The 72,089-nt window shown below is 37.8% G+C and overlaps 4 protein-coding genes across 9 annotated transcripts in view; 3 read left to right on the top strand and 1 right to left on the bottom strand.

Annotated features, from left to right (window-relative positions):
* The first annotated feature begins 19,208 nt into the window (after positions 1–19,208).
* FGG (fibrinogen gamma chain) lies at positions 19,209–26,827 on the top strand. Its single transcript, XM_060098205.1, has 9 exons — positions 19,209–19,286; positions 19,388–19,432; positions 19,625–19,808; positions 19,920–20,013; positions 21,558–21,688; positions 21,979–22,112; positions 23,311–23,495; positions 24,950–25,227; positions 26,604–26,827. Exons 1-9 carry the CDS (start codon positions 19,209–19,211, stop codon positions 26,825–26,827), a joined length of 1,353 nt encoding a protein of 450 aa, XP_059954188.1.
* Positions 26,828–37,730: 10,903 nt separating this feature from the next.
* On the top strand, positions 37,731–45,472 carry FGA (fibrinogen alpha chain). The gene is made up of 7 exons (XM_060095366.1): positions 37,731–37,784; positions 39,681–39,806; positions 40,602–40,785; positions 41,883–42,028; positions 42,615–42,966; positions 43,051–44,034; positions 44,763–45,472. Exons 1-7 carry the CDS (start codon positions 37,731–37,733, stop codon positions 45,470–45,472), a joined length of 2,556 nt encoding a protein of 851 aa, XP_059951349.1.
* A 9,152-nt stretch (positions 45,473–54,624) lies between these two features.
* Positions 54,625–62,150, bottom strand: FGB (fibrinogen beta chain). Of its 6 annotated transcripts, none has more exons than XM_060095321.1 (8): positions 62,046–62,150; positions 59,217–59,408; positions 58,554–58,737; positions 57,161–57,388; positions 56,518–56,631; positions 56,045–56,170; positions 55,545–55,830; positions 54,625–54,938 (listed from the first exon to the last, which is right to left on the bottom strand). In XM_060095321.1, the coding sequence occupies exons 1-8, from the start codon at positions 62,148–62,150 to the stop codon at positions 54,707–54,709; spliced, it is 1,467 nt and encodes a 488-aa protein (XP_059951304.1). In that variant the 3' UTR covers positions 54,625–54,706. The 6 variants fall into 6 exon arrangements, with proteins under 6 accessions (XP_059951304.1, XP_059951333.1, XP_059951311.1 ...); XM_060095350.1 differs by having other exon boundaries at positions 54,625–54,740; XM_060095328.1 differs by having other exon boundaries at positions 56,045–56,161.
* Positions 62,151–69,984: 7,834 nt separating this feature from the next.
* Positions 69,985–72,089, top strand: part of PLRG1 (pleiotropic regulator 1) — a 13,989-nt gene continuing 11,884 nt past the window's right edge. The window contains exons 1-2 of the mRNA XM_060116603.1: positions 69,985–70,077; positions 71,452–71,558. Of these exons, the coding sequence (XP_059972586.1) occupies positions 70,069–70,077; positions 71,452–71,558 (116 nt within the window). The 5' untranslated portion in view covers positions 69,985–70,068. The remainder of the gene's footprint in view (positions 70,078–71,451; positions 71,559–72,089) is intronic.

The raw sequence follows: 72,089 nt of genomic DNA, 5'->3' as shown, positions 1-72,089 counted from the left end.
CCAAAACCTATGGGATGCAGCAAAAGCAGTTCTAAGAGGGAAGTTTATAGCAATACAAGCCTACCTCAAGAAACAAGAAAAATCTCAAATAAACAATCTAACCTTACACTTAAAGCAATTAGAGAAAGAAGAACAAACAAAACCCAAAGTTAGCAGAAGGAAAGCAATCATAAAGATCAGAGCAGAAATAAATGAAAGAGAAACAAAGGAAACAATAGCAAAGATGAATAAAACTAAGAGCTGGTTCTTTGAGAAGATACACAAAATTGATAAACCATTAGCCAGACTCATCAAGAAAAAATAGGAGGAGGCTCAAATCAACATAATTAGAAATGAAAATGGAGAAGTAACAGTTGACACTGCGGAAATACAAAGCATCCTAAGAGACTACTACAAGCAACTCTATGCCAATAAAATGGACAACCTGGAAGAAATGGACAAATTCTTAGAAAGGTGTAACCTCCCAAGACTGAACCAGGAAGAAATAGAAAATATGAACAGAACAATCACAAGTAATGAAATTGAAACTGTGATGAAAAATCTTCCAACAAACATGAGTCCAGGACCAGATGGCTTCACAGGTGAATTCTATCAAACATTTAGAGAAGAGCTAACAGCCATCCTTCTCAAACCCTTCCAAAAAATTGCAGGGGAAGGAACACACCCAAACTCATTCTACGAGGCCACTGTCACCCTGATACCAAAACCAGACAAAGATACTACAGAAAAAGAAAATTACAGACCAAAATCACTGATGAATATAGATGCAAAAATCCTCAACAAAATACTAACAGACAGAATCCAACAACACATTAAAAGGATCACACACCATGATCAAGTGGGATTTATCCCAGGGATGCAAGGAATCTTCAATCTATGCAAATCAATCAATGTGATAAACCATATTAACAAATTGAAGAATAAAAACCATACAATCATCTCAATAGATGCAGAAAAAGCTTTTGACAAAATTAAACACCGTTTATGATAAAAACTCTTCAGAAAGTAGACATAGAGGGAACCTACCTCAACATTATAAAGGCCATATATGACCAACCCAGAGCAAACATCATTCTCAATGGTGAAAAACTGAAAGCATTTCCTCTAAGATCAGGAACCAGACAAGGATGTCCACTCCCACCACTATTATTCAGCATAGTTTTGGAAGTCCTAGCCATAGCAATCAGAGAAGGAAAAGAAATAAAAGGATTCTAAATTGGGAAAGAAGAAGTAAAACTGTCACTGTTTGCAGATGACATGATACTATACATAGAGCATACTAAAGATGCCACCAGAAAACCACTAGAGCTAATCAATGAATTTGGTAAAGTTGCAGGATACAAAGTTAATGCACAGAAATCTCTTTCATTCCTATACACTAATGATGAAAAATCTGAAAGAGAAATTAAGGAAACAGTCCCATTTACCACTGCAACAAAAAGAATAAAATGCCTAGGAATAAACCTACCTAGGTAGACAAAATACCTGTATGCAGAAAACTATAAGACACTGATGAAAGAAATTAAAGATGATACAAACAGATGGAGAGATATATCAAGTTCTTGGACTGGAAGAATCAACATTGTGAAAATGACTATACTACCCAAAAGAATCTACAGATTCAATGCAATCCCTTTCAAATTACTAATGGCACTTTTTACAGAACTAGAACAAAAAATCTTAAATTTGTATGGAGACACAAAAGACCCTGCATAGCCAAAGCAGTCTTGAGGGAAAAAAAATGGAGCTGGAGGAATCAGGCTCCCACACTCCAGACTATATTACAAAGCTACAGTAATCAGGACAATATGGTACTGGCACAAAAACAGAAATATAGATCAATGGAAGAGGATAGACAGCCCAGAGCTAAACCCACGCACCTATGGTCAACTAATCTATGACAAAGGAGGCAAATGTATACAATGGAGAAAAGACAGTCTCTTCAATAAGTGGTGCTGGGAAAACTGTATAGCTACATGTAAAATAATGAAATTAGAACACTCCCTAACACCATACACAAAAATAAACTCAAAATGGATTCAAGACCTAAATGTAAGACTGGACACTATAAAACTCTTAGAGAAAACATAGGAAGAACACTCTTTGACATAAATCACAGCAAGATCTTTTCTGATCCACCTCCTAGAGTAATGGAAATAAAAACAAAAATAAACCAGTGGGACCTAATGAAACTTAAAAGCTTTTGCAAAGCAAAGGAAACTACAAACAAGATGAAAAGACAACCCTCAGAATGGGAGAAAATATTTGCAAATGAATCAACGGACAAAGGATTAATCTCCAAAATATATAAATAGCTCATGCAGCTCAATATTAAAAAAAAACAAAGAACCCAATCCAAAAATAGACATTTCTCCAAAGAAGACATACAGATGGCCAAGAAGCACATGAAAAGCTGCTCAACATCACTAATTATTAGAGAAATGCAAATCAAAACTACAATGAGGTATCACCTTACACCAGTTAGAATGGGCATCCTCAGAAAATCTACAAACAACAAATGCTGGAGAGGGTGTGGAGAAAAGGGAACCCTCTTGCACTGTTGGTGGGAATGTAAATTGATACAGCCACTATGGAGAACAGTATGGAGGTTCCTTAAGTTGAACAGTATGGAGGTTCCTTAAATAACTAAAAGTAGAATTACCATATGACCCAGCAATCCCACTACTGGGCATATACCCGGAGAAAGCCATAATTCAAACACACACATGCACCCCAATGTTCATCGCAGCACTATTTGCAATAGCCATGTCATGGAAGCAACCTAAATTCCCATCGACAGACAAATGGATAAAGAAGATATGGCACATATATACAATGGAAAATTACTCAGCCATAAAAAGGAACGAAATTGGGTCATTTGTAGAGATGTGGACGGTTATAGAGACTGTCCTACAGAGTGAAGTAAATCAGAAAGAGAAAAACAAATATCATATATTAGCGCATATATATGGAACCTAGAAAAATGGTACAGATGAACCGGTTTGCAGGGCAGAAATAGAGACACAGAGGTAGAGAACAAACGTATGGACACCAAGGGGGGAAAGTGGTGGGGGGGGGGGTAGTGTGTTGAATTGGGAGATTGGGATTGACATATATACACTAATATGTATAAAATGGATAATAAGAACCTGCTTTATAAAAACATAAATAAAATAAAATTCAAAAATTTTAAATAAAACAAACAAACAAAAAACAACCACAGGTGGTCTTGGCTCCAGTGTCCTTGCCCTCAGCTCTCATGTTACACTGCCTCACTGAACCCTCACAGCAAATCTACACGGTGGGTACTGTTATTGTCTGCATCTTACAGGCAAAAAATGTAGGCACTGGGAGGCTAAGGAACTGTCCAGGAGCAGAGAGCTGGTAAGTGGTTCAGGCAAGACTGGACTGGTATCCGTCAGTCTGATCCTTATCTAACCGCAGGAAAAGAGATGCTATTTTTGTACATTTAGCCATCCAGAGAGAGAAGGAATTGCCTGGAAAGCGTGTGAAGCTTTCATAACCTTCAAATACTGAGCCCCTGGGCTTTAGACTCAGTCCCTCATGCCCTTTCTCAGGCTTAATGCTGAGCTGGACTTTCTCTCCAAGCAGCTCCATCATTCCTGCACTCCACTAGCAATGCTGAGAACACAGGCGCCCTTGACTAAATGCAGAGTTAGGCAGTCCTGTCATTGTACACAGAGGGGACCTCTCTTCCCTGAGGAGCGCACAGCAGACTTAAGGACCTACACACTGAGCTTCCATCCTCTTTGCGGCCGGGCCCCCAGGACACTTTGAGAAGGGACAGCCAGTACTACCAAGCCCTCTGGGCTCCTAGTTGAGAAATGCTGTTGTTTTCTGAAGGAGAACAAGAGCGATAAAAGAGGAAGCACAGAGGATGTGTACGGCCATGACCATATACAACAACTTGGTTTATGTCCGTTTGTGAAGCTCATCTCTTTCTCCCTGCCCAGGCAAGGCCTATCCTGCCCAATATAGTGAGTTCGAGGGATATTGGGTCTCATCAAGGAAAAAGATAGGACCAAAGGTTTGGGGCAACACTTTGATAGGTTTGCATGCAGAAGGCGGGGAGGGGAGTCCCAAACAGCATGGGACCATCAGAGGCTCTGGCGGAACAGGGCAGCACCCAGAAGAGTAGGAGGGTAAGGGAACTCCCAGGGAGAGGCGGTGGGGGAGGTACTTACACATTTAGATGAGGGCGCTCAGCAGCCCCTCTGGGAGTCTCTGGGTCAGGGCTCTACCAAAGGCCAGCAGCAGAGCGAAGTCTCTAACAGCTACAAAGCTTCTCTGGTCTGTGGCTCGCAGATGCTGGATGCGGTTTCTTAGGGTATGCAAAGCAGGCCATTTCTAAACAGCTAAAAATCTGCTCATCTAGGCTGTGTTTAAAACAACTGAATACGTTGTAAATATGAAAATTTGGCTTTGGTGCCCACAGGCTTTTGAATTCATGGATCCTAGCCTGTTGTCTTCACAAGTCAGGAGCCAATATACAGGGGCCATCTTTTGCTTATTTATGTAACATCTTAAGACCCAGTAGGAAGTGCAGCCAAACACACCCAGCACCCACCGCTCCACCAGGCCCAAACTGATGCACACCTGAATTCTGGATTCAGGGTTCTGACCTGAGAACCCACTTTGAATGCTGGTCATTGGCAGTGGCTGATGATTGATTCCCACCTCACCATCCCTTCATCAGCACAAAAGCAGAGAAATCTAACATTCAGACAATAAATAATATATATGCAAAAGGAATGTGTAGGAGGATATTTTACCTGCAAGAATCTATGAGGCAGTTTGAGTGGAGAGGTATGCGTCCACCCAAGTGTGACTGTTGTTGTCTAATTTCACCAGCAGGTGGCGCTGTTACATCACATATCGGAGAGGGTCTGCCTTCCACCCTAGGGCCTGAAAAGAAAGCGTGCTTAAATTCCTTATACTCTGGTCACTAGCTCTAGCCAAGCCCTACGTAATCATGGACATCTACAATAACACGTGTGATATTAAACCTATTCACTATGCAATCCAGCAGATTCCTCCAAGACCCTCAGGAAATTCAGTACACGTATTTAATTTTTGGAAAACAAAACAAAATCTATTTACCAGACAGTCTACCTGCTCCTGGCTCCATCGGACACGAAATAAATAAAATGACTACTCCACTACTCACTCTGTATTGTTGAACATATTATCTCACAGAGAAGGTTCTCTCTATATAATATTGTTTATTGTTTTTTTTAATTTGAAAGCATTCCAAGGCCCAGATAAATAGGTGAACTCAAGTCTGAGGGATTTCACTTTGGAGATCTGAAAGTCTTTGTACGTCTGTAGGATTGGGGCGTGCGGCAGAACAGAGCCATTCTTTCCTTATCTGTCCTGTTAGCCTGAAATTCAGGTCCAAGTTCTGTTCTCAGGCCCTTTTATTTTCACACCATATTTTCTTCTGGGAAACTCTCATTGTCTACCATCGACTCAACGTCCATTCTCATGCCCAAAGCCCTGTCTCCAGCATTCCTAAGCCATCACCTATTACAGGTCTTGCTACTGCTCAAACTTAAAACGTTGGAAATTGGGCCCATCTTCTCTCTCCCCTAAACAACTTCCTTCTTCTCATTTTCTTATTTCTGTTAATGGCCTCCCATCTCCTCTACCCCTCAGAGTTATTATCTTTGACCCTTTCCTCCCCTCCACATCCTCCCAATTCAGTCCTTCCTTAAGTCCTTTCTAGTCTATTTCTGTAAAGTGCTTGCATCTCTCCAAACTATTTCTTGAGCCCTTTGTACGTGCAAGGACTCCTGTGCTGTGTTAAGGCCTTGGACTTGGCGCCAGTCCACCTTTCGTTCTTTTGGCAACATTGAAGCAAAACTCATAAAGCAGTACATATCAATAAATTGAATTACCAAAAATATAATTTTAACTTAAATAGAAGGAACTGATGCAGTTTGGTTTTTTATTCTTTTTGTCGCAATAAATGATTTCACATGTCTTCAGAAAAAAATATAACAAAGCGGAATTATGTGAGCTTTGAGATTGCTGAGTAGAAATTGGGCCCCTTATGTAAAGCAGGTGTGATGACTCTGCAACCCAGTGTAAGGCAGGGAATTCCCGTACTTTCCTGGGCATAGTAATCATCTGGGGAAGCTTGTTGATAAAATGCAAATTCTTAGGGTCCATACCCTGATACACTGATTCGGTAGATTCGGAAGGAAGCTGAGGAATCTACATCTTTAAACAAAATACAACAGAAATCTAAGGAGCATTTTAAGGAAAAGTCACGGAGAAGAAAATCCAAGTATTTAATATAGAAATAAAATATTGTCCTTACACCATTAAATTGCTTTATAAAACTACTCTTAGTCACCTCATTTATGTTATTTGATCCCATAATTCTCTCCCAAGAGCTGACTCTTTCCTAAAACCCTATGTTTAGAAGCTCATATCTTTGGTTTCTAGTTTTATCTTAAGTTTAATTTTCAATCTTGGTAGAAGTAACACCTCAGCGTAGATCAATCCATTCATACCACATGCGTGTTTCAGACCCTGTTCTTGGAAGAGCAGGAAGTAGGCAAGACTCCTGAAAGGAGAAAGAACGTGTCACAACATGCTCACGTAGGCTGGGGAGCTGGGCCAGGGTTTCCTCACAGCAAGCAGGGGTGTGGCAGTCTGAGGCTCATTGCAAATGGTAGTTGAGGAGTGGAATGGGCTCAGGAACCCCAAATCCTGCAAGCTTCCCAAATATAGGCCATGACCCCTCATATTAATCCTGGCCTGGGGCACAGGTGAGTGAGCTGGGCTAAAGCACGGGACCAGGCAGACAAGCCTAAGGGAAAGGGCAGGTGAAGGGCCTTTGGCTTTCCGTACCACACACACTAACCCAAGTCTTGTGTGCTCCAGACTTTCTATGTTAGTGCAGGGGCCTAATGTAGCTCCCAAACACAGTGCTATTATAAATTCTTCTATTTCCCATCTTCTAGAATTTTATTTAACTTTGTTAAGGTATTGCTGTTTGGTTAGAACCCACTTGGTCCAGGCAAGTGGGAGTAGCTCAGAGGGCTGTGTGTAGCCTTCTCTCCTTACACTTCATAGAGAGGACCCAGAGAGGCAGTGACTGTCAGGTCCTGGAAGTTCTTCCTGGTTTTTGGCATCTGGGGACTTGTCCAGCCTATTTTATGGCCATCATTCAAACTTGTATTTGTTTTAAAGTGTTATATAGTTTTGCTTTTGTTTTCCAAAAATTAAATACATGGGAGGTCCCCTTCAGTCACAAAGTCACAGTGAGTGTCTCTCTCCCCTCCTGATGCCACTCAAATGCAGACATAGAAGAAGCCCCATGGTTCATCCATGGGCAGCTGCTCCCATTTTATAACTGACCCGCCCTGTGGTATCTGATTGTCTTGCTGCATCTGAGAACAGATTTCGCTCTGAAACAGATGTTTTCAAGGCCGGTGTACTTTGTCTTTTCTTTTCTTGACGGACCTTGGAAGCCCCTTAATGGTCATGTGCTCTGCCGCAAACTGCATTTTAATATTTTATTTCATTGTTCCAGTAATATTTAGTATTTAGTAATATTTTCATGAAATATGTTTTATTTATTCAACAGATATTTATTGAGTGCACTGTTTGAAGGGCTTCAGATAACAGTGGATAAGAATCCTTGCCTTCATGGGGCTGACATAAAATTTATTTTAATTAATTAGTTGTTACATGAGTATAACACTATCTTAAAATTTTATGGGACTGTGATAACCTCAATCTGACTTAGAAGATCCAGCTGATAAGTTATACTGGGCATATTTTTGCAGAGAAGGTTAAATACAAGGCCAAGAAGTTTATATTTAATTGGGTAGGAGATAAGGAGTCCTTGGAGGCTTTTGATGAGGAAAATGGCATCATCAGAGGATCCCAGACTTGACAGTAGTGAGTAGATGTGAGTAGATAGACTTCGTGGTGTTTGGGGGCTAATTTTCACAGGGTTCCTCTACTTTATTCTCACTCTGTCACTTACGTGGGCTTGTCAAATTTCTGACAACCCCAAATCAAAAATATATGTATGTTGGCTCCAAACCAACCACCATGCAGGGGACCTCCAAGTGGCAATGGTGAGCCAGCCATGCACTTGGCAACTCTCCCACCACAAAACCAGCAAAGTCACAGCACCCAGCAGAGTGCTTCCCAGATCACCAGACCACAACTAGCACTGACTCCCTGAGGTCTTTTCTGTTTTTGTTCACAGTCTTTGTTCACCGGTTGACATTACATAACATGTTGTTTATCGCCTCCTTCTCTCCACTAGAGGGTAAACTTCTTGAGAACAGGATTTTGTCTATTTTGCTTATTGTGTTGGACAAGGAGGGCCTGGCATATAGTACATGCTCAATAAGCATTTGGTCTGAGATCCAGCGGAGGAGCATCATGGGAAGGTGTTCAGTGAGCCTTTAACCAAATTTGGGGGTGCATATTTGATTAAGCATTATTTCAGGAATTTTCCTAGGATGATGCTATACAGTCCATGTGTCAGAGCTGAGGCAGTTTGCCACGTGAGGAGGACATGAGGAGGGGTGTAGAGAAGGGGCCTTCCACACCCATAATGTGATGATGCAGAATTAGATATTGATGAAATTAACCTAATATGGCATATTGGGTGAGATCCACAGGAAGTGCTGAAATAATAATATTGGGTAGTTTTCTGACCTAGAGGGGTGCATGATTAAGCAATTGGTTTCCTGGATCTTGATTAATGGAATTTCCTCTGCGTTGTTTATAAACTATGAGACACAGTGCTCTAAATTTTGACTTCTTTTGTTTCTTGATGGATAAGTTTGTCCTAGTTAGTCCTGCAGGCACAGTAGTAATCAACCAAGAGTGTGGTTTACACTCTGGTCTTCCTTGCAAAACATTCAGTAAATATTTGGGCTCTTACAAATCGTATCTTTGTTTACTGATCAGAGGTCACCGTGCCATCACTGAAGGTAAAACATACACAGCAATCTCTGCTTGAAGAAGGGTAGCAACACATGTCACCTTTCAGGGATGAAGCAACGGCCTTCAAAATGTCAGTGAGAAGTTAGCCTTTATACACAGTGTATTCTTTGTGGACTTAACTCGGAACAGAAAGGATTATAGTACAATCACAGTAAGGTGGTAAACTAACCCAAGCAGTTACAATTTAAAACAAAGATACAAGTCTTACAAATGTTTATTTGCCCTCATTCAAGACAGAATGTTAAAGTAAATGTAGGCATTAAGTGAGATAAGATGACTCATTTTGTAGATCTGACAGCATTCTTTTTTTTTTTTTTTTTTTTTTTGCGGTACGCGGGCCTCTCACTGCTGTGGCCTCTCCCGTTGCGGAGCACAGGCTCCGGACGCGCAGGCTCCGCGGCCATGGCTCGCGGGCCCAGCCGCTCCGCGGCATGTGGGATCTTCCGGGATCGGGGCACGAACCCGTGTCCCCTGCATCGGCAGGCGGACTCTCAACCACTGCGCCACCAGGGAAGCCCCTGACAGCATTCTTATCTTCCCTCCTTCTTTGGGAATAGATAATTGTTTTTCTCCAAAGATAATTTGTTGGCCAAAAATGACCAGAGTTTCTCAGAGGAATGAAAATTAATAGCGAAAATTCTTTCATAGGGCAAGGGATCTCAAATTGCAAATTTCATGAAGATAGGAACAAACAAACACACCAGAAACTTAGTAATGGACCAACTTGGCACAGCAAACACTTAAATCTAACTTCTCCATTCCAATTTGTGTCAATCCAGGGCAGCCTCAGCACATCCCTTAATCTCCAGCCAGTATTAAAAATGGCTGATTCTTGGCCATTTTGGGCTCCGGATGTAATTCAGATTAGGATAATCCTTCTCTCTTAACGCACTCAGTTGCTTAATTTCATCCGTAATTAATTAAATCCCATCCGTAGCCCTTTTTGAGCATCCCTGCCCTCAGCCAGATGCCTCCATGGACACATCCAATGAAAATTTCTTTGTAAAGTTAAGAAGCTCAAAACCCAACCTGTGACTGCTGCCCCGCCCCCAGGGAGAACTGTATATTATGTGCCCCACGTTGTTCTTCTGTCTTTGATTTACACAGTGAAACCAAAAGCACATTGTTCATAGACTATCAAGAAAACATTTTCATTTTCACTTTCCCTGGGCTATTTTAATAAACAAAGCAAATATTCTAACAGACAACTTAGGTTGGACTGATTTTCAACAGCGTCAACAGCTCATTTCTTTCTGCCTATTTTGAGGATATCCAATTCTGAAGAATAAGGCTATAAATTAGGTCTATAGATGGTTTCTTATTAGAAAAATGGACATATCATTGTCGGCATTGATTTGAGCTTCCTTGGACCACCCAACTGATGTATCTTCCTCTAAGCTACTGAGAGAATTCAATTTATCAACTCCTATTTACTTGAACCATGTGGTCAGCATTGAAAAACTGCTTCCATCTAAAATTGGAATGAAAATACAAGCGTTATAAAATAAGTAAAATTCAGGTTTGAGAAAGACGGTAACAGCCAACCTTGTTTCTAATCCAGAGAAGGAGACAGATAGGCAGATTAGATAGATAAGATAGATGTAAATATATGTTCATACAATCACACACACTTGTTCATATGCATACACACATTATTTTTTAAAATCCATAAACTCCACTAGCAACCATTCCATCAGTGAATAACTTTGGTTCTCATAATAACATTTTGTATCTGTATATCACCTTAGATTAAGAAGTGTTTCATGATTCTAGTTACAGTCATGGTTAAGAGTGCAGGCATTGGACCCATGGGTTTGGAACCCCGTTCTGGCACAGTGACCTTGCATATATCATCATAACCTCCCAAAGACTCTCTTCATTCATAAGATGCAGATAATCAGATCTAACTACAAGGTTCGTTGTGAGGATAAATGACAGAATATACAAAACAACATCAACTAAACTACAGCATGACGTGAAACATAACGATGATGCTCAGAATCAGTGTTTTTTTCTATTATTCCTTTAGGCCTTTATCATTTGTTACAGGTCAGGAAGTCTTAAATTTAACTCTACATAATCCAATTCAAATTCAGCAAACAATTTGGATCAGAGGTGAACAAAACAGAAAAGGGGGCTCATAGGGTGAATTATCAATATACATGAAGACTGTTAGCAATATTTTGAAATATTTGAAAATTATATTTTCAAATCAGAGCACAAATAGTTGGATAATAGGTGATTTGGAAAATTATTATTCCAGTAAGCAAGCTCATTGACCTCTGCATGAAATAAAATGATTATTTTGGCTTAATATTACCTCTGCTATTTTCTCAGAAAACCAACTGGGGAGTAGAAGAAAGTTGATTTAAGAAATACTCTTCTTTCCTGGAATTCATTAATCATTTATAATTTATCAGAGAAAAAATGTGTCCCAAACATGGATGAGAACAACTAGTTAAAATTTAACAAACCTAAGTGACTGAATGCAAGGCCAATGTAGGTCACTAAGTCACTGTTGGCCATTTTCTCTCAGAGAGCATCTTTTCTGATAGGATTCTGATTTAGGACTTGAGATTGTGGTAAAAAAAAACAAGTCTCTTCTATAAAATTCTGATAACATATATTAGATTCCAAAGCAAGTCAGCAAAAACCAGAATATACTGCACTTCTAAAACTGGATAAGAAAGAATTTCCAATTTCCTCAATTTAACTGTTTATTAACCTTGTGAGTATGAAGTTATATATATATATATATATATATATATATATATATATATTAACATAAAGGGTAAACATAAAGTTATAAATTGTTACCTTACATTCAAGAAATCAATATTTTACAGTCTTCAACAAAAAGAACTACAGTGACAACATGCTCTGCCCAACACACTTACTGGTAGGACGTACACCTTTTCATAAGGTGAGCAGACTGGTTCTATTATCATTTCATCTTTGATGGGTAGAATTAATTTAGGTGTCATTTCCACCTAAGTTAGACAACAAGATGCTCTCTCCTCTGGGGAGCATTACAGTATCAACCTGCAGTTAGTTGCAGATAGCTTCCCAATTATCCTAACACCATACTAATGTCATATATTGAGTATTTTTTTCTATCATCACTGATATGCAATGCCAACTAGATTGTACTAAACACCAAAATATATTTAGGCTTATATCTCAACAATATTTATCTATCTACCTATAGTATTACATTGTTTAAAAAATCAATATCACTTTGTTTAAAAAATTATGGATTTATAATATGTTTTTATATTTGAGAGATAGTTTTGCCCTCATTTTTCTTCTTCTTGTTTAGAATTTTCCAAGATAATTTTATCTCTTTTTTTCATTTGAGCTTTAGAAACATCTTATCTAGTTCTTAAAAAAGGAAGAAAGAAAGGAAGGAGAAGAAGAAAAAAATCTCATTTTTAGCTTTATTGCAATATCAATACAGTTCTAAATTATCATGGAAATAATTGATACTTTTATTGATTCTTTTTATTTAGGCATAAAACATGAGTTTTTTTCAAGTTCTTATTTTGTATCCTGATAGTATTATTTGGAATTTTTAATAATATCAATCTTCCTGCTTATTTTTTGTTAAATTTTTCCTTAGATATTTTATCTAGTTGAGTCTGTGTGGTGGAAATTATAAGTGCAATTTTTTCTTCCATTATATATTTTAACTGGTTGTTGTTTCTGTAGATGATGGCTATATTGATTTCTAATTAGTAATTTCTATATACCCACCTTACCAATAGCTACTTTCTAACTGATTATTCATTTATCTTTACATAATTACCCTTGCCGAAGTCATTTATTTTTGCAATTTGGAAGTTTTAAGGGCTATTAGAAATGTAAACTTTATTTATTTATTCCAGCCCAATTCATTTTAGTGTCATCAAATCATTATTCAGTGTTTAATATTGTTATGCTAGGGGCAATAGCCATAAAAATCAGTTTATAATCTAATGAGGTGGATGCAGCATGTGTATATACAATTCTAGGTTGCTATAAATGCTATGAAAGAGGTGGAGCTGGCCTCCAGAGCTTGGGTTTTGGTTCTGGAGGAAGCAGGAATCAAGACGTAGCCAGAGATGCAGGAGTTTGTGTAAAGGCAATCTAGGTTGAGGGAGCAGCATGTAAAAAACGAAACACATGTGAGAGATGGGAAAATATGGTGCATGTTAGGGATATTATGTGATTCAATTTGGTTAGACTAGAGAGTGCAGGAGATAGAATCAAGAGAGAAAAAGTAGCAGTGGTAAGAAGGGACATTTATTATGTTTACATTCACTGTGATGGGATATAGAAAGTCATGGAAGGTTTTTGAGCAGGTGAATGTCATAATCAGAGCTCCATTTATAAGAAGATGAATCTGACTGCAATATGACAACTGATTTGGAGCAGGAGGTAACTGAAGTGGAGGAAGGGAAATCAGTTAATAGGCAGTTTAGACAAGCAGTATAGACAAGAAATAAAAGGGTCTTCTCTAGGACATTGGCTGTGAAAATAGAAAATAGCAATAAAACAGAAGTGACAGTGAAGGCTTCCCTTGTGGTGCAGTGGTAAGAATCCACCTACCCGAATTCTATCAAATATTTAGAGAAGAACTAACATCTATTCTTCTCAAACTCTTCCAAAATACAGCAGAGGGAGGAACACTCCCAAACTCATTCTATGAGGCCACCATCACCCTGATACCAAAACCAGACAAAGATGTCACAAAAAAAACTATAGACCAATATCACTGATGAACATAGATGCAAAAATCCTCAACAAAATACTAGCAAACAGAACCCAACAGCACATTGAAAGGATCATACACCAGGATCAAGTGGGGTTTATTACAGGAATGCAAGGATTCTTCAATATACACAAATCAATCAATGTGATACACCATATTAACAAACTGAAGGAGAAAAACCATATGATCATCTCAATAGATGCAGAGAAAGCTTTCGACAAAATTCAATACCCATTTATGATAAAACCCTTCAGAAAGTAGGCATAGAAGTAGCTTAACATACTAAAGGCCATATATGACAAACCCACAGCCAGCATCATTCTCAATGGTGAAAAACTGAAACCATTTCCACTAAGATCAGGAACAAGACAAGGTTGCCCACTCTCACCACTATTATTCAACATATTTTTTGAAGCTTTAGCCACAGCATTCAGAGAAGAAGAAGAAATAAAAGGAATCCAAATTGGAAAAGAAGAAGTAAAACTGTCACTGTTTGCAGATGACCTGACACTATACATAGAGAATCCCAAAGATGATACCAGAAAACTACTAGAGCTAATCAATGAATTTCATAAAGTAGCAGGGTACAAAATTAATGCACAGAAATATCTTGCACTCCTATACAATAACAGTGAAAGATAAGAAAGAAAAATTAAGGAAACAATCCCATTTACCATCACGACAAAATGAATAAAATACCTAGGAATAAACCTAACTTAAGCAGACAAAAGACCTGTATACAGAAATCTATAGACACTGATGAAAGAAATTAAAGATGATACAAACAGATGGAGAGGTATGTTCTTGTTCTTGGATTGGAAGAATGAACATTGTGAAAATGACTCTACTACCCAAAGCAATCTACAAATTCAATGCAATCCCTATCAAACTACCACTGGCATTTTTCACAGAACTAGAACAAAATGTTTCACAGTTTGTATGGAAACACAAGACCCTGAATAGCCAAAACAATCATGAGAAAGAAAAACAGAGCTGGAGGAATCAGGCTCCCACACTTCAGACTATACTAAAAAGCTACAGTAATTAAGATAGTATGGTACTGGCACAGAAACAGAAATATAGATCAATGGAACAGGATAGAAAGCCCAGACATAAACCCACACACATGGTCCACCTTATCTTTGATAAAGGAGGCAAGAATATACAACAGAGAAAAGACAGCCTCTTCAATAAACAGTTCTGGGAAAACTGGACAGCTACATGTAAAAGAATGAAATTAGAACACTCCCTAACACCATACACAAAAATAAACTCAAAATGGATTAAAGACCTAAATGTAAGGCCAGACACTATAAAACTCTTAGAAGAAACCATAGGAAGAACACTCTATGACATAAATCACAGCAAGATCCTTTTTGACCCACCTCCTAGAGAAATGGAAATAAAAACAAAAATAAACAAATGGGACCTAATAAAACTTAAAAGCTTTTGCACAGCAAAGGAAACCATAAACAAGACCAAAAGACAACCCTCAGAATGGGAGAAAATATTTGCAAACAAATCAACGGACAAAGGATTAATCTCCAAAATATACAAGCAGCTCATGCAGCTCAATATCAAAAAAAACCCAACACAATCCAAAAATAGGCAGAAGATCTAAATAGACATTTCTCCAAAGAAGATATACAGATTGCCAACAAACACATGAAAGGATACTCAACATCACTAATCATTAGAGAAATGCAAATCAAAACTACAATCAGGTATCACCTCACTCTGGTCAGAATGGCCATCATCAAAAAATCTACAAACAGTAAATGCTGGAGAGGGTGTGGAGAAAAGGGAACCCTCTTGTACTGTTGGTGGGAATGTAAATTGATACAACCACTATGGAGAACAATATGGAGGTTCCTTAAAAAACTAAAACTAAAACTACCATATGACCCAGCAATCCCACTACTGGGCATATACCTTGAGAAAACCATAATTCAAAAAGAGTCATGTACCACAATGCTCATTGCAGCTCTATTTACAATAGCCTGGACATGGAAGCAACCTAAGTGTCTATCAGCAGATGAACGGATAAAGAAGATGTGACACATATATACAATGGAATATTACTCAGCCATAAAAAGAAATGAAATTGAGTTTCTTGTAATGAGGTGGATGGACCTAGAGACTGTCATACAGAGTGAAGTAAGTCAGAAAGATAAAACAAATACTGTATGCTAACACATATATATGGAATCTAAAAAAAAAAAAAGGTTCTGAAGAACCTAGGGGCAGGACAGGAACAAAGACGCAGACGTAGAGAATGGACTTGAGGACATGGGGAGGGGGAAGGGTAAGCTGTGACAAAGTGAGAGAGTGGCATGGACATATATACACTACCAAATGTAAAATAGATAGCTAGTGGGAAGCAGCCACATAGCACATGGAGATCATCTCGGTGCTTTGTGTCCACTTGGAGGGGTGGGATAGGGAGGGTGTGAGGGAGATGCAAGAGAGAGGAGATATGGGGGTATATGTTTATGTGTTGCTGATTCACTTTCTTATACAGCAGAAACTAACACACCATTGTAAAGCAATTCTACTCCAATAAAGATGTTAAAAAAATAAAAAAAAATCAGACTGCCAATGCAGGGGACATGGATTCGAGCCCTGGTCTGGGAAGATCCCACATGCCACAGAGCAACTAAGCCCGTGTGCCACAACTACAGAGACTGAGCTCTAGATCCCACAAGCCACAACTACTGAGCCCTCGTGCCACAACTACTGAAGCCTGTAAGCCTAGAGCCAGTGCTCTGCAACACTGCAGAGAGAAGCCACTGCAATGAGAAGACTTTACACCACAATGAAGAGTAGCCCCCGCTCACCACAACTAGAGAAAGCCCGCATGCAGCAATGAAGATCCAATGAAGCCAAAAATAAATAAATAAAATAAGTAAATTTATTTAAAGAAAAGAAATGACAGTGAGAAAATAGTTTTAATAATAAGCTTCGACAACTGATGAGATGAATAAACAAGGAGGATGACTGTGAGGCTTTAATTGGCTGGTGGTTGGTGATGTGATTGGCAATGATTGGTAAGTCAGAGAGGGTAACTGTTAAGGAGGAAAGAAAAGGCAACAAATCTGGTTTTGATGTACTCATTTTGTTATAATAATTATTGATTATTTACTGAGTAGGAACATTTATCTTTGTTTCAAGTCAAAACAAGTATTCCTTTGTAAAGATTTAGGATTAAACGTTGAAGTATTAGTATTTCTTTCAAAATTTAGATGTATTTCTCCCACTAAATATTTAATCAAAATTTGCAGTAAGCTTGCTTTCAGAGAATGAAATGAGGGATATTAAAAGTAGGGGTAATGATACTGCATAATTGTAAATTGTCAGTAGGAGATGATGATAAGCATGTTGTCCCAATATACAAGGAAGCTCTAGGGGAGAGTGAAAAGGACAGCTCCTGCCTAATATTTCATTTTGTGCCCTTTCCTTCAGTTATGCTCCCAGTCACATATATGCGACGTGGATTGTCCTAGCCCCTGCCTCCTGTAGCTAGGGTGTCCTCTGCGGTAACGAGATGGAGCCTCAGAGAAAACAAAGTAGGCTTCTGACTTGTTTCCCCTCTGCGGCAGGTGTGGTGCCCCACCAGCTGGTGCTTCCAGACAGAGGGAGGAGTTGAGTTCAAAACCTCACTACACTGTCGGTGGGAATGTATTGATAAATTGGTGCAGTCACAGTGGAGAACAGTATGGAGATTCCTTAAGAAACTAGAAATAGAGCTACCATATGATCCTGCAATCCCAATCCTGGGCATATATCTGGAGAAAACCATAATTCGAAAGGATGTATGCCCTCCAATGTTGATTGCAGCACTATTTACAGTAGCCAGGACATGGAAGCAACCTAAGTGTCCATCGACAGATGAATGGGTAAAGAAGCTGTGTGGTATATACACAATGGAATATTACTCAGCCATAAAAAAGAATGAAATAATGCCATTTGCAGCAACATAGGTGGACCTAGAGATTATCATACAAAGTGAAGTAAGTTAGACAGAGAAAGATGAATATCATATGGTATCACATTTGTGTGGAATCTTAAAAAAATGGTACAAATGAACTTTTTTACAAAGCAGAAATAGACTCAAAGACACAGAAAACAAACTTATGGTTACCAAAGGGGATGGGGTGGGGGAAAGATAAATTAGGAGTTTGGGATTAACATATACACACTACTATGTGTAAAGTAGATAACGAATAAGGACCTACTGTATAGCATAGGGAGCTATATTCAATATCTTGTAATAACCTGTAATAAGAAAAGAATCTGAAAAAGTCTACACACACACACACACACACACACACACACACACACATATATATATATATATAACTGAATTACTTTGCTGTACACCTGAAACTAAGACAACATTGTACATTGACTATACTGCAATAAAAAAAGGTTAACAAAATAAAAGAAATAAAATGAGAGGGGGGCATGTATCCTTAGGCTACCATCTGGGAAAAAAAAAACACTGCAAACTGGGAGCCTATGAAAATAGTCAATAGATAGGTGAAGGGGGTCCAAAGTTACAGACTTCCAGCTATAAAATAAGTCCAGGGGATATAATGTACAGCATGGGGATTATAGTTAATAGTACCGTATTGCATATTTGAAAGTTGCTAAGAGGGTAGATCTTAAAAGTTCTCATCACAAGAAAAAAAGAAAAGTTTTTTGTAACTATGTGTGCTGACAGATGTTAACTAGACTTATTGAGGTGATCTTTTCATAATATATACTAATATCAAATCATGTTGCACAGTTGAAACTAATATAATGTTATATGTTAATTATATTTCAATTAAAAAAAAAGAAAATGGCCAACACAGTGGGGCAGGAATACATTTCCAGTGTCATTCATTCCTGGCAAGAGTGACATGCTGAGACCTGGTGGAAGGCAAAGCCTCCACCTGCCATAGGCAGGTTAAAAGTAATGATGTTCCTTCATCGCAGGTCTAAGAAAGGACTTGCGGTAATTTTGGGTATTTGGGTTATGGTACCAGGCTCCGTCTTAGGGTTGGGGCGGTTTGTTCTGGCCGAGGTCAACTGTGTGTTTGTTCTCTCAGCCTGTACTGGAAGCTGTTGCAACACGCAGCCTCCCCGGCCCCCTCCCTCCTCATCGCAACTAAGGCTAATGCTTCACTAGCCTTTGCAGAAGAGTTGGCTTCGCAGGAGAAGGTTTAAGCTGGGCCAGAAAGGAGGAGCTTAGACCTGTGTGCAAAACCTGGGAACCTGACTAAACATTAGTCCGGGGCCAGGATGAGGACAAAGAGACTGGAAAGACATCCCGCCCCCCTGGTAAGAAAGCCCCGTGATCAGCTACAGCCACTGGCGGTCCTGCCATCCTCGGAGCTTAAATAAAGGGACAATTGGAGCCGAGATGTCACAGTTCTGACCCTTCAGGCTTGGACCACCGGGCACCCCCGACACCATGAGTTGGTCCTCGCACCCCCGGAGTTTAATCCTCTGCTTCTACACTCTTTCATTGCTCTATTCAACATGCCTGGCAGTAAGTGTGCTGTTTACAAAATGTATTTGTTTTAAACGGAAAGCTTAAAAATAAGAAAATATACGATAAACTAGTGAAATGTCTGTATTTTCCTCCTCTAGTATATTGCTACCCGAGACAACTGCTGCATCTTAGATGAAAGATTTGTAAGTAGTTTTTATGTTTCTCGCTGTGTTTGCACTGGACGTGGGCAGAGAAATAAAAGAAATTCTCTCACAAATATCATTTGGCAGTTTAGACATTTTTTTAAAGTTAGTCTAGATTTTACCTATTTTGATTAGTAGATCTTATGTAGGTTTTTATCAGGATTTTAAAGCACTCTATTATTGCATTTTCAGGGTAGTTATTGCCCAACTACCTGTGGAATTGCAGATTTCCTGTCTACTTACCAAACCAGTATAGACAAGGATCTACAGAATTTGGAAGGCATCTTATGTCAGATTGAGAACAAGACATCGGAAGCCAGAGAGTTGGTCAAAGCAATCCAGATCAGCTACCACTCTGATGGATCAGCAAAGCCAAGTGAGAATCTAACCACCACTGACTGAGAACTTCATCTGTGAAGTTCTTTTGCTGTTATTTCAGGGGTTCTGTTTGTTTACGTATTTTTATGTCTCTGATCCCATGTTACAGATGGGATAGAGAGTGCTACCAAGAATTCCAAGAAAATGTTGGAAGAAATTATGAAATATGATACATTGATTTTAACACATGAATCAACAGTTCGGTAAGCACTTTTTGTTTCAATTTGCTCTCCAAGACTGAGCTAGTGTTTACTCAATATTCCAAGCTTCAGTAGAAGAAATCTTTTAATTTTTTCTACTTGTAGCTAATTGACATGATGCCTGACCATCTAGAACACAGTGGAGATAGAAGTATTTAGGCAATATGAGTTGTATTGGATTGTAATTGCTTTTTAATAATGATGTGGAAGAAAATAATCATGTGGGAGAAAGATGTTTTAGGTGTTTTCAAATGCTTTATGACCGTATTTACCAAAATGTTTCCCCTCACCCCCATTTGTCTTACAAGGTAAATTCAAACTGATGGGAATATGGGTGTTGAAAATAAAATTCTTTTTATAAGGATGTCAACAAATGTGTGGTGAGGAATTTGTAAGCAGAGACATAGGAAGAATCTTGGCTGCAAAAGTAAATCATATTGAAGGCAGAGCAGAAAAAAATGTGTTTTAAGAGATAAGTGTAACAAACATTGTAAAGCTACCTGTTGATCATGGAACCTGCAATTACGTATTCTCCTCCCTTCCCTTGAAAGTAAAATGTTTCTGTTAACAACTTCCCAGGGACTCGTAGACTTTCTGAACATAGGGTCTCAGATACACTTTTAGTTTCTTCCTCAATTTTTTTCCTAAATTGTTCTCAAAGTAGTATAAGAAATTGAGATAAATGGTGGCTGAGGAAAAGTGGCCCAGGAGGGATTTATCCTCTTTTTGATATCAGAGAGCTATTATTATTATTGTTATTGTGATATTATTAGCATTATGATTTGCATTATTATTGCCCATCATTGAAGTTGAAGGAGACTACAGTGCAGAAATTTTCTAAGGCGCAGTAGAGAAAAACGTGGTCAAATAGTTTGTCTATCCTGTACCTCAAAGAAAGAGATGACAGTCTATGTACTGTAGATAGTTTTCTATCATTTCTGAATATGTACAAGCAACCCTGTGAGAAACAACAAAAGCAGGATTGTTCACTTCCCCCAGGCTTTTTCTGAAGCTATGTAAATAGAAACATTAAGAAGAAAGGGAAAATGTCTGTTATTTTATTTTAGGAAAGGTAGTGCCCCAGATACTTTTCCTATGTAAGTTATAAGATTGAAGTCCATAAACAGATCCTCAGGAAATCCACAAGTGAAAAGGAATAATGCTTCAGCACATGTGAATTTTGGAACAGGGACTTTCCTTCCCTACGAATATTGTCCCAAGAATAATCACCAGATGGTCTTCCTATTAAGCAGCCTCATCACTTGTGTACATCATTATCTGCTGCTCTTTATGCAAAAGATAAAATTCAGAAAGGCCACTTAACAATGATACTGTTTATTGGCAAGGACCCTGGTACTTTCTTTTCCAAAAAGCTTAGAATTTTAATTCACCTCAATTTATTTATTAACATCATTTTACACATTTTCCAAGAATGGAGTAATTTATCAGGAAATAATTCTTGAGAAAATAAGGTGATATTTTAAAAAGAATATACAAAATTATTCCTCTAAAAGGAATACTCTGTTATCTTATTATTTTGCTTATAGATTTTTGCAGGAAATATATAATTCAAATAATCAAAAAATCATCAACCTGAAACAGAAAGTGGTCCAACTGGAAGCAAAGTGTAAGGAACCTTGTCAAGATACAGTGAAGATACATGATACAACTGGGAAAGGTAAGTGAAACTTTTATATTGGGATTAAGTTCATCAAAGCAAATATAAAAAGTAAAGGAGGTTATATGTATTGGAATGTATACAAATACATTGGGAAATGTCTAGCTATTAAATCTAAACATACTTTTCTTGACTAGCTGAAAAAATACTTTGAAAGGAATAATCACGTGAGAAGTAAGAAAATACTTCTCAGGAAATGAATAGTTTATGACATGTTAAAAATTTCATTTTCAAGGCTGGCACAGTCTTACCTGGATTTCAAACCACCACAAAAATTTCTTCTTTTTCAGATTGTCAAGACATTGCCAATAAGGGGGCCAGAGAGAGTGGGATTTACTTTATCAAACCTCTGAAAGCTAAGCAGCCGTTCTTAGTCTACTGTGAAATTGACGGGTCTGGAAATGGATGGACTGTGTTTCAGATGGTATTTTTTCCCACATCGTGTGTATTTAATAGACACCTAATTGTTCTGCTATATGCCCGATATGTTTCCAAGCACCTTGTGAACATTAACTCAATTAACACTCACAACTTCCCTTTGCAGTACTTCTTGCCTCCTTAACCCTATTTACAGAGGAGGAAACAGGCACAAGAGGCTGAGTATCAATAACTTGCCCAAAGTCACATAACTAATAAGTAACAGAGTAAGGATATAGTCTGGTTTCAGTTTGTGCTCTGACTCTCTACTATGCTGGCCCTGTTGTTGTAGATTCATGATGGCACATAATCACAATATCATAGTGACAAAGAACTCGAAGAGACCTCTCTTGACAGGTACATCAAGACCTAGGGCTGCCCATCAGAAGAAGATGATGTCGCCCAGAGCATACACTTAGGCTGTTCCAAGACCAGGACCCGCAATTGCCTTTGCCAGCCCCAGGCACCCACTGCAAATCCTCTTGCATTCTGTTTACCTTTGACCACTGTTACAACTAATCCTGCAGGGGGCACTCAGAGCCAGTGAGTGATGGGAGCTCTGGCTGGTAGCAATAGGTTGACCTTTCTACCATCAGTACAAGAATCAGCAACATCAAGCTGGTGTTCTTGAGTCTTCTAGGAGTCTTTAAAACTACTAGTTTTGGGCTTTCCTGGTGGCGCAGTGGTTGAGAGTCCACCTGCCGATGCAGGAGACACGGGTTCGTGCCCCAGTCCGGGAAGATCCCACATGCCGCGGAGCGGCTGGGCCCGTGAGCCATGGCCGCTGAGCCTGCGCGTCCAAGAGCCTGTGCTCCGCAACGGGAGAGACCACAACAGGGAGAGGCCCACGTACCGCAAAAAAAAACAAACAAACAGACAAAAAAAACTACTAGTTTTATAACTACTAGTAGTTATAGTAGTTAAAACTACTACTAGTAGTTTTAAAACTACTAATTTATAATTTATCATGTGCCAGTCACTCTTTTAAGTACTTTTACATTCTCTGGTGTAATCCCTGCAACAACCCTGAGAAGTAAGCATCACTTTTCCTACTTGATAGGTGAGAAAACTGAAGCAGCTAGCCCAGGGTCACTTAGTAAATGATGAAATCATACCCTCCATATTTTGGACAAAATGTTTATAATTTTTTTTTATGTGCACTGATAATCCACTCTCTCCTTTTGCCCATGCAATTGTGTAATTAGAGGCTTGATGGCAGTGTGGATTTCAAGAAAAACTGGATTCAATATAAAGAAGGGTTTGGACATCTGTCTCCTACTGGAAACACAGAATTTTGGCTGGGAAATGAGAAGATTCATTTGATAAGCACACAGTCTACTATCCCATATGTATTAAGAGTGCAGCTGGAGGACTGGAATGGCAGAACCAGGTACTATTAGAAAGGACTTTTAACTTTTTTGCCGTAGAGACAGTCTGGAGTGTGCACTTTCCAGCTCTCAACAGAACAGTGGGGAAGACAGTCTGACAGATGCGAAGAGCACATCCAACTATGTTCCCCAGAAGTCAGTTTGGTTCTTGGGCAGTGCAAGTTGCTAGGTCCTATTTAGGCAGGATCTAAGTGTTCTGGTACAATCCACTTACCCTGGGACCATACAAAATAATAGCTAGTATTTCCTGAGCATTTAATATGTACCATAAATTGAACATGAAATTATAATTTAATCTAATCCAAATAACTGTTTCATGAGGCAGGAACTACTATTAATCCCATTTTACAGATTAACTTTTCCACGGTCGCATCGTTGGTATATGGTAAAGGTTGGATTTAAACTCAGGTAGCTTAACTCTACAACCCATCCTCTTAGTGATTATCCTTGTTAAAGAGTGAATCTAGCTTCTTCAGATTTCCCAGTGCTTTAATGACTATTCAGTCAGTCAAATCCAGGAGCTACTTTAAAATGAAACCAGCTGGCTTCTTTGGTGAGCTAGAGCTGTCTGGGCACGTTGAGTGTTGTATGCCTAATTAGAATTAAAAACAATATCCAACCCTCTTGTTACGTCTATGGCATGATGAAATATAGTCTGTGCCCAAATACGTATTTTTACTTTTTTAAGTTTTTAACCAGAAAGTATAATACCATAGTCAGTAGACCTCCTATGAGAACATCTCCTATATCCCAAGTCCTAGAGATCAGGGAAGCTAAATGTTTTCTGGAAATCTCTGTTCATGCACCAAAGCCCATTCATCCCTGAACTCCATAGAATTCTGGCCCTCATTCACAACTTTTTCCAGGGGAGAATCTCTCTCTGATCCTATAGCTCATGGTCTGTGGGCCATACAGGGAACTTCTTTTTTGTGATGCTTGAGGAAACCCTCCTTCTTGTCACCGCCACACTACCTTGGGAAAGGAAAACCCCTTTAGGACTTCACACTTTAGATGGTATGAGTGGCTAATGAAACTGTAGCTCCTTCAAGTTTGCTGCATTGTTTGTCATTCACTGTCAGATAATTAACGTTGTTTATGAGAACTGTGTGTACATGCTATATACTGAGATAAAAGTGGAAAATATGAAATTAGTCAGGTTCATCCACATATCTGGGTTGGATATTAGGATCCTATAGGCAAAAAGCATTCAGAAGGCTGAAATGTTTAGTCTTCCTGGGACTAGAAGCCTTCCTTGAAGGCGTCTAGACCCATCCTGAGTGGTGTTGGTTCCCACATCCATTTTCCCTTGCCAGATTTGCAGAACTTTTTATTCAATGAGCATATTTCAGATTAAGAAGCAAAGTTAAAAATTCCAAACAATTGTCCTATGAAAGAGAGAACTTCTGAGATGCCTTCTGAGGCTCAGGGTCTAAGGTCTCTATTCCCTTCTTTGTAGTACTGCAGACTATGCTACGTTCAGGGTGACAGGTGAAAATGACAAATACCGCATGACATATGCCTACTTCATTGGTGGAGATGCTGGAGATGCGTTTGATGGCTACGATTTTGGCGAGGATACTAGTGACAAGTTTTTCACATCCCACAATGGCATGCAGTTCAGTACCTGGGACAATGACAATGATAAGTTTGAAGGCAACTGTGCTGAACAGGATGGATCTGGTTGGTGGATGAACAAATGTCATGCTGGCCACCTCAATGGAATTTATTACCAAGGTATGGCTTTCTTCCTTAGATGCATGAATTTGTGCATAGTCTATATTTTTATAAAAGGTAATAAATAAATATAAGGAAATGAATAAAGATATTGAGAGCTTATTATATAGTTCTTTATTTTAAATCAGAATTGAATACTGCTAGCTTATATCTGAAATTGTCCTTCTACAAGAAATCCAACTGCTACAAACTATGCAGTGGTATTCATCGTGCCTCCATCAGAGTTGATACTTTGGATTGTGGTGTCTCCTCTAGGCTTACCATATATATGATCTGGATGGACTAACATTACCATGTTTATGCTTGTTAACACAGTAGCTTGGTTCAGCTTCCCATGAACTATGTGTCAGATAGATCCAGTAAGCAGTGAGTAGGTGTCTGGAGGAATTAAGCAAAGAGCAGGGGTGTATTGGTGAGGGCAGATGTCCATGAAAGCTTAAGAGGGGAGGAGTCCAGCCTGAGGTGTGTAGACACTTATTTTAGGACAAGGGGAGGGCAAGCTATAGTTTGCTCTAAGACTGGAGTAGTTCTGAGCACTGGTTTTACTTACTGACAAACTATTGTAACTACCCAACAGGTATGCATGGGGAAACCCTCACCCATTAAAATGAACAATCTTCCCTCCTTAGGGTACTGTCTTAGTCAAGAGGTGACTTGGAATCCTCTTAAAAACTACTTAAACTTACCTTTTGGTTTTCACAATGTTTTTTTTTTTTTTGAAACCTAACTTAGTTTTGCACCGACAAACCATGTAATTAGAAGAAGCTCTCAGGGAAGGTGCCCGATCCATATGATCCAGAGTAGCCATGTTGATAGCTTGTGGTACCCTCCAGTACTAGACTCCGACAATCCCTTACAAAATCACATGAGATCTAGTGTCCAGGAACGAGGTGAAGGTACTTCAGCCTAGCCACCACTTTATAATGGAGATATAAAATAACATTCCAGAACTGCTTTCTAGAGCTCCTCGTATTTTCCAGTAAAATTGTGTTTTTCAGATGACCTGAGATCATCTGATGAGGAATTATGACCTGTTTTCAGAAAGGTGGTCCATAATAGCTGAATCCAGGATGGCTAAACTTAGGGAGAGAGACCAATTGGGGAAATTTGGGGTTCTAAGCCTGTTAGCAGTGAATACATTTAAAGTATGGATGTGACCAGAAAGCACAACACAGCTGTAAGAGTTTGTTTAATAATAAGTTTATGTCAATTGTAAATGGAGAATTTAGGAGTCTTTAAGGATATTTTCAGTTAGTAGATAACACTATAAAATCTGATGCATATGACAATGGAATTCATAATAGACAGTTCTTTATAGACTTTCTGAGGGGAGGAGCTTCAAGAGCGGTGATATGTGCATCTACAATTTGTTTTAGGTGGCACTTACTCAAAATCGTCTACTCCTAATGGTTATGATAACGGCATTATTTGGGCCACTTGGAAATCCCGGTGGTATTCAATGAAGAAAACCACCATGAAATTAATCCCATATAACAGAATCGCCATTGGAGGAGGACAGCAGCACCACCTTGGGGGAGCCAAACAGGTCAGACCAGAACACCATGTTGAAATAGAATATGACGAAGTCATTTTACCCTGAGGATTAGCTGTTCATTTCTATTAACCCACAAAGTTTCAGAAACTTTTATGAAATTTTCTTCCCATTTTCTCTTGCTGTATTTATTAATTTTAAGTCTTTTATTAAGAATAGTTAGCCTTGAATGGTAATTAAAGCTCACTTTGGACTGTATTCCCAAATTACTGAATGCAGAATTATTTAAAATTTGTTTAATGAGATAATAGTATTTTAGCTTAGTTCCTAAATATGTAATAGAATCATTGTGATAGTCTGAATTTTAATGATGACACTTCATTGTGTCTTGGTGATTTTTTAAATTATTTCTTAAATATTTTAGTATATACTAATATAATAGGAGCAAAATCTAGGAGCATTTCAAATGACTAAGTATTTTTTCCATATTTATTACCCCTAAATCATTCTTATCTAACTATTCTTTTTAAATGGAGATAATTATATCTTTTTAATATATTTTTTGTTTTGGTCATAGGCTGGAGACGTATAAAAGACCATTTCAAAAGTGATTTACTTATGAAATGACTCTATCTAAAAAGAAAAATATAATATTTTTCCTATGGGACAATGGACTTGCAAAGCCTCACTTCATTTTAAGAGTAAAAAGAACCCATGTTGAAAACTCCACTAAAAGTTTTATGCTGGTTGTAATTTATCTACACACCACTTCAATAAACATTTTGTTTCCTAAGACTAGATACATGGTACATTTTATTGACCATTAAAAACCATCACTTTCCTTCAATTTAATAGTTACAGATGGACAATCATCAGTAGTTGCTCAGTGTTCACTTTATGCTAAACATTGTACCTGACTCTTGGGAAGTTATGAAGGAAATAGAAATCATGGCTTTTGCCCTCCAGGGGCTATAAGACAAATACAGAAAAATACAGTAACCCAAAATGACAAAATTTGATATAAAAACATAAACACATGTCACAATCACATAACTCAGGTTCATAGTACCCCAGTGCAGCTGGAGACATAAGGCTGTTTGGGGATTCTCCCAGTAAATCCTTTTAGCTCCGGGCTCCTGTGGCCATATGTGGGCACTTGGAGAGGATTACAACTCAGAACAGAGAGCTCCAGGGAACAATCTGCTCAGCTCCTCACTGCTGAACAAGTTGAGCAGAATAAAGCCATTATTGCAGTAGCCAGAGATCAGAAATCGCTAACTTTCTGTAAGGAATAGCTGCATTTACATTAATTGGCATAAGGTTGAACATGGAAAGTAATTGACTAATTTTATTGGGTCGTGAGGGGAGGTCTGGTTGTTCTGAAGTCCTGAGCATTGGCTTTGGATTCTCTTCCTTTTCACAATTTCTTTCCTAATTCTTTTGCTTCCTTGTTCTCATAAGTCCTGATTTTAAAAGCATCCTATTGAGTAGATAAAAACCAGTTAATTAAACTTCTAGGTATACAGCCAAATACTTGTGAGGCTTTGGGAAAATAGGAACATTGATTCATTGTCTGTAGCACTCATTCATTCAACTAACATTTATTGACTTCCTTCATTGTACTAGTCCCTGTGCTGGATATATAGCACATAGTAGCATCCTCCTTTCTCCCAGTACTCTTCTATTCCATCCAGTTCTCAAGTTCTAAAAAACCAGCAATAAGTCTTCCTTATTCCTCCCTCCTCATATCCTCAAGCCTGTCAAATCCACCTCCTAAATATTTATTATATTCATTTCCTTCTCTATGCCAACTGCCACCGTTCTAGTTGGGGTATATATCTCTTGCCAGGATAATGGCAAATGCCTCCTTCCTGTTTTCCGTCTTGCTTCCAGCCTTACCTGTTCCCACCTTATCATGCTCCAAACTGCTTCTAAATTCAGAATGCATATAATCTACCCTTTGAGAATCTATAAAATCCTTTGGGTGAGCAATTTGGTCATAGATAGGACGAGTTATGTAAATATTCATAAGTTTAAATGCAATAATATCACTCTAGTGATTTATCCCAAGAAAATTATTTTTGAAAAAGAAAATAGTTCTTTATAGAAATATAGATAATATTTAAATATTAAATAAATATTTAATTACAATGGGAGATTTAGGAAATATTTAACAGTGGAAAAATGGACAAGCAAGGTGGTTTATTAGTACAATGGAAGAGAATGCAATGATTACATAATAAGTATAATATCTCTGTATGAGCATAGAAACATTTACTAAATAATATGTGAAATTTTAAGATAAAAACAATTCTACAATGATAAGTATGTAAAAGTATATATGCATATACTTTTGAACAAAATGTAACCTTGACATACATGCATTATTTGTATATATTTGTTCTCCCCAATTGATTTATAAAATTTTATAAAAATACTAAACAAAATAAATGTAAACATGTCCAAAGGTTTCTGATTTTTCCCATGATCACTTTTCCAATGCTTCTTCTAAAATATCAATTATAACATTCTTTCATAAACATTTTGGAGGTCCCTGTTTTTGTGAGTGTCCAGAGTACATATATGGTCTGCATGTTGGGTAATTCAGGATCGATTAGTGAGAAGGGGCTTCTAACGTTCTCCTATACCTCTGCATTGTTTGATTTGTTATAATGAGTACATTGTTAGTTTTGTAGTTAACTTAAAACCCAATTAGGTAGAGATAAAAAGGTGAATTTCAAATTTTTACTTGTTTAGTTATTAATATTCAGTTGTGAACATTGAAGGGTTATAGCTTAAGAAATGAAGCAAGATATGTACTTCCACACTCAATTGGATCGTGTCTCCACAAATAAAATAGAAATGAAAGGATTATCTTGACAAATCAAATTTAAAAATTTACTTTTAAGTGAAACAAATAGTTTGGAGCCTCCTAGCGACAGATTACTTTTCTGCACAGCTCAAATCACAGATAACTATTAGCCAACCCTTCCCTTCACTTTCCAGGCACACAAAACTCAGGTCATTGCAAAATAGGGCGGCTAAGTACAAAACAGATGTGCAGGGTCACACACTTTGAAGAACCCACAGAGGGAAGTTTCCAAAAAGGAGGGTACTGGTACAGATGCACCAATACTATGACTTCAGGTCATGAACTACAGGGCAGAGTTCTTTAATCAGCAGACAGGAACAGTCATTTACTGGACAATATCAAGGTTTTTAAATATACCTCTGAAGTGCTATAGCTTTTTTTCAATTCTTTGTTATGTTTAGTAGTTTGGCTTTAAAGATCATGTTTCAGATTTGTGGGTAGGCTGAAAGTGAGTGGGAAGTGAAAACGTGTAAGTATAGACAACATATTTGAGAGCTTACAAGGTCTAAAATTCTCAACTCTGAACAGTATAAACTAAGCCAAGTTATACATAGTAGGTATCTTTGTAGATATAAATTCAGGTGATCGGAGTGAAAAACAAAATACACACTTAACCCTGGGGAAAATTAATCTACTGATGATTTCTTATCAGTTTGATGTAGCTCAAAAAGAATGGGGAAAAAAAGAGTTAAAGATAGTAAGATGAGTTAAAGTAGATGGAAAATACTAAGTTGATGATAAAGAGACCACGAGTGTGGGAAAGACTGTTTCATACACCTTTCCCGTGTGTGTGTGTGTGTGTGTGTGTGTGTGTGTGTGTGTGTGTGTGTCCCAGAGACAGAAGTTAAATTAGTCATACTTCTGGCACACCATTCACATTCATATGTGCTGGGTCACTCTGATTCTTCCCTTTAATCCCTTAATAATCAACCATTGTAATAGATTTGATGCACGTTTATTTGTACATATTCTTATAAATCATGGGTTGTTTGTGCTATGTATTTTTAAATTATATAAATGGCATTGTGTTATACATCAGTATTTCTCAGAATGCTGATCCACAAATTTTTTTGTTAGTCAGCATTATAAGTAAAAAAATTGAGAATTAGCATGTAGAAACATTTTTCCTATATTATGTATGTGATGATTGTATTTATTCAAATGTAATTATATGTCTTTGGAATCTAATAATTAAAAAATTGGCCTATATTTTGTATTTTTTTGCTTTTTTACATTTTATTTTACTAGAAATTATTTTTATTGCATTTTATAAACTAATAGGTCTGTGACTGACTAGAAATTTAATAAAACTGGTCGTTTAGAGCAAACACGTTGAGAAACACTACTAAGGTCTTCATCATATTTATTACTTTTTCCATTCAGCACCGTTAAGGTCTACCCACAATCTGAGTATTTTGTAACTCCCTGTGATCTCCTTTTGAACTGAAGACTTAAAAAGTGAATATTATTTGGTTCCAAAGCTTGTGCTTTTTAAAACTGTATTTTTAATTAACATCTAAGTTCATTTCATTATGGTCAAAGAACATAATTTTGATGATACTGATTCTTGAGAGACAGTTCAAAAATTACTTTGGGACATAGGAATTACCAGAGAATTAATGGGTCCCATAAAAGTGTACATAAATCATAACCACTCTCCAATAATGATCTGCATCCAATAAGATTATTAATACTTTTTTTCCATTAAGAAGGAAAATGAACTAAAGATAGATAGTGATTGGCCTTGTAAACATGAGCTTTGGCCCAAATGGCCTTGTAGCCCTGGCCCGTTATGAGAATCAATAATAGGTTTGACCACTGACTTGTAGAACACACCTTTGTAACACGTTTTAAAGCCTTATGGGAAGGCTGGCTGGTGAAATTTTAAGCTCTTGTTCATCTCAGTTTCATTGGGAAATATTTGAAAGTCCAAATGGATAAATTCAGATCATAGCATTTAATCAGGTCTTCAACTGGCTCAAAACTGTCTTTTCCAAATCCCAAATCCAGTATTCTTGACCCTCTCTCCCATTTCCCAGATCTTCACCCAGGTTTGCTTCTGCTGGTAACTTAAAAGTATGAAGTAACCTGAGGTAGATGGGAATCCTTCCTAAATAAATCTGAATGTTGACTCTCCCTAAGTAAACAGAGTAGGGCAGATTCCATTCTGTGATGAAAGTTGCCTCTTTCAAACCCTCAGGGACAAATAGGTAAAGTGTGACTTTTAGAAAAAAAATCATCTAACATTTAAGAGACCTTGGACTGGAAATGTTTTCCTTCTTAAATCGCTCTTTTTATATCACAAAGCTATGGGAAGGGTCAAATGAGATCACATATGAAATTGCTCCAGAGGCAAAAACAAAACTGAATTTTTTTTGCTGTTAAGATTGGTATTGCTGCATGAGATTTGAATCTAATGTCAGTTAAGTTTGGAAACTTAATTTTAAAACTTTAATTTTTTTGCTTTTATATTTTAATAAATTTTAAATTTCAGAATACTTTCTAATTTGCAGAAAAGAAGATACAGAGAGTTCCCTACCCCTGTCACCCAGTTTCTCTAATGTTAACATCTGACATTACCATGGCTCATTTGTCAAAACTTAAGAGACCAACCCTAGTAGTCATTCTTTTCTAACTTCCATGCTTTATTCAAATTTCATCAGTTTTTACACTAATGTCCTTTTTCTGTACCAGGATCCCATCCAGGATACGTTACATTTAGTTGTCATACCTCCTTAGTCAGTTTTGGTAACAATTTCTTAGTCTTTTCCTGTTGTTCATGAACTTGACTGTTTAGAGTATATTCTGGTGGACTGGTCAAGTATGTGTAAAATGTCCCTCAATTTGGGTTTCTGTTCTGTTATGCTCAATAATTTTTTGTTGAATTTTATCTAAGCAAAATTTTACCAAAATGCCTTCTTTAAATTGCCTTGGTTTTACTATAGAATGGTCTGTTAAAAATAGGTTTCAAGGAGAATCACAGAGAATTAAATGGATATTGATAATTAAATTACCCCATAATTTTCATATAATTCCTTGTTGTGGAAAGTCTAAATACCTCACAGATACTATTTCCCCAGATCTCAATGCATCCCTATTAAATAAATACTAACTGATGGATCATGTTTGCTAATCTTTAATAGAAGAACCACAATGAAATTGGCAGTGTGCCAAATTAAATGGATTTAGGCTGTATGATGGTGGAATGAATTCATGTTGTTGATATTAATACATCACTTGATTATTCATCTGCATAACGGTTTTACTTTTCAAAAAAAGGATTTATACCTTAATACACATTCAACAAAGAATTTGATAATTCCAGTAAAATTTAGCAAAGCACATTATAAGTAAAATTGATTTATCTTGAAAAATTAATTATTTAATTGATAATGCAGTTAAAAACCAAAGGAAGTAAAGCAGTGACAAAAACTCAGGGACCTCACCTTCACCTCTCTTTCTCTCATACACACTCATCACACATACAAACATATATCACACACACACATAACGACTTAGCAGAAACTTGATTAAAAGTGCTAAGTAAAAGACCATGAAAATCATGCATAAAAACAAAAAAGAGGATGATCATTCTATTGTTGGAACATTACAGAATTTAATTCCAAAAATGTTTAAAAAATTATTCAATTAGATGGCTACTCACCTGGGAACAGTTTAATTACAAGAAATAAAGTAGATTTCTTTCCTGAATAAAGAGATTAAAGAGAAATACAGTGTGATAGAATCAGGAACCATCAAGAAAAACTCTTTTGTTCCCTTCTCACTTTCATAAGTGTAGTTCAGAATTATTTCTGTGTATTTAAGGAAATTTCCAACTTCTTTCTACAGCCATAACTTCCAGGAAAACCATCTTCAGTCAGAGTACTGATAAGTTCTGAAAGTAAAAGTCCCATTAGTTCCTCTCAGATCAATCATCATACTATCCCATTCACCTTTTACAGTAAGCAGATTGGTTAAAAACAAATTTCTGCAATACTCTTGAAATGCAGGAGACAAGGAGAGAAAATAATATACACAAAGCTAAGGAGCCTTTCCAGTGTTTTCCAGTAAATCCTTTATAGATCCGTCACTGCTGTCCAAACCTGAGGCAGAGGCCCTGAAAGAGTAGTATAAGTGCCAGAACCTCCTATATTTTTATAATTCAAGCATTTCAAAATTTAGAAATTAATTCTGGTACTTTCCAGTTGTACACTTAATATTATTTTAACAAAATATTTCCTGTCAAGGTACCATTATCTTCTTGTTATTAGGAGAATAATAAATTTATAGATTCATACAGATTTTTATGCTAAAAGACTTACAATTAGTATTTTTCAAAAGCATCTTTCATTTTTAGGCTTGAATTAAATCTGATATTTTAAGGAACATTTTACACAAAATGTGACAGAAAACAATGCAGAAACGATATTTCAGCCTCTACTCTGTGCTCTAAAAGTACTTTGAACTTACCTCATGGGATTTTTTTCATTGTTTTATATCAGATTAAACCATATGAAATTGCAGACATTCATCATTTTGATGATGAATCAAAATGGTTTAACTTCTCAGCTGCACATGTATTTATTTGCTCCCCAACTGTAAGCAACTTTAATGTACAAGGCTATACATAATTTGTCTTTCTATCTCAAGAACACCGCATGCAGGACTGACAAATAGTAGACATACAATAAATGTTGTTATAGTCAAATGAATGAATAAGTAAGTGAACTGTCCTCAGAATTCAATACATTTAAAATAAATTGGTAAAGAAAGGGATGTTCTTTTACTTTCCTAGAATGTAGCCCCCAGAAGGACAAATACCCCATTCAAATAAGCTGGGGATTGTTTTATTTTATTTTGTTTTGCTTCTATTTTAAGTTTATGTTTACACAGTGGCAAATATTTAAATGACTGGCTATGTATTTTACTCTCATGGATAACTTTTGGTGTGTAGATACATTTTAAAAGTGAAACATAATTACAGCTATAGAATTTCTATTCTTTTTACATACATTATACATCATATAAATAAAATCTATTCCAGTGCTGCCCGATGTGATGGCATAACAAATATGTGAATCCCTGAGTTTAAATACTTACAATTTGTGAGAAATTATATTAATTTCAAAGGATAAATGAATGAAACATTCCTCTCATTAGAGCTAGGGAAAATAGGATATAGTCATCTGTGGGATAAATGCAATACACAGTGGTTTTGGTCTAAGAAACTGGAAATTTCTTAATTTTTTCCCACTTTTACACTTGTAAAGTTATCCTTATTGTCACATGCTTTTAAACAATGATACTCCTATATATTGTACAACGTAGGAATATAGCCAATATTTTATAATAAGTGTAAATGAACTATAATCTTTAAAAATTGTGAATCACTATGTTGTATACCTGAAACTTATATAATATTGTTCATCAACTATACCTCAATAAAAAATGATATTCCTTGCATTATTTGTTGCCTATTCACCTGCATGGCTTTCTGTCTAAACAAAACCTACTTCTCCATAGCTGATAATAAGGCTTGCTTGTGAGGTAAAGTGCCCAGCCTGGTGCTCATCCCTGCAGTTCTAGGCCCAAAGAGAGCCCCAAAGGTGCCTGGTTAGGGAATTGTGGGACTGGAGAGATAACATAGGAACTTTCTATTTAGGGGCATTGGAATATTCTAGGAACCATTTCTGGAGCTTGTAATGTGTATATCGAACATGTTACATAGCGTTACATTTTATGTAATCCTCACAACAACACTGCAAGATAAATACTGTCATCTCTACACTGCAAGATAATTATTGTCATCTCTATCTTACAGATAAGCAAGCTGGTTCGGAGAATTTTGTTTGTCCATGTCACTCAGCTAGTATGCAGATCTCACTCCCTACAAAGCCCACTGTCTTTCCACCACACTGTGCTGCCACTGTGACAGCCTTCCATTGCTCCAACAAATACTTACTGGTACTTACTCTATGCCTGGCATTGTACTAGACAGTGTGCCTTGGCTTCAGGAAACTTAGTGTGGAAGAGACAAAAAATAAACAAATAACTTTCCCATATATACTGTCCAGTAGTGATAAAGTAAAATGAGTGAAAACCAACTCAGGTTAAAAGAATAGCATGTGAGGGTGGCTGTCCTTCAGGTAGTGTGGTCAAAGGAGACATTTCTGAAGAGGTGCTATCTGAGCAGAGCCCTGGATGAAGTAAGGGAGTGAGACATGCAGATACTTGAAGGAGCCATGGAACAGCAAGGATGGTGCCACAGGTGGTACCTTGGAAAAGCCCAGACATGGCACCAGAGTGCTGGCATTCAGTCACACTAGTTTCTGTTAACTTACTTTCGATCAGATTATGTCCAGCCAAGTCACCTGAAGCTCACCAGATTACTGTCTGGGAACTTCTTCCATATACCATGTTTACCCCTAAGAAAGGCACTTCTTGTGGGCAGAGGAAAACATCTGGGGAAGTCAGTCTCGGATCCTATACATTCCTGGCATTTTGCTAGTTCAACCACTGTGGACAAGTGTTAACCCAGATTTCCATGGTGTCATTGCCCTTCATAACCTGGGTAAGACTCTAGGGTTCTCTCTGAGCTCTGAAGCTTCTTCAGAAAAGCCACATCAGAGGTGAGCTTGATCAGACAAAGAACCTTCCATGGAGCAAGCAGTGTAGGAGGGTGCTGCCTTGTACCAGGGTTCTCACCCATTTACAGCAAGCTTCACATGCCCCCAGAGCCTGAGACAGGGCTCAATTTCACAACAGTGGAACCCACTCATGCTTTCTTGCTCAATGAAGCCCCACACCTTTTGGGGAGAATATAAAGACCATTAAAATATGTCACCAAATAAGCTTATGATCTAGTGGAAGAAATGGACAATGTTCCTGTAGTAATAAATGTCATGAGTGGTACATGGTCTAAGGAAGTATGAAAGAACAAGAGATTGCTTTCAATTGGAGACATGAAATCAGGTACTGTGTAAAGTGTCCAACAAAGTCCCCAGCACTTAGTAAACACTCAGTAAATTTTGGCTGTTATACTATGATCAGGATTGGCTTCACATAGGAGGCAGCATTTGAGACAAGGTAGGATTGGCAGACATATTACAGGATGCCCAGTTAAATATGCATTTCAGATAAACAACAGAAACACATTTTTAGTATGAATACATCTGAATATTGCATGGGACAAACTTACACTAAAATATATTTGCTGTTTATCTGACATTCAAATTTAACTAGGCATCCTGGTTTTTTATTTGCTAAATCTGGCAACTCTTAGACAAGAAAATTTGATATGGAGATGAAGATCAGGGAAAATAAATTAGCATGTCCAAAGGCACAGAAACTGGAAAGAAATAATAATTGTTATTGGAGAACATAAAGTGCCATGAAAATACTATTTCTTTCCAGTTTCTGTACCTTTGGATATGTGGCAATCTGAGGGCTTTACAAGGATTAACTCATTTATTCTTCATAAAAACATGTGTGATAGGTTATTACTATCCCCATTTTAAAAATGAGGAATCTGGGGTATAAAGAGGTAAAGTAATTTGTCCAAAAGCAGAGCTGGGAAATGGTGTATCTGGAAGTATGAACCTAGGATGTTTGGCTCCAGAGGCAGCTTGTTTTAACCATTCTGGATAGAGGAAGCTTATCGAAGGCCTTCAGGATCAGCTCATCACCACAGTCAGTCAAAAGTCAGATCAACCAACCATAATTCCTGCAAAAAGTGAAATCTCAGTAGTCAGATCTCTGCCGGTGGGCTACAGCTAGCCTGCCTCCACCACCCTCTATATTCTTTCAAGTACTCAAGTAGAGATGAGTCCTCCCATGTTCCCCTTTGCATTCCCAAAGTCACCCTGTTCCTGGAATGTGGAATCTTCCACGAACTGGGCTACCTTTGCAACAGCTTATCTGAAGCAAACAAGCTCAGGGAATTGAGCAAGAACTTCTGGGACACCAACTTTACAGAAGGAGCAAGGGATGCAGGGTGCATGTTGACTGTCTCAACGGGACAAAGATAATGATTAATCAGACCTCCTGCAGACTTAAATGGGAGGGGAACTCGGCGTGGAGGCAGTCCTCCTTTTTTTCAGCTGGAGTGCTCCTCTTGAGCCATCCCCACCCACGGCAGAGATGGTTTCTGTGAGGGTCCTCTTCCTGGTCCTGAGTGTGATGGGCACAGTTCAGGTATGGTCTTCTTTATTTCCTCTCCTCTTTCTCTCTGGTGTTTATTCCACAAAGAGCTTTCAGGTCTGAGTCACCCATGTGTACATCCTCACACACTGTTAGCTTTATAAGCTGTAGTCAGTGGAGGCAAGTCCCTAGATGGGCTTGACACCTCAAGAATACAGGGTAATATCACCCTCAGAGGGAGGCTTAGCGGGACCAAAGCGTATAAATTCACAGGGGAATCTTCGACACCTATAGCTTGGTCTTACATTGGATTTTTTCAAAGAGAAGAAATTTTTACCATCTTTGTTGCTGTAAAGCCTTGGGATTGCTAGTTAACAGAACAGAACATTCTAATGATAAGAATTTTTAACCTAGTTATTATTTTATTGCTATTTGTCCATAATAAGCAGAACAGTGGTTTAATGTAGCTTTTCTGAAAGGCTGTTTTTGTGTTTCTTTAAGACAAATAAAAAGGAAATTAGCTATCTTTGAAAACATATTACATAACAAAATTGGAAGAGATTAATTGATAGGCAATACATTTTTTGGAAGCAATTGTATTCTTTTAAGATAATTACAAATATTGCAATAATTCCTAAAGTTTGACTCCAAAGACCTATGCAAAAGAAGAGAAACTTCATTCAACAAGATTTTTCAACTTCTATCTTATAAAAACATGGTAAATATGTTCCAAAATCTCAGTTACTTCCATACTGTGAATTATTCTGTTTTATTTCTTTTCCTTTATTGCTCATAAACCTTAATATCAGAGCAGAAGAAACTAAAGAGTGTTTCTAACATAATTTTCTCCCTTATACAAATAACAAGTAAACATTTTTATGGGAAACAAGACTAACATCATTTGTTAAAGTTATACTTTGCATAATTCATGTTTCATTTATTTCTCCCTTATTGGTATAAATATTTAATTTTTGCCTGTTTTTATTTTTGTGCCATTTTTTTCCAATGTATGTTTGAATTTATGATTTTATTTCTGAGATGAAAAGATTATACTTGTTCATTTAAATAAGTTGTTCTTGATTGCTTGAGTTAATATTACTATTATTGGGGTATTTTTTTGAATGAGACAGAAAATGTTAGCTAATGATAAGAATAAACTACTGAGATTGATAGTCATAAAAATCCTTGTAACTTGGTGGTACAAAATAAAAATAGCTAAAACCTAAAACCAACATTGATTTCTTAGGATATAACATCTTGTTGGAAGAATATCTATATATCCCATTTCACTTGATCACAACAGAAATTTTTTTAAAAATCTGTATTTCTAATTATAAGGTGTTCCAAAAAAAGTATCAGTCATGGACCTTTTTTTTTTTTGCTCTCAGTGTACATTTTTTCATTTCAAATAAAAAGAAATTATTATGTGAGTGACCCAAAAAGCATTTCTGAGTCTGAATTGGCTACATTTGTGTCCTTGTATATACTTGCTCAAATTATAGACCCATAAGGTCATTGTGGTAGATACTTGAAGAAGAGACAGACCTGAAGCCAAGATGGTGTAGGCTTTTTCCTATTAAAACAGGAGTTAGAGGAGAAAGAACTCTGAGTTTTTCCATTAGTTTTCTATCTCCAGACATGAATGAAAATATAAAGGTAATTTTTAACTAAGCTTGTTGATTCAAATAATTTTCCATTTATAATGGATCCTTTAAAACTCCTAACATTTATTAAATGCTTGTTTAGTGTAGAACACAGTTGAGATTTGTACACTCATCTCCTTTAATCTCACAACTCCACGAAATAGGCATTAGGATTTTCATTTCAAAGATAAGAAACCTGAAACTTGCAGAGCCCCTTGGATCCCTTGCTTGGGATTTACAGGCATGCCAGCATCTCCTCCTTATCTGCTTAAAGACCTCTCTTTTGTGTGTTTATGAATCCTTAAAGGCGGCAGATCCCAGTGAAGGTGAATTTATCGCTGAAGGAGGAGGTGTGCGTGGCCCAAGGCTTGTGGAAAAACATCAGTCTGCCTGCAAAGAGTCGGACTGGCCCTTCTGCTCTGATGAAGAATGGGTGAGCCGTGGGCACAGGGAGTGGAGCAGGACAGTCCTTTCCTGTGCTGCTGGCAGCACACACAGGCTGACACTTTAGGTCACAGAAAACTTGTACAGTGGGAAATAATCTAATAGCTCCTTCCATATCAAATTAGCAAAGACAGATGGAAAGGAACTTATCCTGAGAGCACTGTTTAAATTACCTCTTAGACTCTGGGTCATTGTTGGGATTAACAGATTGGATTTTAGTTGTACGTTCAGGCAAATACTAGGAACCTGAGTATTACGACCTCTGGATTTCATGGGTTCTAATTTATGGTTAAGTGGACCCCCATTCCAGAATTTCTTTAAGATCTCTGACTAGCCCTCTTAAACTACGTTTAGGTCAAGAGATGATCTGAAGAGAGTGGGGAGGGGAGCAGTGGGGGCTCATAGAAACCTTCAAATTTATACTGGATCAGAGAGATAGACTCTTTTATTAATTTTATTTTTAAAAATTTTATTGAAGTATAGATTATTTACAATGTTGTGTTAATTTCTAGTGTATAGCAAAGTGATTCAGTTATATATATATATATATATATATATATTTGTCTTTTTCATATCCTTTTCCATTATGGTTTATCCCAGGATATTGAATATAGCTCCCTGGGCTTTACAGTAGGACCTTGCTGTTTATCCATCCTACATATGCTAGTTTACATCTGCTAATCTCAAACTCCCAGTCCTCCCCCCCACCCTCCCTCCTGCTTGGCACCCATAAGTCTGTTCCCAAGAGGTAGACTCTTAATGTAATTTTTCCTCTTCATTCCAGAACTACAAATGCCCTTCTGGCTGCAGGATGAAAGGATTGATTGATGAAGTCAATCAAGATTTTACAAACAGAATAAATAAACTAAAAAATTCACTATTTGATTACCAGAAGAACAATAAGGACTCTAGCACATTGACCAGGAACATAATAGATATTTTGAGAGGGGATTTTACCAATTCTAAGAGTAAGTATTATAGTTAATGCTTTGACTTTATAGCACACAACCAAAACAACAAAAATCAGAAGTAGATATGATGTCTCCTTATTACCACTGTGATTTTATTCCAAAGTAATTTATGTAGAAAAAGATACCTTTACAATATCCCTGAATTTTAAGGAAGGGGCTTGTTTTTGTTATTTTTATCATGTAAAGGAGGTTAGTTTAGAATTGCTTTAAGATCACAAAGTAAGTCAGCATTTTGGACTAAAGACTAGAATTTAAGTGTGTTCTTTTTTAAGAGTATTCATGGAAAATAAGATGAGCCCAAACTTTTGAGTAGATACTTCTGTTTCTGTCTAACAAAGGAGGAAACTGAGAGGTCAGGGGACTTGCTCAAAGGCCAAAGGTGTAAAGCTATCATGTGGTGGGGCTGGGAGTGCAACCCACAGACTCCACCTAGCTTATTATGAAGTGTTTTACTTTGTTTTGTTTTGTTTAATTTAAAATATAGAGCCATGTTGTCTCTTTCTCATAGGCCTAGGACTAAGTCTCATTAGGACTAGGAAACTCTGGACTCACTCTGGGCGTGGGCAGTGAGTTTAGTAAGGCCTCAGCTCCTGAAAACTTGCCTTGACTCTTTATATCCTTGGGAGGCACTTGGCTAATTTAAAGTTGATGGTGCAAGAGCAACTGGCAAGTGCATGATCCTGTTGACCTAAAAAAAAGCTTAGGAACAATTTCAAATCTATAACTGTGAAGAAAACCTTTTCAGTAAGAAAATCCAAGAATATATTCACGTCCCTTGATTAAGGATATAATGAAATAATTGGAATGTGATCAAACTGATTATTTTATCTCAATTATGCCTTTAAAATTTCAAAGAGTTTTTGTCTTCTGCATTTATTTGGATTACTGATAAGGTATCTTAAGTGATATCCATGGATGACTGCAGGATATTGTCCAAATATGAAATGTCTAATAGATTTAGAAATCCCAAATTAAATGTCCAAACTATTATAGAAGTAAAATGGGGAATATCCATAAGCAAATTTCCTTCTTTTGCTGGCTATTACAAGCAAATCACTCAGCAGTTACTTCAGTACCCATATTTGCTATTTCAGACAATGAAAATACATTTAGCCAAGTGTCAGAAGATCTGAGAAGCAGAATTGAGATCCTGAAGCGCAAAGTTATAGAACAAGTACAGCATATCCACCTTCTGCAGAAAAATGTCAGGGATCAGCTGATAGATATGAAACGACTGGAGGTGAGTAATTATGTGGCTCTGACCCCAGATTTCTTTGTTTTTGAATAGCAGGGAAAGGAAGGCAATAGTCATTCATTAAATGCCTCCTCTATGTAGAGCAATGTGTTACAGCCACCATCTACCTACAAAGTAAGTATTACTTCCCCCACTCTACAGATGAAGAAAAAAACTCAGTGCTATTAAGTAAAATTTCCAAGGGCATGTAAAATGGTAAATTACAAAAGCAAATACTCAGTCCTTGCATCTTATTCCAGCCCCTGCTTGTCCCTGACATCACTGTGTCTCTGAGTCTTCAGCCTCAGTCTCACAGAGGATCACATCATCAGTGTCTCCTTTCAGAGGGAATAGCACTTTGCTCTTGATCTATTCTAAGATAAATCCAGATGCTCCTATCACTTATCCTGACCAGCCTTAGAATACCCAACCTCTCTTTCACTGAGGATACTACATAAATGAAGTATTGGTTGGTAGACCTCCAAGTCAAAGAAATGAAACCAGTTTCCAAAAATTAAATTAACTACTAAGAACTCAATAGACCTAGTTTATTATAGCTACCTTTTTTCTCTATCTTCCCCTCCCCCTCTAGGTGGACATTGATATTAAGATCCGATCTTGCAAAGGGTCATGCAATAGGGCTTTAGAACATAAAGTAGATCTGGAGGACTATAAAGATCATCAGAAGCAACTTGAACAGGTTACTGCCATAGACTTACTTCCCTCTAGAGACAGTCAATATTTACCACTGATAAAAATGAGGCCAGTTCCAGGCCCGATTCCCAGAGAGTTCAAGAGCCAGCTTCAGGAGGCCCCTCCAGAGTGGAAGGCAGTGCTGGAAATGCAGCAGATGAAAATGGAGTTAGAGAGGTCTGGTGGAGATGGGCATGCCAGAGGAGACTCTGCATCTCATGGAATAGGATCAGCACCAGAAAGCCCCAGGAAGCCTGGAACTGGTAGTATTGGAAATGTGAACCCTGGGATCTATGGATCTGGAGGTGCTGGCACTTGGAACACTGGCCATCCTCATCCCGGAAGTGCTGGCACTTGGAACACTGGACGCCCTGAACCCGGAAGTGCTGGCACTTGGAACACTGGCCATCCTGATCCCGGAAGCGCTGGCACTTGGAACACTGGACGCCCTGAGCCCGGAAGTGCTGGCACCTGGAACACTGGACGCCCTGAGCCCGGAAGTGCTGGCACTTGGAACACTGGACGCCCTGAACCCGGAAGTGCTGGCACTTGGAACACTGGCCATCCTGATCCCGGAAGCGCTGGCACTTGGAACACTGGACGCCCTGAGCCCGGAGGTGTTGGCACTTGGAGCTCTGGAAGTTCTATGTCTACAAGTTTTAGGCCAGATAGCTCAGGGCATGGGAACATCAGGCCTTCCAACCCAGACTGGGGCACATTTGAAGAGGTGTCAGGAAATGTAAGTCCAGGGACAAAGAAAGAGCTCCACACAGGTAAACTGGTCACTACTAAAGGAGATAAAGAGCTTCTGATTGGTAGTGAGAAGGTCACCTCTGGTCACACAACCACCACTCGTCATTCATGCTCTAAAGTCGTCACAAGGACTATTACACATGCTGATGGTCGCACAGAAATGACCAAAGAAGTGGTAAACTCCGAAGATGGCTCTGATTGTGGTGACACAGATTTAGACTTCCGCTTGCCTGGCAGGGGCAGCCTAGATGATTTCTTTCATAGGCACAATGATGGCTTTTTCTCCCCTACGTTAAAAGAGCTTGACAGTAAGATCCATTCTATGGGCTCAGACTTAGGGGATATCAGCTCTCACCTCCCCAGCATACCTGAGGTCTCTTCCAGTAGTAAAACTTCAAGTCATGGCAAAGAGTTTGCAAGCAGTAGCATGACTATCAACAGAGGAGGCTCCACGTTTGAAAGCAAGGGCTATAAAATGGCAGATGAGGCTGGAGGTGAAGAGGATCTTGGCTTCAAAGGAGCACATGCCACCAAGAGAGGCCATGCTAACACTCGCCCTGCCAGAGGTATCCGCACTTCTCCTTTGGGGAAGCCTTTCGTGACCCACTAGGTTAAGTTCATTATTCCTACAATGTGTCTCTCATAGCACCTTTTACTTCTTTCTTAGCCCTCTATCACGCTTTATTGAAATGACAGGTTTTTGCTTATTTTTTTGTGCTAGACTGTAAGTTCCATGGGGGCAGGGACTTTGTCTATCATGTTCATCTCTGTATTCCCAAATGCCTAGCAGTGTGGAGTCAGCACTCAATAAATACATGTTAAATGAATGAATGAATCCCTCTGGAACTCAATTTTAAATTTGTTTAATCAAATTCTTTTACCATTCAAAATGTGTGCCATTGGAAATTGTCACTCAACTGATTAATCATATTTTTAGTGTGTGTCTCAGTTGACATTGAGATCAGGTTAAAAACAAGTGATATTAGTATTAAATGATGCTTAGATATCTTTGCTGGTTACTTGCCATTAATCAGTATGTGCAAGTGAAATTCCAAATTCATTGAGAAAAATCACCCTTACAATGTGTATATATAAATGTTACTTACTTGCATAAGTTCCATCCCAGTGTAAGCACATCCTTTCTCTATAAAGGAAAGGAAGGAAGGAAGGAAGGAAGGAAGGAAGGGAGGGAGGGAAAGAAAGCCAGTATTTGCCTTCATTTAATCTGGGCCATTTAACTTTGTAAAGTTAAATGAGAGTAAGTTCTTCCAACCAGCTTAATTTTTTTTTTTAGACTGTTATGATGCCCTCCAAACACATCCTTCAGGTGCCCAAAGTGGCATTTTCAATATCAAGCTACCGGGATCCAGTAAGATTTTTTCTGTTTATTGTGATCAAGAGACCGGTTTGGGAGGATGGCTTTTGATCCAGCAAAGAATGGATGGCTCACTGAATTTTAACCGGACCTGGCAAGACTACAAGAAAGGTTTCGGCAGCCTAAATGACAAGGGAGAAGGAGAATTCTGGCTAGGCAACGAATACCTCCACTTACTAACCCTGAGAGGCTCCATCCTTCGGGTTGAATTAGAAGACTGGGCTGGGAAAGGGGCTTATGCAGAATATCACTGGAGGGTAGGCTCTGAGGCAGAAGGCTATGCCCTGCAGGTCTCCTCCTACGAGGGCACGGCAGGTGATGCTCTGATTGAGGGTTCTGTAGAGGAAGGGACCGAGTACACTTCTCACGCTGGCATGCGCTTCAGCACCTTCGACAGGGACGCAGACAAGTGGGAAGACAACTGTGCCGAAGTCTACGGAGGAGGCTGGTGGTACAACAACTGCCAGGCAGCCAATCTCAATGGCATCTACTACCCCGGGGGCTCCTATGACCCCAGGGACAACAGTCCCTATGAGATTGAGAATGGAGTGGTCTGGGTCCCCTTCAGAGGTGCGGATTATTCCCTCAGGGCTGTTCGCATGAAAATCCGGCCTTTCGGGACACAATAGGCTGAAGGAGTGGCAGTGAGAGCACTCTGTTTCTGTGTTTAGTGAAGAGGAGAAAAAAATAAGGAGGAGATAGGAGTCGAGATTCTTTACAGCCTACTAAAAATTCTCGGGTGCTATTTTATTATTCTTTGTACTGTAGCTAAATGTAACTGAGACATACTAGTGCTTTAAAAAATAAAGTTATATGAACTTTAAAGCTTTAAAATAGCTCTGTGGGTTTTAAAATTTTTATTAAAATTCACCAAGGGACATTTGGTACATCAGGAAGGGGGTGTTCAGTGGAAGGTCCTCTCTGCAACACTTAAGGGTGGAGTTCTGAGAACGTCTCTATTTCCCACACCACCCAAAGTCATGGGGTCATTGTAAAGTAAAAAAGTAATTTCATCCATTCTAATTGAATGGTTTTAAACCAATATCTTAAGTTGCGAATCATTGAACTGAACACTAGCTGGCCTTTGTATAGGAATTTACAAATTACTAAGTACATTCATCTCTTCTGTTGGCAAGCAAATCCAGCAAGGCAGGAGAAGCATTCTTTCCTAACAGAAATAGAGATCTATCTACTTCTTAAGTCTTCCAAGGAAGACCATAATGCACATAGAATTTTTTCCCCAGAGTCTAACCAATTCCTTTCGAAAAATACACACAAAAAAAGCATTTAAAATCTTTTAAATATTTACAAGTAGTCCAAAAACACTGAACTTACACATTAATAAAAAGTCCCCACAGCATTCATTTGACTTCATTTTTCACCAATCATAAAGAATATCCTGTGATGTAATACTTGTTATTAAAGTAAGACATTTGCTTGAAACCATCTCACTAAATATGATCTATGCCATATCCATAAATTCAACATATTTACATTGGTCAGTATTTTATTTAATCTAAAAATAGATCATCTTTGATCTTGGTGAACTTGGCTCCTGGCCCCAATTTTTAACTCACATTTTCTTCTAGTGAGAACCACTTGCCACTTACCCTTGGAAATGTGTTAAAATATTCCAAGCTTATTGGGATCCCAGTACATTGCCCTCACTTGCACAGTTTCTATCCTAATGTAAATACATCCTTTCTCCTAGGAAGGAAAGAAGGGGAAGGAGGGAAGGAAGGAAGGAAGGAAGGAAGAGAGGGAGAAGAAGAAGGCGGGAGGGAGGAGGGGTGAGAAGAAGGAAAGATGCCAGGGCTCTTGTCCAGTGCCTGGGGAGCAGAAAAAAGGTGAGCAAAAGAGCTTGCAAATGAGTCACATAAGAAGCCCCGATATTCTTGCGTTTCCTTACGTGCTGTTGAAAACCCTTCATACAAATAAGTGACGTCCCCCACAACTTTGTATAACTGGATATGAACTTCTTCAAAATTAAAAGGATTTTCATTCATTTCAGACATTAGAGTGCCATAGTATTTCTCGGCCTACCACCTTTACACCCACACATCTTCCTCCACAGAATTGGAGTTGGAAGTATTTTATTTTCCAGAATATCACACTATTAGGGACAGAATTGGGTCCCAAAATGAAATCAACTTTGATTGTGAAGGGCCATTCATTTCTCATTTATTTTGAAGGCTTTGAGTTTATTAGCAAAGAATAAGCAACCTCTTGATTTAATAAACAATGCCAATATTAGCAGAATCATGATAATTGGAGATACAGTTTGGTTGTGAGAAAAGACACCAAACATCTCTTTTTCCACTTTATCTTATCTTTAACCTATTGCCCTATTTCCCTAATTCCTGAAATTAAATACTAATTCAGCCTCTCTGACTCCCATTCACATAGAAGCCCACTGTAACTTAGCTTTCACTTGGTTACCACTCTCTTGAAATTGCTCTCTTAGAAGTCAACAGGAACTTTGGAGTTCTACATTTAAGGCCCTATGTTCAAGTCCCTTCTGCCTGATCTTTTTCAAACATCTGCCGCCATTGTCTCCATCCACCTCTGCAAGCTGTATTTCTCTCTTGCTTTCTAATGTGCCATGCCCTTCTGTCTCACCTTTCTCAGTCTTTGCAACTGGCCGTTCCTTCTCAGATCATTCCTTAAATGCAGGAGTTTCTCACTGCAATAACATTAGTACTCAATTTTATTAGTTGGGATTAGGTTTGACACAGTCAAACCTTAAATAAGATGGAAAACTCTACAAGAATATGTTCCCATGATCTTTAGGAAACCTGCATCATAATAAATAACTTCCATCCTCAAGTTTACATCATGTCCCAAACATTCTGTCCTGGGCAATCTGGAAGAGGAGAGACAGGAGAGAAAGGAGTGCCTTGCCTCTTTTAAGAAACTCTCCAGGACATAGATTATTATTTATTTATTTATTTTTGTCTGTGTTGGGTCTTCGTTTCTGTGCCAGGGCTTTCTCTAGTTGCGGCGAGCAGGGGTCACTCTTCATCACGGTGTGCGGGCCTCTCACTGTTGCGGCCTCTCTTGTTGCAGAGCACAGGCTCCAGACGCGCAGGCTCAGTAGTTGTGGCTCACGGGCCTAGTTGCTCTGCGATATGTGGGATCTTCCCAGACCAGGTTTCGAACCCCTGTCCCCTGCACTGTCAGGCAGATTCTCAACCACTGCGCCACATACATGCTTTTATGTGTGGTCCATGTGTATATAATAAGGTCTCACTCAGTGTTTTGTGTATGTGTGTTTCCTTTTCCTGTTCTAGAAATTTTGTTTTGTGTGATTGGCTCTTTTATTATCTAGTGCATGAAAGTTTATGACTATTATATCTTCTCCATGGATTATAATTTTTAATCATTATATAATGTGCCACTTTTACTTGTTTCATCTTTTTAGAATTGAATTTCCCTTTGTTAAATATTAATATTATCATTACTCCCAGTTTCTTTTTTATTGCATTTACCTAGATATCTTTACAAGCCATTTTATTTTTAACATTATCACTTTATTTAAAAAGCTTTCCTAAAATAACAAATACATTTTAAAACAATTTTAAGTTTATTTTCTTAATTTTATTATTGTTTCCTCTTTCTTTAATTTTTTGTATGTTGTTCTTTTATTTCCAAACTTTATCACTCAATGTAGAAGATTTTCTTACAGTTGATGAATTTTTTTAAAACAGTTTTATTTTACATTGACTTTTAAAATTTTTTTGTTTCCTCTTTCCTTAACTTCTGCTACTTACTCATGGTGCTACTCCTCCTCCCACCACCCACCCCACTCAATCCCCCTCTTAATCTGCAAGTTCTGTTTAGATTACCCATTTCAAAATAACCCCTAGTTGAATGAATGAATCAATAAATGAATAAAATAGATATGAACCTGAAAGTTTTGCCAGGAAAGTACATGGTTTTTAAATATGTCTGCTACAGAGGAAAATGCTGAATTAAGGATTTTGTTCCTGAGTAAGAAATGTAAAAAATATTCAGCTGTATCTTAATTTTACACCTAGATAGATCCATCTTCATCTGTTAGCCTGTAGCCACCTTGATGCTCTCTTTAGCATGCAGTGGTGCATGAGAAACCTCTTGATTCCTCTTTCCTTAAGTGCAGAGACTGTATTGTTTTCCCTACTACTTCACTCAAGGTATGGCACAAAGTTATGACCCAATAAAATATTTGTGAATTAAGAAACTTAAGGGTTAAAAGGAACTTTAAAGGTCTTCCATTTCAAGCTCCTACTGAATGCATAAATCCCTTCTGTATTTATTGATGTCATATTTCATTTTTATTAAAAGAAATTATTTACATTTTGATTCATGTATTCTATTTACATATTTATTTTTAGTGTCTGGAAACGTTTTAGAATAAAGTATTACATTTCCAGAAAATATTATAAGAATATTTTAAATTGATAATTACTAGAGTTCCTTTAATAAAGGTGAGGACATTCTATAAATTGATTTTTTGATGAGAAAATAGTAGCTTAGGGAGGTTAAATAATGTGATAAGAAACACATCTGGGGATGAAGCTCACAACAGTGTTCTTACAGGCTCTAAACACTTAAGTTGCCCACATAATTTATTCTAAGTTCTAGGACAATGATACTGTAGTTTATAGATAAACATGAGCATATTGCAAATAGTATTTAATTTTAATTACTTTCCCAGTAGCGTTACTGATCTAATTATACTCTGTCATGTGTTCCCCTTATAACCAACAAAATACAGTTCCAAGTTAGCCAACACAAGGGGTGCAGCTGGTGAATCAAAGCAAGACCCATCCATCCAAGTTCATTATTTATCTCAAATCATGTCTAGAAAAGCCTGAAAGAAAATGATACCATATTAATATAGGTACATGCAGGATGCAAAAATCATAAGCTAAGTATTTGTTATACTTGAACAAAGTATTACAATATTTACTATTTGCTGAAACAACTTGAGAAATAGCAACATTTAGATTTTGGTGAAGATTATGCAAATTGCTTGGAGCTAATGAAATTTACATAGAAACCATTCTGGAGCTATCATATTTATTTATTTATGCATTTATTAATTCACCTATATCTTCTCTTTAATTGACTCTCAAATACTTTATGTCTCAGTTATGAAGAAAAATCTTTAATTAATTGAGGCTGGGGGTGTCAGGGCCTTAAACATCATAGAAGGGAGTAAGTAGTATCGTGAGGAATTTGCACCCAGGGAAGAGATTCATATTCTCATACGAGAGTTAGATATTTTGTCTTCCATTTCCACTTGTAAAAGCAACACTTCAAAACCACAGAGGTAAGAAAAGTTAAGGTAACCTGCCAGGATTGAGCTGAGAAATGCCTAGCTATTAAACAGTGGTCTCCCTCTTCATCAGTTCATTGCTGAAGGTGGCTACATGTTGATTGCAACAGAGCACTCTGGAAAATATTTGCTAAATCCACCTTTGGCTCTATCTACAATAGATCTATGACATCAGGGTCATATGCCTACATAGGCTGTTGCAAAACTGCATTAAAAGTATCTCCTTTTGAGAGATAAAGCAAATATAGCAAACAGTTGGTGAATCTAGGTGAAATACATAGAGGTATTCATTAAACTATTCTTACAATTTCTTTGTAAGACTGAAACTTTTCAAATAAAAATTTGTTGGGGAAATAAATATAATTCAGTCAAAAGACAAAACCAAAAACCATATCACCTGTTGGTCACATCTTGGTTGGGAGGAGAGAAAGGGGTACAACGGTTAATATTCATACCAGTTAAGACTATTTGCATAAGCATATGACTCTCCCAGTGTAATCACCTAGGAAACAAAATATTTGAGTAAATAGTGGGTAATATCATGCTCCTGATTGCTATCCTACATACATAAAGAATGGTTAAGAATTCATATAAAAGATGATTCTCCTAATAGAAAATTGGGGATAGGACCTGAAAGGGAACTCTCAAAACAAGATACACAAATGATCATTAAACATTTTTAAATCCCTTAGTTGCACCAGTAATTAAAGATATGAAAATTAAAGCAATTGTCAATATTTTAATCACAACTTTCAGCATTCGTGAAGGAGAAGAAAAATAAAAATACAAACACCTCTAATTCTGTGTGTTACAGGTAAATCAATGCAATCTTTACAGAGAGTTATTTGACAATATATTTATTTTAAAAACGTTTAGAATGCCAAAATCCTTTATTTCCTCTAGAAACTCTGCTTCTAGGAATTTATTCTAGAAGGAAATAGATAAAAACCTATATTATACATAATACAGATTATGTATATATGCAAAAAAGTTATGCATAAGGATGTTAATTGCAGTATTATCTTTATTAGGACTAGGTCAGAAAAATCTAAATGTCTAATGAGAGACACTTGCTTAAAAAAAGAGTACATGGCACACAATGGAATATTATAGGGCCATTAAAAATCATATAGAAAATAACACTATAGAAGAATATTAAGTAACATGGAAAATTTTCCATGCCACAATGTGAAATATTCAAGTTCTAAAATGCACACAGGATAAAAAGAAAAACATCTACTGAGATATTAGCTGCTTCCCTCTTAGTGATGAAATTATAAATTGTTCTACATTTCTCTGTATTTCCCAAAACGTCTACACATAATATGTACTACTTTCGTTATTTAAAAACACAATTAATGTTAAAATAAACAGAACTGGGCTTCCCTGGTGGTGCAGTGGTTAAGAGTCCGCCTGCCGATGCAGGGGACACGGGTTCGTGCCCCGGTCCGGGAAGATCCCACATGCCGCAGAGCGGCTGGGCCCATGAGCCATGGTCGCTGAGCCTGCGTGTCCGGAGCCTGTGCTCCACAATGGGAGAGGCCACAACAGTGAGAGGCACACGTACTGCAAAAAATTAAAAATAAAAAAAATAAACAGAACTTATTCCATTTGCTAGGTTTAGGCATAATTATGCACCAACACGTTGTGACTTGGTGCAGAGCTGAGTGACAGTGGGAGCATCAAGCAGGGAGCATCAGATCACATGGCACAGTGGGGGAATGCATGGTGTGCAGATCACAGCTTCAGCTCTATGTACAAATGGTAGGTAGCGTCTTTCATTTGTTTCTACACCTCAGAAAAACTAAGTCCAACTAAAGAATCAGCTGAGACTGACAGATACCAGAATAGAAATAGTGGTTCTAGCTGCTAAATCCAAGTTGAGCCTTAAAGAAAGGCAGTGGTCACAGTATGAAGTCACAGTAATTTCAAAGATGACCTCTTGCTCTAAATATTGCCTCATAGTCACCACTTGGGTGGGAAGAGTGCTAGATAAGAAAGATGGGAGTCTCAGGTGAATGCAAATATAGCCTGAATCATTCGTTCCGAAATCCAGCTGGTGATCAGAATCTCTTGGGAACATTTATTAAGAATATATATTCTTAGGATCTTCCCATGTAGAGGCTCTGATGTAATAAACCTGGGTTGACTCCAGAACTCTGTATTCTAAATAAGCTCTGCAGGTTTAGATGATCGGTGTGTGTAATGGTTGAACAGAAATGTCAGTTCAACTACTGTGGCTCGTGGTATGCTAGATAATCTACGTTTTTGCCCCATGTGTTTTCACCTTAAAAAACAAGGCTTCAGTTAATATTGGTTACTTGTTTTCCTTGGTTCCTAAATGCAGAGGAATGGGAAGTTTATATCCCAAGTGCATATATCCTTTATAGTTTATTCCATACCATCAGTCTTAATTGTATAATAAATATACTATAGTTCTCATGCCATAGTGTGGGATTATTAATTTTCAACTCATCTTTTTATTATCTTCATAAAAGTCATGAGTTAACCTTTTTAGATACTGTTTTATATATTCTAACTAGGGGACACTACCTTTTGATTGTATTCGAAATTGTGAAGCTTGAATGGGCAAAATCATATAGGTAACATTTCTTACCAACTGATACCTTAAGAAGGCTTACTTCTTTCTAGATAGATATTACATATTACGCAGGTGTGGTCTCTGTGTTTCTGCTACTTGTACATTAACTAAGAAATTGACCATCGGATTATCTACTTTAGTGTGTTTTAATCTGTGGTTTTACTTTAAACTCTAGGATTCTCTTAGTCCTCTCTGAGTACATAAGGGGGTTGAGCAAAGATCTGAGGGGTATTGCCCTTAGATTGGGCCCCTGCCACCTCCGCATCCTTTATTTCATGGGCTTTTGATACACTCAGGCTTGCTGCAAAATTTCTAATTTCCAGTTTCTTGCATATTGAGTTTCTATGTGTGCCTTTATTGGAAAATGGGTTCTATCTAAAAAAGGGCTATCCAAGATCTTGCTAATCATTGGATTTACTCATAGAATATTTATAAATTTATGAAAATCTGACTTTCTGACAGGCAGATGATTCTGGAATCAACGATGAGTAAGAGCTCATTATCAGCGAAGGAGAAAGATGTGTAGAACAGACAAATTGCATTTAAAGCGAAGCTTGAAATGGACAGCAATTTTGTCAGATGGTGTTGGAGGAAAGATGTTGTTTACAATGGGAGCACAATATAAAAGGGCCTGACCTTTCCGGGAACAGTGAAAAATTCACTGGGACAAGAGTGCAGATGTATAGTGAAGGGGGGCAGGGGTAGGAGGCAGTGCTGGGACCAAGTAACAAACCATTTTCACTCCCAGCTAAGAAATCTGGATTTTAACACTTAGATAATAACGAGCTAACATTAAGCAGGAAAGTAACTTGGTCAGCATTTTCTGTTTTTAGGACGGTATATGTGATGGCAGAGCAACAGACAAATTGAATATAGGTGGGACAGAACCTACGGCAGGGAAACCGGCTAAAAGTTGAAGTTGGCTATGATGAGGAATTAAGGGAGTGGTGGTATTTCCGTGATAGAAATGAGTAACATTTGCTTAGATGCAAAGGTTAAGAAGATGAGCATCAGGACAATGTTCCCATGAAAATCAGTGGCAATGGCGCTACAAGAGGGAAGGAGGACTAAGGGTCAGAGGGTTGCACAGGGCAGATGGAGAATACAGAGTAAAAGGAAGTTGAGTTGATATACTCATTTGCCGAGGAGAAGTAGAAAGAAGAGAAATTCACTTCTACTTCAGCTCTGGTGTGACCATGTGAAAAACAAAAACCCAGTTGAGGCCAATAGGCCGAATTTCCAGAGGCAACAGGCAAATGCTGCTTCCTCCCTTGCTGTTTCCCTCAAAAAACAAATGGTGAAGACTTGACCGTGACTGTCCTCTTGGGTTCTCTGATCCGCAAGTCTAGTTCCCTGCAGAGCAGTGGATTTTCATGGTGCAGAGGGAGATGTTGAACCTTCAGGGGTTCACTGCCACTTCATTGGCTACTTGAGGTTGTGAAAGCTTCTCTTTTCTCACAAGTTCAAAGCCTAACTCAGTGGCCATGTGGAGTACAAAATAAGAAAACATTGGTTTATTGTAACAGAAACCAGTTTAATGAATAAATCTTTTTGAGTTTTCTGTGACAGATCTTACATAAATAAAGAGAGGTTTAAAAGTGGACTTTTAAACACACGTTTTTAGCTCACCTCACAGTTTTCCCACAAGGATAGAAAAGTTCTCTTACTAATTTGAAACTTTTCATAATCCACTGAAATTATGAACACTGACTATCCACAGTCATCCTTTTAGTTACATCTTGGTATGCAATAGAAATGATGAATATGAAAGAAAATCATGTGCTGTTTTAAATGTCATTTGCCTAAATACTGTTTCCAAAAAGTCACACTTACTACATTTTGATAGTTTTAGAGGGATATAAGGTATGAAAAAAAATTCTGATGATATGATATATAAAAATGTTGTCTCATAGGGAAGAATAATAATCTATGTGTGGAGGACTATTGCTCTGGGAAGTAGGGCCTGATCTTCATGGACATCTTCTTCATCGAGTACCAGGACCCCTGCCAGTTCATCCACACCACTCCATCGTCTGTGCCGTGCTTTGCCATGTCCCAGGTATAAGGGCCACCCCAGTAGTATCTGCCATTTGGATTGGCCGCATGACATCTATTATACCACCATCCACCACCATCCTCTTTAGAACACTGCTTTCTGGGATCTGTAGTTTTCCTGAAAGGAAATTTATTCAGGTTTATTAGAACTGCAGTGCTCTCAAGTTAATTCTTTGCAAAATACACACAGAGAAGTGCTGGGTGCAATATTCCCTCCCTCTGGTTCTATATGTAAAGTCACAATTACACAACAAAGTTCTTCTCTGCCCTATAGAAAGAAAGGGAGAGAACTGGGCCTATGTGGCAAATTAATCTATGTTTGTTACTTTATCCTGAAATGATAGCTTTCAGATCCCTTAGTGTTACAGGTCCCTGGAAAATAAAATGGAGGTTTTGATATACACAGTCCAATTTAGAGATAGGGAAATCTATCTAAGTATGCACTACTTTGTAACTGTGCTCAAATTCCAGTTGTATCCTTTATGGTTAGTGATTTTGTGTAAATTACTTTATCTCTCTAATCTTCATTTATAAAATGAGGATAGTAATGGCAACCTTATAGCTGGAGTGCTTTAGAGTGACCCAGAAAGAGCTTAGTACAGTGGCTGGCACACAGGAAGTACCCAAGAAATGAGAGTCCCTAATCACATTAGCGATCATTAATGACTCCAAGCAGCAATGTTAGCAGCGGTGCTAAAAGCAGGAGGGAAGAAGCAGCACGTACCAGCCGTCGTTGTCTCTGTCGTATGTGCTGAAGAACATGCTGTTGTGGATGGTCATAGTCCGGTTTTCTCCCACCAGTTGAGAAGCTCCTTCTACGAGGGCATTGCCAGCTGTGCCCTTGTATTTGCTCACTGAGAGCTGATATTTGTTGGCCTCATTCTGTACAGTGAATCCTTCATAGAGTGCTGTCACCTTGTCTCCTTTCCAGTCCTCCATTTCAATAAAAAGCTTTGTGGGTCCCAACCTGGTAAGCTGGCTAATTTTGTCATTTCCAAGCCAATACTCACCTAAAGCAAAAATAAAATAACATCTCACCAAAAATAAAACCTTTAAAAAAAACTGGCTTTTTCCCCTCATCATTAGCTTTTATACTCTTTTTGTAAATTCTTCTTAACCTCCTAAAACTCCTAAAAACATACTACCAACACTATGTTTTTTAAATTGAAAAAAAAAGAAAACATCTAAAAAAGAATGATTTTATTTTGTACTCCCAGCTTTTACCTGGTACACCACAGTATTTTTTCCCATCTGCATTGGTTGCAATATTTCCAAATCCTTCCTTATATGGATCCCATTTCCTGCCAAAGTCAACACTACCATCTTGACGGTTCTGAATTACTGTCCATCCTTTGGTTGAAAGAAACAAAATAACACACATTACCACTAACAAATAATGTCACTTTGAGGGCAATGTCTGAATTCCTTGTCCATTTAATTCATGCCCATTGATATTTAGTGCTCCAAAATAGATATAATAAGGAAATAAATGTGAGAGGAAAACTCACAAAATCTTTGGAAGCTGCAAGTGCCTTATCGTACCCTAAATTGTGAATCAGAGATATTCTAAAACATCAGATTGAATTCCAAATCAAATGGCTCATTGTTAGCTACGTTAAAGCTAGGTTTTACTTCCTGACATTTTATGGTGTCAAAATAATTTCAGCATAATATGTCAAAAGCTATCAAACACTTACCTCCTCTTTCTGTTTTCATATCACAGTATACTCTATATGGTTTGATAGAACTGTCAGGCTGAATGAGATACATTTCAGATGTTTCACCTCCATTCCTGATAATTTCCTCACATTCTGCAACCATAAGATAACATTATATTTAGGGACTACAACATCATTACCTTGTTTTTAGTCACTAATTTTGTAAGATAACTGATTACATAGATACTAAGGAACATTTTATTTTAGACATTTGAGAATATGTTGTAGAAACTGAATCGTCCTTTTACTAAAAATCAAACTCAGTTTCAAGGAATTCTATCTGCCAAGGGGGTGAAAAAGCTCTTCTCTACCTTTTGTGTCCTGTGATATCCATAAACTTCCAGAACCCACGTGATGGAGAAATCCTTACATCTATCCATGATTCCACCATCTTTTCAAGCAAGCATGTACATTACACCCATGGAGCTACCACCATCATTACACTGCTTCCTACTCATCAAAAACTGACAAATGCATTAGGCATGCTAGGGATATCTTCATGATGTGCTAAGATGTCATTAGGATCTGTTGGGGAAATCCACTGGACTTCTTTTAGTTCTCTTATTTTTAGGAGTGTGAGTTCTTCTGGAACCTACTAGAAATATGTGTCTTAACTAGCTACCTCTGCCAGACACCACAGGAATATTGCAAGTGACAGTACACGGGCTGCGGCAGTATTCCATCTGAGTTGAGACATCCGATTCTAATTTTTGTATTTTGCTTCTCAAATTTTCCAGAATTGAACGGAGCACACGAAGTTTAGTTGGGATATTACTGTTCACAGTCTCATCTATATATAACTGGTGCTTTTCCAGCTGTGAGGAGTACTCATTTATTACATTTTCATTATCTGTAAAAATGAAATTATGTAGGAATGGTTAGCATTTTCTCTCGATAAAAAAACTAAACATATTCAACCACACAATTGTGATTCTGATTTTCTGAGAATAAACTAATAGACCCAGAATGAACATCGGGCAGTCATGATATGTAATTGTACTTAGGGGAAACTATTTGCTCCATGGCATACACAAATTAACATATAATCTAGCTACTATAATAGTAACTTACCTTAGATTAAGCTAAAAATTATGCCTAATAATAAATACAATAAGTTGTTTATTACTTTGGTGAGGAAAAGAGGAGAAAGTAGGACTTAGGCTTTCCATCTCAGAAGTGCAACATCTTATGGAGTAGATACACTTGATTTATTTATTCATCTTACTTAAGTACAGCAGAGCCTTGAAATACACAAGAGAAATGCCATGATTCCTTTGAAAAATGTCCAAACTTGGGTTTGCTACTCCCTGAAACACCTATGCCATGCTGGCTTACTAGCTGATTCCTAACCACCAAGCCAATAGCGCTCAAAGTTCCAATCTCAGGATTCAAAGGGTAAGATCATTATCTTCAATTCAGTTGAGTATATCCTGGACACAGTTATATTCAAAACCTCAAATGTTAAATCTATAAATGCTAAATTTTTTTTTTTTTCCTTTTTGCGGTATGTGGGCCTCTCACTGTTGTGGCCTCTCCCATTGCGGAGCACAGGCTCCGGATGCGCAGGCCCAGCGGCCATGGCTCACGGGCCCAGCCGCTCCGCGGCATATGGGATCCTCCCAGACCGGGGCACGAACCCGTATCCCCTGCATCGGCAGGCGGACTCTCAACCACTGCGCCACCAGGGAGGCCCCTAAATGCTAAATTTTTACTCTGTGAATATACTGTCTTCAGAGTCACAAGTTTTTTTATAGACTAAAAATAAGGACCCACAGTGAAAATGTTCATAGAGAATCATCCTTGCTGATGCCAGACTGGGAATAAGAGTTGCATAGTGCTTGTCAGACAAGTGGCAGGTGAAGATGCCTAAGTGAGGACCTTGGGGTAATCAGGCTCATACTGAACTACTCGGACTCATCTAGAAACATGAATCTTCTCAGAGTTGTGCATTCCCATGGCACTCTGACAGTTTCAATTTTATAATAGAATCAAACAGGAAACACAAGGACATCTACCTTTTACTTGCTTCTGCCTCTCTTTCCACAGGTTTCTTAGCAGAGTTATATACTGAAAGGTGGAAGAAGAGGTCTGGGAAACAGACTTTATATTAGTAATTAACTCTTCTACATTCTTTCTGATTGGCCTTTCCTCTTTTACCAAAGTATCTTGCAACTGACATCCTGTAGGACACAACACGCCCTGCAAACAAAGAAAATAGCCAACATTAGATGAAGGATTGGGGTTATGGATATTTGTGAAAATAGCACATAGTGAAAATTCAGTGATATCATTCACCAGTATAAAAACTTGCAATTTGATTTTCTTTATGTGAGACCAGAAATTCTAGACTCATCATTATATTCCTCTGAAGATTAAAAATAATCTTTACCACAGAACAAAGGTAATTAGGCTATGAAAATGTTACCATCTGAACAGACAAAGTGGGCAAAGTACAAAGGAGATGATGTTTCATGATGTTTCATGTGTCCTAATTTGTAATCTTGGGCCCAGACCAAAGAAAATTAGAAAAGCACCCTTAGCCCAGGGCCCAATAAGTTTATGTTTTGTATTTACATCCAAAGGAAACAAACAAAATAAAAATGATGGTAATGTGGGTCAACACAACATCAGGAAGACATGATGAATACAGGCCTTCTTCGCATGGGAGGCCCACCCACCAGGTCTGGGTCAGCGTGCAGGCAGCCGTCAGCATCAGGGGGTTTTCTCTCCACTTTCTTCTGGCCGATAGGTGCTTTGGCTGGACGAGGCTGATAGCCACCTCCGCTGATGGGAGGGGCGACGGGTCTCAGGCTGGGAGCCTCTTCCCTCTTCTTGTCATAGGGTCGATGACCACGGGCATCCAAATGAAACTTCAGGGAACCAGGCAGAAATAAAATGTAGAGTGTTATAGGATAGTTTAGATGTAGCTATTCCAACACCTTCATCCTATAACTTAGGTTATCAAATGACTGAGGATTTGCTTAAGGTCCATCAACTAGCTAGTTGTTGTTCGTAAGTCAATAGGTTCCTTAGGTCTCTTCAGTAACAGTAGAAAGAAAAACAGTGCAAAAAGCTATCACGCCTGGGGTAGTTTTTAAAAAGAGACTTTAAAAAATGTTGCATCAGATAATGAAAGGTAATGGCCTCAGATTCCTGAAACCTATACTTTGGAACACACAAAATAGTAAGAAATCTATACCGTCAGGAGGAATAAATGTTCTCAAGGCACTGGATTACTAAATTCCTGTAATTATTGTTAATTATTTTTTTACTTTCAATTTTTATGAATTGATGATTAATTTGGCTAACTCCTATATAATAATATTTAAGAGGTAATACAGATTTATTAAAAGCAAAATTTACTTAGGATTTATTTGTAATAAGACAACTATTGGCTCTAACATGTTTGAAGAGGAATAAGGTATTCTGAAGACAGACTGCTTGGTTTCAAGTCTTGACTACCACCACTTACTAGCTATAAAGATCTTCGGCAAGTTACTACATCTGTAAAATAGGAATGATAAGTATCTGCCATATAAGATGACTGTTAGGATTAAATGACTTATTGCATATGACACCCTTAGAAGAATACCTGGCACATATTGAGTTATTATTATTTTTTTTATTGCAATCACACATAACAGATACTACAGTGTAAGTGGCTTTTCCACTACTAACTTCAACCTTATCTTCTATCAACAAAATTGTTAAATCATTCTCATGAAATTTTCTACTTGATTTCCTTTATCAAATACCATGATTTTCTCATATTTAAAATAATTCTCAAGGTATGTGCATTGCAATTAAAATTATTTGCTAATTGAAAAAATATTACATTAAAAGATAGTGAAGTGGAAAATATGCAATGCAATACAAAAGTGCTGGCTTAGATTACCCATATTATCATCATATGACCTTTGTCAGTACTTACACCTTTTGGCAATTAATTACAAATTAACAAATGACTAGATTTGCTGCAGAGACTAGGCTCTCTAGCTATTTTGTGGGCCTAGAAGTCATCGAATGACTGTTTGGAATTTCACTGTCATTTATTCAGTAAGTTAGAATAATATTTAACATTAAGTGGTACAGTGCTAGGCTTTAAACCCAGGCAAGTTGGATCAAGATTCCCCTGCTTAACTGCTGAAATTAAACTATAGTATATGTTATGTGTGACTGAAAGAAAAATTATAATGTATGAAGATTTGTAGGAAATATACATATTTTGTGTCAAAGACATGGTCCCAGCCAGACAGAAATTTTATGAAATGTGATTCATCTGTTTACTACAAGTCAAATTATAACAGAATAAAAATATTTCCTTTTTATTTTAGAATATAATTAAAGAGGTAGTGTTGGTGATCTAGCTTTACTAGAGAAAAGTAAATGAAAAACGTTAAACATCTTAAAAGAAATTATATGAAGTTTTTGAAGACCACTTATTGAAATAAATAAAACTAGAAAATCCAATTGGAAGGCTAAACTAGTAAACTGTCTCTGTGTAGATTAGTTGGTGAGCAGGAATTTAAAAGTGCTTAGCCAAGTACTTTATAAAAGTTTACTCTTACACATTCTTTACATTTTTCTTATCTAATTCAATTAACCAAATAACTATCTTTTTATATGTATAGTTTGATAATTAAAACACTTAGGTTCCCTTCAAATTCAACAAGTGATCCAAAATGAATCACTTCATTTATGTATTACTGTGTACTTTTATTCCTAGTATGGTGATACTATGCTATATACAAGAAATTTGATCCGGAGTTATCTGATAATAAAATTTTAATTATTTAAATATTCATTTCTCTAAATGCATTTTTGTATTTTTGACATCTTCAAACCAGTAGGAGTAAATCAGCAAAGATAGTACTTGAGGAAAAAACTGTTCTACGAATGAATAAATTAAATGGAGTGATATATTTGATAACCACTAATAATAACAATAAATAAATTTCTCATTTGAAAAAAATAATTTTTAATCTTCTATTACCACACTTGATCTATTCTGCTTTTAGATTTAGTTTACAATTTTCATTCATAAATAGCCTGTAATTTCAGGAGCTTTATATTACCCTCCTTCACCAAAGAGCCATCTAGCTACTACAGCTTTTTTCTTTTAAAATGCTGCTCTTTTATTATTTTATAGTCTGGGAAATTTTCAGATATTTGTTCTCAAATTGTAATAACATATTGTTAGAACTCAATGAAAATGATACTACTCAGGATAGCAACAACTGGAAAAACACATCATACATTAGCTCTAACATCTTCTTCCTGGGAAAATAAAGGTGATAAACATGAAAATGAGAAATTATTATTTTGTTTTTATATAAGAAATACTATGCAACATTCTTTAAATAAAATAGGTCTTAGAGATTAACAATTCAATTTCATAATTAAAATCAATGTTAATATCATTATAATAAATATTCACATATGATTATGTTTGGGTTATATTTTATATTAATAATATTAGTAAGAATACAATAATATTTAAAAGTCACCTCATCGTAGTCATCAATAGCTTGGGCCTTAACTATAAAAACACACAATAGTAGCAGCAGTAGATGTTTCATGGTTTTAAATTTTTGGAAGTTCCAAGAAACCATCCTTTGCTATAGACTTAACTGAAAGATCTTCAATCCTATATATACCTGAATCCTCTGTTACCTATGCCTTTCCAAGTGATTACCTTCCTTAGTTAACATTTAATTTTTTGGTTCACTTGTTGGCTGAACCATTTTATCCCTTAAGCAACATGTTCCCAGCAAGACTTATTTACTTGTCATACAACTGTTCCCTGTTGGCCGAGTTTAGTAACAACACCGAAATTCCTTAATTCATTTAATCGGACAATATGATGGGAAATTGGGACATTCCTAAAAGAGCTGTGTATCACATTTCCTGTAAATTAACGTGGATGCTACACAGGCTCCCAAAGAATGTGTGAGGAAAAAAATATTTTTAATCCAAGCACAAAAAAATTCGACCTACTTGCACCCACTAACATTGTGAACTCACTAGAGGTTTACTATAAGCGTTGTTTTGAGGTAATCCTGTAATTCAGTTTTTAAAAAGGCCAGTAAACTCAAGAATAATATTACCATGTGTTCATATTATCTTTCAGACATTAATTAGAATAACAAAATTATCGATAATATTCATGCCTTATGCTATGATAGACTAACATGAAAAAGAAAATGTAGTCTTCTTTTTTTGCTCTGACCACTTTCCATATTTTGTTCTTTACTAATATGTTAAAATGTTTAAATAATTCAAAACATTATGAAAATAATTAGTAGATTACAGATTCCTAAATCAAAATCATTATTATGGTGATTGGATACATATTTAACATTTTATTTTTATATTATATTTTATATTATATTACTAATATTTATAAAAACAATGTTATTTTAACATTAGTGAAGCCTCCATATATCTATTTCAAATAGAAGCTCAGACACCATTTCCTTTCATAATTTCCTATAAGCTAACAAATACATCTCTGTCATCTTTTCATTGTTTTTTGCAATCAGGATTAACAACTCTTACAAGAATCAATAGCAAAACCAAAGCCAAAACAAAAATCCCAGCAAGTGTGCTCTTTATAGCATTTTCCTGGGGTTTTTTTGGTATGCAAAGCGAAATATCTGTTGTTAATTTTTTTAAGTGATTTTCTTAAAAAGATAGCAGGCTATCCAGGATTGGATCAGGAGAATATGTTTTAAACAATACTTTGAAGCAGTCTCTTGATAATGGTATGAAACACACTAAATTTCTTTCTTCTCTGGGTAACATAAGTTGCATTCCCAAATCCTTTTAACTCAGATTTATAGAAGCAAAGTGTTGAGTTTAAATTAAGTAAAATAGTTGATTGGATTTTTCCAAATTTATCTCATTCATTAGTACTGGGTAAATACTATACATTATGATTAGCTTAGTTTTATTTTTTCTTAGAAGAATACATACTCTGACTGAGAAAGCAAATATGTGTGTATGCATGTGTCAATTAAAAGAAGGTGCAATAATATTTCCCTTCAAAATGTAACTGAGGAAAAGTTTATTTTAATCATCTGGGCAGGGTTTTATTTTAATGATATCAGGTTCTTGCTGATTTAAAAAGACAGACAACGTTAAGACAACTAAAAAATTCTTTTTCTTTTGAGGTAACATTATATTATCTTCATTTCCGAGCACTGACATTACATCAACTAGCAATAGAACCATTATTTAATTCCCAGAAGTTTGTTAATGTTTTGTTTCTTCTAGCATATTATAGTAACTTGTACAACATTAATATGAAAGTTCCCTCATAAGTCTCACTGCTTTTCTACTCTGACAGGCATTCTTGCCACCATCAACAGGAAGGTGGAAGGAAATCACTGGAATTTATACTCCATAACACCAGAGACTAAACATTCATTCCACAAATAGTTCTTGAGGGCCTCCTATGTGACAGGCAGTGTGCTAGAAGCTGGGGATACATTGGTGAATAAGACAGACCATAGTAGGCATTTGATAAAAAATCGTAGAATGAATGGGTGAACTAGCCTTCATTGAAACAGGTCTCGGATTCCAAGCTCTGATAATCATTTATCAGCTTTAAGTTTTACAGATGATGAAACAGAGTCTCAGAGAGGTTAGGTAAAGTACTCAAGGCATACAAGTAGTAAGTACTGGTAGCAGGACTTGACCCATGTCTGTCTGACCAGACAGTTCATGCTCTGTGCCTGTTAGACCATATTGCCCAACAAAATGCAAACATGATAAAGAATTGACCTGTACCTTTTTGGTTTGCTGTTGTCGTTGTTTTGGTCAGCTCTTTTTCTTAAGACTACAGTGTCTCAGACAGGCACTCCCATCCTTAGCCTTTATTTTCACTTACATTTTCACTGTAATATGTGGGTGTGGGTTGGATATTCATGTCTGTGTGAGAGGCATGGTTGATGCAGTGAATAATAACTATGAGTTTCTTTAACTCTACTTCTTGCTAGTTTTTTTTATAGAGTTATATACAGCTCTACTAACATTTTAAAGTGCCTAATATTACAAAGTAAATTACCATGTTTTCAAAGAGAAGAAATGCATTTACAGAGATTCTGCTCGCTAAAATACTTAATTTTTTTAAAAATGTTGTCATTGGTGGAGGAGAAAGGGAGTACTATTTGTTCAGTTACGTTTTTAGATCAATAGTGCAGGGTTCTTCGCATTAGCTCATCCCCTTATGTAAGTCAAGGGCAGTAAATCAGTGACAGAAAAAAACAGAAATTATCTGTCCTGCCCAGCAGCTCTCTGGCAAGAAGTGCAGACTTGCTAGCACTGATGGTCAAGCACGTGTTGTTGCTACTTTTACTACTCAAGTCAGGCCCAGTTATAGCACACAAGGCACTCTGTGTTCATCACATATTTATAGAACACCTACTTTGTGCTAGAGGCCAAGGATACTTTGGTCACCAAGAGAGACAAAAGCCCTGTCCTCATGAAGCTTTGTGTCTAGAAGGGAAGACAGAAAATAAAAACTACTTATATGTGCTGAACCTAAGACCCTGTGCTGAACCAGGAAAGGTGAGGCTTTGGGAACAGCAACTTAGGGACCCTAACCTCCTTCCAGCGGAAAAATGACTAGAAAGGAAAAGGCTTTTGGACTTGAAACTTGTGGTTTGAATGACGGTGTGGTTTACATCAGGCACCGGCCACATGATAGGTACTTCACGAATATCTGTTGAACTAGTTTGTGAACATAGAATGAGTGAATGATTGAATAAATAAAATGAAATACTGATTCTCTTTGTCTAAGAGGGTATAGGTTTTGAGAACCATATTAAATCATTGTTAGTCTCTGTATGTTTTTTTTTTTCTTTTTGTCTTACCCTGAACCACAGTATGAGAACCACTATCCACGGGGAAATTAATACTGAAGAGTTGGAAGCCAGCTTGGACCAGAGCTTGATGGGCAAACCTGAGACTAATGTGACAGTGACAGCCATAACTGGTTAGCATCTGCAATGGGAAAGCACATTGCAGGGAAGAAGGGTAGGGCTAGCTCTCTCTCTTATGGAAAGTCTCCTTCTATTGACTTGGTAGATATCAGTTTGCTTTTCTTACGGAACCTGATACCATGGAAATAAGGAGAAAAATAGGACATTTTCTCCTTCAACCCAATGCCAATCACAGGAGCTAGAGAAAAGACAGAGATGCTCTTTTGCTTCTGTCACATTAGACTCAAAACCACAAAGGGTGTGACCAACACCCATGGGAGTGCTGCTCCCTTCTCTTGGAATGACCCCTAAAATGCAGGAGTGGGGCTCCTGCAGTCCTGTTAGTATTGTGATACCCTGACCCTCTAGCCACAGGTGAGTGAGTAGGGTTAGATCCCTTACCCAAGCTAAGCCCTATCAACTTCTCTCCCCCAGTTTTATGTTTGCAAAGGAAATAAGCAAAGGAAATAATTAGGTTGATTGGCCTGATGTCATATTCATGGCAGCATTCTAGAGAGAAAGCCTACCAACTTCAGCAGCAGGAGCCACCAAAACTTCCAAACTTGATCATTTGATTCTTCTGCCAAATCTGAGACACCTGATTGTCCTTTTAAATAGTACCCCCCCATTATTTTTTGGTAAGTTAATGGCAGGGGAGTACTATTTAAAAGGTAAGTCAGGGTTTCCCTGGTGGTGCAGTGGTTAAGAATCCTCCTGCCAATGCAGGGGACACGGGTTCGAGCCCTGGTCCGGGAAGATCCCACATGCCACGGAGCAACTAAGCCTGTGCACCACAATTACTGAGCCTGAGCTCTAGAGCCCGCGAGCCACAACTCCTGAAGCCCAGGCGCCTAGAGCCCGTGCTCTGCAACAAGAGAAGCCACCGCAATGAGAAGCCCGCGCACCACAATGAAGAGTAGCCTCCGCTCGTCACAACTAGAGAAAGCCCGCACACAGCAACAAGAGTCATGTACCACAATGTTCATTGCAGCTCTGTTTACAATAGCCAGGAGATGGAAGCAACCTAAGTGTCCATCAACATTTGATTGGATAAAGAAGATGTGGCACATATATACAATGGAATATTACTCAGCCATAAAAGGAAATGAAATTGAGTTATTTGTAGTGAGGTGGATGGACCTAGAGACTGTTATACAGAGTGAAGTAAGTCAGAAAGAGAAAAATAAATACCGTATGCTAACACATATATCTGGAATCTAAAAAAAAAAAAAAGGTTCTGAAGAACCTAGGGGCAGGAAAGGAATAAAGAGGCAGATGTAGAGAATGGACTTGAGGACACAGAGAGGGGGAAGGGTAAGCTGGGATGAAGTGAGAGAGTGGCATGGACTTATATATACTAACAAATGTAAGATAGCTAGTGGGAAGCAGCCGCATAGCACAGGGAGATCAGCTCGGTGCTTTGTGACCACCTAGAGGGGTGGGATAGGGAGGGTGAGAGGGAGATGCAGGAGGGAGGAGATATGGGGATATATGTATATGTACAGCTGATTCACTTTGTTATAAAGCAGAAACTAACACACCATTGTAAAGCAATTATACCCCAATAAAGATGTTAAAACAAAACAAAACAAAACAAAAAACAAACAACAACAAAAAACAAAGACCCAACGCAGCCAAAAATAAATTAAATAAATAAATAAATAAACCTCTAAAAGGTAAGTTAATTAATGGCTGAGATCGCTTCTGGGGTTTGCTGAACTATTTCAAAGGGAAACTTAAGATCAAATGTTTGGGAATCAAACTGAGTTTTTTAAAAAAGCATAAATCACACATTGGAAACAGAAGCTGTATTTTCACACAATGCAATAAAGCACTTAAGGTGATTAAGTATATAGTACCAGTAGTAAAACTCTGTAGAAAATGAAAACTTTTTATTTGGAGTATATTATAACATTCATTTAAAAAATCTTACACTATTTAATAAAAATGTCTTGAATTAAATTAACAGTATTTTCTATAAAGTATGCCCAAGATTAGATTAATGACATAACAGACATTTATAATTTTGAGTCTTCTGATCCAAGAATAAGGTATGCATTTTCATTGATTCAAATCTTCTTCTTTATGTCCCTTAAGCTTTTTTCATATGACTTGCATACTTTTCATTTATTGTTATGAGATTTTCCCCCATTATATGTTTTAACTGCATACATAAAAGCTATTGATTTTTGAAAGAGAATAAAGAGATGTCCTATATTGGTGAGTAAAAAAAAAATTAGCTTAGCTAACAAAAGGAGACTTTCCTTAAGATTTGTACTATTGGTTTCACCCAAACAGACTTAATAATATATATTAATAAAGTATTCACCATGTGTGCTTTTGGGAACAATCCTCCTACGCTTATGAAGAGCAGCAGTGACCCCTACTGCTCAAATAAGGCAGCTCTAGGTGTCAGCCAGGACAGGGATTCTTTTTTTTTTTTTTTTTTAATTTTTATTGGAGTATAGTTGATTCACAATTTTGTGTTAGTTTCAGGTGTACAACAAAGTGAATCTGTTATAAATATACATATAACCACTCTTTTTAAGATTATTTTCCCATATAGGCCATTACAGAGTATTGAGTAGAGTTCACTGTACTATACAGTAGGTCCTTATTAGTTATATATTTTATATATAGTAGTGTGTATATGTCAATCCCATCTTCCAATTTATCCCTCCCCCTTCCCTGGTAACCATAAGTTTATTTTCTACATCTGTAACTCTATTTCTGTTTTGTAGATAAGTTCATTTGTATCCTTTTTTTTCAGATTCCATATATAAGCGATATCATACGATATTTGTTTTTCTCTGTCTGACTTACTTCACTCAATATGACGATCCATGTTGATGCAAATGGCATTATTTTGTTTTCTATGGCTGAGTAATATTCCACTGTATACATGTACCACATCTTTATCTATATTGCCATAGATATATTAGAATCTTACTTACCTTTCTATAATTTTATTGCCCTTTGCTGGTCATGTTCTTTTGGATAGTTATTTCTATCTATAGGTAAGGTATACTCTGATTTATTTTCCCAAGTACATATTTTATAATTATGGTATTTCCTTGCGAGGCCTACCATCAGTGGTCACTGCTATAGAAAATCAGTTCTTAAGGCCAAACTTACACTCAAATTCAGAGATGATTGTATTTTCAAATAGAAGGATGGCCTTAATTTTTGTAATGAATTAAAAATTAATTCCTAAATGAGATGATCAATTCACATTGCTATACTTTTGATAGATTTTTCTCTCTCTCAAAGTATACACAACATGCTTTGGTGACAAGATCTGTGGAAACTGACTAAGGTTAAAGAACAAGCAGAGCCAGTAAAATGCTTGTCTATTCAAGTTTGCAAATGTCCAGTTCCATCAATTTTCCTTCTTTTTTTTTTTTTTTTTTTTTTTGCTGTACGCGGGCCTCTCACTGCTGTGGCCTCTCCCGTTGCGGAGCACAGGCTCCGGACACACAGGCTCCGCGGCCATGGCTCGCGGGCCCAGCCGCTCCGCGGCATGTGGGATCCTCCGGGATCGGGGCACGAACCCGTGTCCCCTGCATCGGCAGGCGGACTCTCAACCACTGCGCCACCAGGGAGGCCCCAATTTTCCTTCTTATGTGGAAAAATAGGCATGACTGATCACAAACTGCAGATTTTATCTGGGTATAAAACAAAATGCCAATCCTTTGGCACCAGTCTGTATACACACAAAAATGGCTAAAGTCTTCATTTGTGTTTTTCTTCCACCAGCTTTGACAAACTGTACCCTGGCATTGTTGAAGCCACATTCATCATCAGACAACGAGGAAATGGCCAAGAATTATGCCATTGTTGGGATATTGGGAAAAAAAATTATGCTGGCTGAAAATAAATTTGAGATTTTGCCATATGCTGTTAAAGCCAAAATCTTTTGCAAAATTTCTCAAATTGAAACCATTCCGCAATATTCACTCAACAAGTGTTTAATGGACAGTGTAAGTGGAATTGTTTTTAGGCACCAAGACTACAAAGATTTCTAAATGCTTCCAGCGAAATTGAGCCAAGTAGCGGAATCAGGCGACAAAAATCACGGAGGCGACCCCCGAAGAAGGCAAGGAGGGGTAAGAGCCTTCGCGCTCTCTCCGGACCTTCCCTAGAACTGACTGCTGAGGTTGTCTGAAAAAAAAAAAGTATTGAGATTCCAGAGAACAGAGTGCAAACAACCACAGCCCTAAACCAAAATATTTAAGGCTGAGAGTAAGGCAGAAAACTATATTATCTCAAGACTTCTGCAGAAGCGAGTAAAACCTTTAGTCCCGCGATTCCGGTAGCTTCCGCCCCGCAGTCCCGAAGCTCCGCCCCACAGGCGGCCCCCGAGGAGAAAAGCCCGCCCTTTGGCCCCAGACTGCCTCGGGCCACCAACGCGCGTGCGCAGAGTCTTACGTCACATCCGGCGCCAGGACGCCCGATTCAGGAAGGGGCGGAGTAGTTGTGGCGGCGGTTTCCGTTCTGTTGGTTGGTGTTTCTTCCTTGCCGGAGCGACTGGGTAGACCGCGGCGTCATGGTCGAGGTAAAGTGACACTTGGGTGCCCAGGGGCCATCTGTTCTGGATTATTTTTCTTTGGCGGCGGTCGTGAGGGATCGAGGGTGCTGGGAGTCATGGGAGAGTAGCGGCTGCGAGGGGAGGCTGTTTGGCCGAGGCCGGGTAGTCTCTTAAGGTTTTTAGGGAGGCAGAGAAGCCGGATGAGAGCACAAGTTGGAGGTTCTGTCTGGGCGGGAAGCCTGAGATAATTCCTCCAGTTTCATTTGGCCCTTGGGCACTTGAGCTGGGCACTGTCCTCTGAGGCGGGGTTTCTGTCGATGTTCGACCAGTGGTACTCGCTGCCTGCTGGGTCGAGTCAGTGATTCTGTGTCTTAAAAAACTGGCGGTCTTCTCTGGTCTTCATTTTTTGTCTTACTAAAGCTCTTCCCCGGGAAAACCTGCCATTCTTGAATTTTTGCATTTTCCTCTAGCTTGAACAACTATTAGCAAACCTTGTACGTTTTATCTCAGAATTCTTGACTCTTGTCCAGGCCCACTGCCATCACATGAATTCAGACCATATCATCTTCCACCAACGCTGATGCATTAGCTCTTAGGTGGTCTCCTTGCTTCTGTTTCTGTCACCCCTCCCCCACCTCCAGTAAATTGATCAGTTTAAAACGTAGGATGTTCGAGCTTTTCTTGCTTAAGACCCTTTAGTGGCCCTGTGTATCTAGAGCAAAAATACAGACCGTTGCAATGGTATAAAAAAAAAACTTATCTAGACCTTGTCTATCCTTACAACCTCATCTTGCATCATCAACCCACCCTTTCGCCGAACATACACAGCTGTACTGAATGAAGGTTCTGGCATTATTTCGGTTACCGAACGCCTTTGTATTTACATGGCCTTTTCTCTCTGCCTGGATTGTTCTTACCTCTATTTTGTGCAAGGCTAACTCCCTCTCTGCTTAGCTGCCTCAGAGAGATCTTTCATTACCACCCTAAGGTCTTCTTCTGTCCTCTGTCTCAGCCCCCTGCTTGTTTCCTTCATAGCACTTATTAAAATGTGGAGTTACTTTGTTTATTTTTATTTGCCTGTTTCCTCTTGAGCACAGGGACCGTGGCTGCCTTTCATCATTCTGTTGTTAGTTTCTAGCACAATACCTGCCACTCAATTAGTAGGAGTTCAGTAAATATTTATTGAGTAAATGACTAATCTCAGGCATCACTCAGCTGGTATACCTGGGGCTCTGGCCCAAGAGGAGCCAGCCTCTTCTCTGAACTTGACTCCTATAGCTTGCTACAGATAGCTGTGGTGAGTGGTACAAAGCTTTTTACATATTTAAACATGTAAAGTGTATAACTAATTTGACTTTAGTTTAGGTTAGCTAGATATGTAATTATACTCTTTTATTCTAGGAGGTACAGAAACATTCTGTGCACACACTTGTGTTCAGGTCATTGAAGAGAACCCATGACATGTTTGTGGCTGATAATGGAAAACCTGTGCCTTTGGATGAAGAGAGGTAGGGATAGTTCTTTCTCATTTGCTAGAATATTTCAGCTTATAATATTGGGGGAAGAGAGCAGGGAGAGGGGAAGGTTTAAAGATTAGTAAGTAATACTAACTCATAGGATATCTATTCAGTAATGAGTGGTGTTTGGGCATAATTTAAGCTGATTTAACTTTATTTTTTTTGGCCTTTTACAGTAAAAGTCCCATTAATTAATTGCATTTTACAAATACCCAGTAATTAGGAGAGTCCCTTTTAGGCGTTATATTTTATAATCAATCACTTTGTATGTGCTTTCAGCTTCCTGCTGCTCTCAGAGCCTTGCTGAGCTGAAATTGTACCTGGCCAGTACCTCCACTCCCATCTTTTCTCGTTAGTATGATGAAGATTTTTGAGTGGTGGCATATTTTTGGTTCTACATCTCCAGCTCCAGTCTGGGATTGCATTATGTGCAGTGTTCTTTCTTTGTCCTTTACCCTTCTTTTAAAATCTACCCAATTCCTCAAACAAGCATTTATATTTAATTTACCAAGTGGACTATCC

This window comes from Mesoplodon densirostris, chromosome 1, assembly GCF_025265405.1.
Source record: "Mesoplodon densirostris isolate mMesDen1 chromosome 1, mMesDen1 primary haplotype, whole genome shotgun sequence".
NCBI lineage: Eukaryota > Metazoa > Chordata > Mammalia > Artiodactyla > Ziphiidae > Mesoplodon > Mesoplodon densirostris.
Note: the sequence above shows the minus strand (reverse complement) of the source record. Positions and strands in the feature narration are given on the sequence as shown.

Coding starts and splice junctions, on each gene's coding strand:
- FGG (XM_060098205.1), top strand. CDS start 19,209: ATGAGTTGGTCCTCGCACCCCCGGAGTTTAATCCTCTGCTTCTACACT. Junction 19,433..19,624: donor GCATCTTAGATGAAAGATTT/GTAAGTAGTTTT, acceptor TTGCATTTTCAG/GGTAGTTATTGCCCAACTAC. Junction 21,689..21,978: donor ACATGATACAACTGGGAAAG/GTAAGTGAAACT, acceptor CTTCTTTTTCAG/ATTGTCAAGACATTGCCAAT.
- FGA (XM_060095366.1), top strand. CDS start 37,731: ATGGTTTCTGTGAGGGTCCTCTTCCTGGTCCTGAGTGTGATGGGCACA. Junction 40,786..41,882: donor GGATTTTACCAATTCTAAGA/GTAAGTATTATA, acceptor TTGCTATTTCAG/ACAATGAAAATACATTTAGC. Junction 42,029..42,614: donor TAGATATGAAACGACTGGAG/GTGAGTAATTAT, acceptor CTCCCCCTCTAG/GTGGACATTGATATTAAGAT.
- FGB (XM_060095321.1), bottom strand. CDS start 62,150: ATGGTTTCTTGGAACTTCCAAAAATTTAAAACCATGAAACATCTACTG. Junction 58,738..59,216: donor TGCACGCTGACCCAGACCTG/GTGGGTGGGCCT, acceptor CTTTGTTTGCAG/GGCGTGTTGTGTCCTACAGG. Junction 56,632..57,160: donor TCCTGTGGTGTCTGGCAGAG/GTAGCTAGTTAA, acceptor TTATGGTTGCAG/AATGTGAGGAAATTATCAGG.